Genomic DNA, 57,775 nt, shown 5'->3' with positions numbered 1-57,775 from the left:
CTCCCCTTCTGCCTTTGCACTATGCACACCGTCTTGGTTAGCTCATTAGGCAAAACTACTCGGATTTCAAAGAAATTTTGCAGAGAACACGGTGGGACCCTAACCTGCTCTAAGGTAGAATTTGGGGTTCCAATTTAATGATTTGATGGGGTTGTGCTCAAACAGGGAGGGATTAGGGTACGGTCAAAATGGGGTGTCTACATATACATACTGAAATAAAAGCATAGTCTTTATGACTTTAGAAGATTTAAGTAAGTCATCTTCATCAAACTCCAAATCAAGACAAGCTCCTCCTTTTTCGCCAATCCCTGTGAATTACCAAATATGAATTTCATAAAAATGAATCCAATCATTTGTGTAAAACACTAAAGTATCTAGTTCTACCTGAAGAAGAACTTAGTACAATTCCAAAATGACTGAAAAAGTATCAGTATCACTCTCACCATAAGCATCATTGTCAAGTTTCAATAAAGAACAAGACCTAAACAGCTTCATTTGCAAATAACCATTCCTAATTGTCAAGTTTCAATAAAGAACAAAACCAAATAGTTTCTTTTGCAAAGAACCATTTCGTGTTTCTTTTTTTTGGAATGTTACAGTCATCTTATCCATATTTGAGTTAAGCTGTATCATCAAGTTTGGAATGTACAACCTTTCCCAAAAAGGGACACGTCATCAAATGTGGAATGACATACAACAACTGTAAACATCATCGAAACATATCAAGTGCCTATCTTAGCCAAAACAAAGGGAGATTCGAAAAATTCAAAATAACATGGATGTAGGTTAAGACATGTCTACACGGTCTTTAACCCCATCTCCCCCACAATTTTGAATATTCGATCTTTTGGTCAGTCCCTGTTGTGAGAGCTTCGGCCTATTATCCTTCGATTTCGAATCAATCAAAGTGATAATCCCGTGTTCTTGAGATAATTCAGCATATGGCCTGTTGCAGCCTAAGATGTCTACTCTTACCATTAAAGAGTGAGTTTTTCACAACCATTGTTGTAGCTTGATTATCACATAACACACATAAGGAACTAATCCTTAACCCACTAAAGAACTAATCTTTAATCGGGTCAGTGGAATGCCATAACCATAATCAGATTCTTTATCCCTTAGCTTTCATCTATAGCTGAAGTTAGGACATAAAGTTCCAATTCGACTTCCACACAACAACAATAAATTTGCTGTCATCTGATTCTGAGCCCCATGATACATCAGAATAAACTTCCACAATAAGTGGATGGCCACCATAGTTCAGAGCATACTCTTGAGGACACGAAAGGTATCTCATCAGCCTCATAAGGGCATTTCTATGCTCATGGCCAGGAGTGCTAGTAAAACGACTCAGCATGCCAATTATAAAGGCTATGTCTGGCCTGGTGCAACACAAAACAGACATGAGACTACCTATCAGTTTAGAATAATCTAACTGGCTTACACTGTCTTTTCCTTAAAGATTAGCTTCTTGGTATAATCAAAATGGTGTCTCAATCGGTTTGCACTCACTGCATCCTCAAAAGGAAAGTAGTTTTTCATATAATGGGCTAGGCCAAGGGTGATTCCATGTCTTTCAAAACTTACTTTCATACCAAGAATGGTGTTAACAACACCCAGATCTTTTCATGTCGAATTCTTTACCCAATGTTAGATTCACATTACTCATCACAGAGAGAGATTGGAAACAAGAATCAACATCTACATACAAGCAAATAATCATGACCCTATTTGACACAAAACGATAGTAAAGGCATTTATCCTAGTAATTTGTCAGAAACCTAAAGCTCTTTACTACTTTGTCAAAAAAAAATTTATGCCACAATTTAGGTGCTTGTTTAAGACCATAACAAACTTTATATAATCACATACAAATATCTACTTACAGCCCATAGTCTTAGCCTCTTTTGGCAAATCGACTAGCTGTCAAGTTAGATTTTCTAACAGAGAGCTCATTTCATCATGAATGGCTTCTGCTCACAACATAGAGTCCCTAGATCTCATCACCTCCTGATAGGATGATGGATTATTCTCCAATTGGTAGGTCATAAAGTCCTCACCAAATTCTTGGGTACTCTATCACATGGAGGAGCATATAGAGATTTAGGATGTGATTTGCAGTCAAAGCTGCCTCTCCCCAAATGTAACTAGGCATGCTAGCTGACATTAACATTGAGTTTAACACTTAAGTTAACGTCATATTCTTACACTCAGCTATGCCATTTGATTGAGGCGAGAGAGGAGCAGTAGTTTCAAGGATTACGCCCTGAGAGGCACAGAATTCCTTGAACCCTGTCAATGTGTATCTTCTCCTTCTCTATCACTCCTAACACTCACACTCGTCAAATGTAATTGATATATATATATATATATATATATATAATGGTTTCTTATGAGTATTAGTAAATTAGACCATTTTCTGATAGTGCACATGTCCCAATCGGTTGTGTAACAACTTAGGAGCAATTAACGATGAACTATCCTAACTAACAGTCTCATTATCTAAACTCAAATCAAACATACCATCTATCAAATACGCCCAATCAAAATAGTATGAGTTAACAATTAAAGTTACTCTACCACACATAAATGAAGTACATATGCCAGCATAGTCTAAAAGACTAATAAAAATTAAATTCTTTTGAAGAGCAAGAACTACTTTAACAATTTTTAAAGTTAGTATTTGTCCTGAAGAAAGAACCGAGTTCGCAGTACCAGTGTGAGTAATCTCTGCCTCTGCTCCACTAGCCACTGTAACGGTCTCTTTCGTGGCAACAAGTGGCTCCTGTATCTAACCACCAATCTAAAGAAGGACTGGCCTTACCGTTGCCCAACATAGCAACAAAACTCTTAGGCTCAGTCTTACCCACCATCATATGAGCTTCCTTTTGTGGTGTGTCAGATTTAGACTGGTTTGGTAGCCTACAATCTGCCGCAAAGTGATCACATTTTCCACAGTTGTGGCGCTTGCCCTTCTTTTCTGGAAGATAGGCTTTTTGGCCTCCAACTTAGGATTGTCACTTTTAGGTGACTTGGATTTTCAAGGAAATTTCTTGGGACTTGTTACCGCGTTAGCAGTAGACTGTTGCTGTCTAACCATCTCCAAGTTATTCCTAGCTCGAGTCTCATTTTCGATTCGAATGAATCGTTTGAGATCATCCAGTCCCATTTGCACCTTTTTCCTATACATTTCATTTTAAAAGAATGCCATTGAGATTCATCAACTTCTTCATTCGTGTCAGCAAAGGTACTCAAAAAGGTGTAAAAACAATTCATATGTTTTAGACCGAATTGAGTCTTTCACTTCCATGAATTAAACTCAGATCCACCAAAGGATTGAAGTTTGACCATCTCAAAGGGAATAGTAGTCTTTTCCATTTTAGGCTAACTACAAAAGTAAATATGGAAAGAGTGCACCTGATTTGTGTATCGCGAAAGCCGAAGCCAAATGGGTGAACCAAATCGCGTACCAAATCCAACAGCCAAGGTGAAACCCTTCAGCAACAGATAACCACCAAGGTAATAACCCAAACCCAACTGACAAATATTGGGATTTACAGGGGGTGAACCAGAGAATAAAGAAACAGCCAAGGCCAAACCCGAGGCATTTAGGCTCATGCAAGAACTGGTGGCGAACCAAACAGATTCAAAAGAACCCAAACTGTCAACAAAACTGGTTGTAGAGAACTGGTCTAAAACCAGTTTCACAAACTGAACCAGTTGTAAAGTCTGAGAAAACTAGTTCAAAAAAACCGGCCACAAATGCCGCGAAGGTAACCAGTTAGAAGCCGGCGGCTTGCATCAGTTGACAGCAATTTCTGAAAAACAGATTTCTCGTCCTACTGTCTCATACCAATTATGTCTGAGAAGATCCACAAGAACCAGCTTACAAGACCACTTGGAACTAGCTGTAATTACTCTTGCGAGATGAGTGAATCAATCAACGGTTACAGGTTTCTCGCATAAATCAGTTTCCAAATCGCAAAAACAATTACACAAACTGATTTCTCGCTCTTGTGCGCCAAATATCGCATAAAATCCTCTTAGGCACAAAATATCCCAAAAGGTGATATCGCACACAGCTGATATAGCGCATAGGTATCCTGTCCAAACAGGTGACAAATATCTCTGGTTCGAACCAAATAGCTCCAATAGATCAATCCACCAAGGGGATTTGGCTCCAACAATTGGATTCCAAAATTTCGCCGTCCATCACCAAAAAAAATTTCGACCACAACGAACTTCCACAAGTTCAGCCCTTTGGAGCAGAGAGGTTACGGGCAACAAGATAGAGCCCATGATGAGTCAAAAAACCCCCCAAATCTCAGCCCTTGTTTCCACAACCAGTGGAACCGGCTTGCCAAAACACCAATCTCTTGTAGAGAAAGAGAGATAATTGCGCTCCACAAGAGTTTAGGGTTGCAAATAAGTTGGAGCCGGCAGCTGGCCAAGGAATCTGAAGCTCTCGCCGATTAAGAATCCGAGAGAAACCCCCAACGATCCAACAGATTTCTTTCAAGATGTCTGTTCCAAGATGAAAGAAACCCTCGTTTCTATTCTGAGGTGAAGAAAAAAAAAAGAAACCCACAGGCAAAAATCCGAAAAACCAATTGATTTCTGTGGGATTGAAACCCACGCCCAAACAAGTTTTGAGGAAGGCAAAACCACGGCCAAATTGGATCTGTGGAAGAATACACCCACGCTCAAATCGACCCCCAAAAGACCCTTGAAATTGTGGTGTCTTTATTTCCACCATGATCTGCCCAACTATGGCTGAAGTTCTACCAGGCTTCAAGAGGAAAAAAAAAAAGAGCAACAGATGTCCTCTTTTTGTGTTGAAAGAGACCAAGAATTCCAACGGTGGTTTTGCAGAGATCCACCACCGAACAATAGCAAGGGTTTCCCAATTCAAAACAATCGATTACCTTTTTGCCTTCTCTGTTGGGTGAAAAGCACGTTGCAAAACCCACGTTTGGTTATCTTTCTTGAACCCACAAACGTGAATCTAATTCGTTGGTCCCCTCTAATAAACGAAAAATTGAATTCGGCTATGGCCTGTGTCCAATTGCACCGACCATGTGAGAGAGACTAACCCCCTTTAAAATTCAATTCCCAAAACAGTGTGAATACGTGATGGGGTATACGAGAGAGAAAGAGGCTATCGACCTCTTCTTGGTCTTGATTCCAACGAGTGAAATAACCCATGATCCAAACTTGGAGGGAAGAAAACCCACGGCCAATCTTGAAACCCACGTCCAAAGCCGAAAGAGGGGAGAAATTCACGCCAAAAACCAATGGAAGAAACCCATGTCAATTCGATTTTGTTTCTGTGTGAAACGTGAATCCAATCCGAGAGATAGAGGCTTCTTAATCAAACGAATAAAAAATTAGGATTCATAATGCTTCAAGATTGTTAGAGTAATTAGGTCAAGCAAGAGGTTGCTTGAAGCATTACACCCAAGGTATCTAATTTGAAATACCAAGTTTGTTGCCTCCAGCCCCTATATATATTAGATACACTAGGGTTTTAATAGGTTAGTGGGTTCTAGCCCAAATAGGCCCACTATACCGGTCCATTATCTTATTGGGCTTATATTAGAACATACATGGGTTATATTATATACCCAACATAATTCACCCTCAAAAGCTAGCCGTTAAGGGGAGGGTGTCCAAATCCTTATTATAACCGCATCCACGTCCATTCACCTATCCGATGTGGATCTTTGCTTTCATGGAAGCACCGTGAACAATTTCTGTTAAGGGGAGGGTGCCCAAATCCTTATAACCGCATCCGCATCCATTCACCTATCCGATGTGGATCTTTGCTTTCATGGAAGCACCGTGAACAATCTCGCCCATCCACGCGGGTGCAACGTAGGCACACCGGGGTTACCGAGATCTTTCCCGAGTGTTTTTTTCCGTCCTCGGAGGCACACCGGGTTACCGAGATCTTCCCCAAGGGATATTTCCATCATCGTAAGCTAAACCGGGGTTACCACGCCCCGGCTCTAATACCACTCCTTGGGACCCAGGTAGAACTCACCCTTAAAAGCTAGCCGTTAAGGGGAGGGTGCCCAAGTCCTAATAAAGCCCATCCACATCTTTTACTTTACCGATGTGGGATCTTTTACTTTCATGTGGAAACCCAACATCCATGTTGAATCGTACGTGGAGACAAGATCTTCAGATTACAATGAATCCTTGCATTCAGACAAGAAGAAGAGAAAAAAATTAGAGAGAAAAGTAACTTGCTTGCAACTCCCTTCTTCTCAAGATAAAAGCCAACATTAAATCTTTGCACGAGCATAAAATTACCTTCAAGAAAAATCCTGGATCCAATTCCAAGAATTCAAATTCAAAACCTAGTTAAAATGAGGACGAAAAAGCTTTATAAGTATCCTTGTACAATTGAATTGTACCTAACAAAACTAACACTAATGGCACATGCAAGTCATGGGACTTGTCACATGTTACTTATTCCATAAACTACTAGTAGACCACCAAGACTTCTCAATGGATTTCATCCTAGCCGTTGAATCATTTGGTTATCCCACCTTGAGCATTAGAGTAGAGGATGCATAATTCCTCTCCGGTAGGCGCATCAAGACCATTGCATATGCCTCCATTTGTTTGACCACATCATTTACCGAAAAAAAATATTACATAGACGACAGAAGAATTCTATGTATCTTTCGAAACGAAGAAAGAAGGGCGATGATAAATTCAGACCCACTGTAGGATAATTCGCACCCCTTGAGCATGCAAACACGTTAAAGTCTGCCATAATTCACACTCAAGTGATGCGAATTATCCTAAAGGGGTGCGGATTTATCCTCACCTATAAAGAAAGGTTCTTCCACCACTCTGACTCCACAAGACGTACCACATGTGGAAAACCTGCATTCAAACCGTCCATCCTTCTAACACACTATGACCAAAATACCCCTATGAGTCCAACCATAGTCTTCCTTTCCAATCTTCATTCATTCCCAATGAAAATCAGACCTAGTTTCGTAATTTACCTTATCTTCCCAGCTTCATAAAAGACTCGCCAAAAATCAGAGAGAGAGAACAAATCACAGCAAAAGACTTCATACCTTAACCCATGGCGCACGTTAGCACGACGATCGATACCAGAAGCGGTTTCTGCAAGTCGAATTCCGTTTTCTACAGCAAGAGAAAACCCATTCCTTTACCTTCAGACGAGTATCTTGATATAACCACCTTCATCTCTTCTCGGCCCCACGCTGGAAAGATCGCACTCATCGACGCCTCCACAGGCCGCCACTTCACCTTCCCCGATCTATGGAGAGCCGTCGATTCTGTCTCCACATCTCTCTCCAATCTCGGCATCAGAAAAGGCCACGTCATCCTCCTCCTCTCCCCAAACTCCATCTATTTCCCCATCATTTTCCTCTCTGTCATGTCTTTAGGCGCCATAATTACCACCACTAACCCTCTCAATACCCCTCAGGAAATCGCCAAACAAATCGCCGATTCAAAGCCGGTCCTCGCCTTCACGACTCAGTCTCTCATCCCCAAACTCGCTACAGCAAGCCCCAATCTCCCTATCATTCTTATACAAAACCCAGATCAGAAAACCGAAAATAACCCACCCCACCGAGTCAAAGTCGTATCTTCCGTACAAGAAATGATGAAACAAAAACCGAGTCAAGACCGAGTCAGAGACCGAGTCAGACAGGATGATACAGCGACTCTGCTCTACTCGTCTGGGACCACCGGGTTGAGCAAGGGGGTGGTCTCATCTCACCGGAATCTGATTGCTATGGTTCAAACGATTCTCAGCCGATTCCGACTCGAAGATGGGAAACAAACATTCATCTGCACCGTTCCTATGTTTCACATCTACGGCTTAGCAGCGTTCGCATCTGGGCTGTTGGGTTCTGGATCAACGATCGTGGTTCTCTCCAAATTCGAGATGGACGAGATGTTCTCATCCATTGCTACGTATCGGGCCACGTACCTACCTCTCGTGCCGCCGATACTTGTTGCGATGATTAATAATGCCGATGCGTTACAGGCGAAGTATGATTTGAAGTCTTTGGAATGGGTTTTATCTGGTGGGGCCCCTTTGAGTAAGGAAGTGATTGAAGGGTTTTTGGTTAAGTATCCTAAGGTGACGATTCTTCAGGGGTATGGACTCACTGAGTCGACTGGGATTGGAGCGTCCACTGACTCGCTGGAGGAAAGTAAGAGGTATGGTACGGCTGGGATGCTGTCGCCGAATATGGAGGCGAAGATTGTTGACCCGGAGACCGGAGAGACTTTGCCGGTGAACCGTACCGGCGAGCTTTGGCTACGTGGGCCCTGTGTCATGAAAGGTAAAGTTAGGATGAGACATAATGATTGACCATGAGATATTATGAGATTTTATATGGTGTAAGCGCTTATCGTCCTACTATTTTTCAAAAGTGCTGTAGGGAAGATCCAAACCGTCCATATGATGGGCCATAACGTAAATAGGTTGTGCCCAAAAAATCATTTCCATAGGATGATCCTAGCCCTCCAATCTATAGAATTTTCGAATATGCAGTTTATCAGTAGATAGGACGGCTAGGATCATATCCTTTGGAAATGATTTCTTGGGCACAACCTATTTACCTTATGGCCCATCATATGGACGGTTTGGATCATCCTATAGTGTGGTCCGAACAGTACTGTTTGAAAAATAAGGTACTATAAGGACTGGCACAGTATAAAATTCTGTATAGTCCAGTATTTTTAAATAAGTACCGTACGGGGTCACACAATAGGATGATCTAAACCATCCATTTGATGGGGCAAAAACGCAAATATGTTGTGGCCCAAAAGTTATTTCTACAGGATGACCCCTTCCATAGCCTATTTACGTTGTGGCCTATCAAATGGACGGTGTGGATCATCATATGGTACTTTAAAATAATGGACTATACTGGTATAAAAATCTAATGACCATACTGGCCTTCAACCTTTTGGGTTGGAAGTGAATCTTCTGAGGGCTTTTCAGTAATTTTTATTTTTGTAGGTTATTTTAGCAATCCTGAAGCTACAACGTCAACGTTGGATTCGGAGGGGTGGCTGAGAACGGGAGATATTTGTTACATAGACGAAGATGGGTTTATTTTTGTGGTGGATAGACTGAAGGAGCTCATCAAATACAAAGGGTATCAGGTAGAGTTTTTTTCATATTTAGAGTAGAAAAAAGGGGTGTCTGTATCAAAACAGTGGGATGCTAATAGCAGTTTTTGGGTCATTTTTTTATTTTATTTTCGCAGGTTGCTCCGGCTGAGCTAGAGGCGTTATTGCTTTCTCATCCCGAAATCTCAGATGCTGCCGTGATCCCGTGAGTTCTCATTCTTTTAATTTTTATGGTAATTAGTAATGACACACCTCTTAGGTTGTAAAGGTGTGAGGATTTTTGAAATTATTTGTGTGGGCCCACAGATACCCGGACAAGGAGGTAGGACAATATCCTATGGCATATGTGGTGCGGAAAGAAAGCAGCAACTTGTCTGACAGTCAAATCATGGATTATGTAGCCACCCAGGTGCGTTATTAAATAGATTATTATCCTAGTGGAGCCTCCAAATCTTTGTTAGATTAGAAGATTAATTACAATTTGGAACTAATCCATATTAGATTAAGGGAAGTGATATCAGCACAACCATGTTTTAAGAGTACCCTTGTTCTCATCTTTTATCAATTCTAATGTTTGTTTTGTAATGAATTGTGACTGAATAGGTGGCCCCATACAAGAGAATTCGACGTGTAGCGTTTGTGGGTTCCATCCCAAAGAACCCATCTGGCAAGATACTGAGGAAGGATCTCATTAAGTTGGCTACTTCCAAGCTTTGATGTTCTATATTTGTGTAGAGTGAGGTATCATATTAGGGATTTCATTTCCTAGTAGATTTCACTTGGGCTTCTTTTATAGAACGTTTTGAAATAAAAGGATAGGCGTAGTGGAGCCGGAGGTATTTTCTGAGGTGACTTGCCCTTTATCTCCCTATGTATGGTGGGATCTCATGTATTTGTTGTTGGGATCTCCAATTTTGTAAATGTAAGGTGAATAATCGTATTCCCATCAAGTGTCTCACTCATATAGGCATGTAATGTCACACATTATCTGTCTCATTGTAAACCTTCTTATAGGCACTGGATTGGTTTAGCTCAAGCCTAAAAAAGTGAAGAATATTTAAGAAATCTATATTAATCTTGAGATCTTGAAGTGTAAATTTTTGTAGGGGTTTTCTAAACCTTCTGAGTCTAAGCCTTATTGGACATCTGCATGTTTTGCAGTGATGGGTTACAAAAGGACTCACTGTATTTCTTTCATGAATAAATGAAGTGAAGAAAATAGAAACAAGAATGGTTTTTCTTTCTATTATAGCAAATTGGTACTTCTTGGTATCAGAATTCTGATATTACTCTGTTTTCCAGAGAGTTCTGATAAGAAGAAGAAAGAAAAGAAGTAATGACAGAAAAAAAAAATCTTTATTACCCTCTTCAATTACAGAACATGTCTTTATACTAAACTGATTACAACTGTTAACTAACTCTGGTTACAACAGACACTAACTAACTAACATCCACAATCTTTTCTTCTTGAATAAGCTTCCATCTACTTAGGAACATAGTCAGTCATCCATGTTGGCTGGGCTTTGTTTCTCAGCTGTCTTACTCTTCCTGATGTAATGTGTACCTGATAAGTTTGTTCTGTATTTTGCTCCAACAATGTATCACAAATGCGAACAAGACAAAGGTTTATCCTATTCAACCCATTTGTTTATACTCTAAGATACATTTCTTTCTCATTAAATGTAATCTTGTAATGTTTTTAAGCCCCTGAAACTAATCACCTAGCCATGTTTTGGATTCCATTTCAAAGGTGTCTTCACTTTGCACCGACCACAACTCGACTCATTCACTGTGACACTGACTCAGCGAGTCGACTTGGTTATTGCAGCATATCATGATTTTCCTTGATAATTGCTCTAAAATTTCAAGAATGTAGACAAGTTTTAAGCTTATATACTTTCCAAACCTCCTTGAAATAATTGATGAATTAATCTCCAGAAGGTCATAACTTATGTAAACTCTGTAATATATAAGATGTGATCTAAGATGAACATCCTACTAAAAATGGGAAATAAGTAATGGCATGACTAGTATTTCCGTCATTAGTGTCTGGAAGAAGATTAATCATGTTCAAAAAAGAAGAAGAGAAGAAATGGGAAAGGTTTTTGTTGTTTGGAAAAGATAGAAAAATATGGTCAGCTAAAAAGGATTTCTTATCCTCGTGATTTTATCTAAGACAAGATATTAGAATAGAAATAGTTGAATTAAGGGACTCTTTGGATGACACAAGATTTGGCCCTTATTTATTTGCATCTAATATTATTTCAATGGGAAATGATGTTTCCACTACCCCCTCTGCATCATTTCCATTCCTTTTTGTATATTTTTTCACAAAAAAAATATCTACATTTCAAGCCCCTTTTAATTATCTCTCCCTAGAGAAAAGATGAGGTAATTTTCAAGAAAAGACAGACAAAAGGGCGATGGAAATGTTAGCGAGTGATGATAGCACTCCTCCCACTGAGGACAAACCACTAGAGTCTTATTACAAACCACTAGAGTCAGAGGACAAAGTACGAAGAATAAATAATCAGAAGTTGAGGAAGAGCCAGAGAATCAGGAAATTGAATTTGAAGATGATAGACCTCCATGAAAAGTTAGGGGCACCAAGTTCTTGTTGTCTTTCTTGGATTAGTTTTTTTTTTTTGAGAAACTGCCTTTCTTGGATTATTTAGTCCTTTTGTTTTTCCTATCTAGTGTCTCAAGGATAGGGATGATGATTTCCACTCTTAAATGTATCATCTTTCTTTTCATTTAATAAACCGGTAGGGTCCTTGCCGAAAGCCAGCTTACCTACGAAAAAATAAAAAAAGAGAAGAAAAGAAATAGTGGCAAATAAGGTGGAAATTTCGTCTTTCTACACAAATCGCACAATTATTCGTCAAACTCGTCTGCATTTGAAGGCGTTTTTTCAAAGGAGTTTTGAAAAATCACAGCATTTAATCTTTCTTTACAACCTCAATTGTTTATTAGTCAAACTCGGGAGGGTGTGGCTCTTTGGCGTAAAGTCATGGGTATGCTCCCCAGTGACAAGCGTTCGAATCCCCCCTTGTTCAACTGATGCGCGTGGTCTACCGAGTGCCTGCGTGCATCCCTAGGGACTAGTCCCGCCCCACGAAGTGGGGTGGGGATACCCTATGGCATAAAAAAAAAAAAAATTTGTTTATTAGTCTGACCTGTATAATGTTTGCTGAGTTTACTCAGTTTAAACCAAAGGATTTTACTAAAAAATGGCGCATTTGAATCAGGGACAACTTCATCAAATTGAATAAGTGGCAAATTTGCACAATTTCCAACTAAACAAAAGTTGTCTTCCCTTAAAAATGCATTTCTATTTACAGAAGGTCCTTTTGCAACCGCTAAAACTCCAAGCAAAAGGGGCCAAAAAACTCTCAAAACACCTTACAAAACCATGGTTCCATGCCCCTGATTGTAGGCATGAAAAGAGGGAAAAAATGAAGAAAAGGAAGAAATGGAACCCCCTTTACATGTGGTGATGGAAACAAGTGCTTTGTGCACTTCATCAGGTGGATTCCTCTTTAGCAAAGAGACAATGTAGTCCATGAGCTTTTCCTCACATGGCACTTTGAGAGGCCCATGAACCATAGAACCAAACTCCTCCTCTGCCATCTCCAACAGTACCCGGAAAATTGGATGGTTCAAATAATACAAAGGGACAACAAACCTTTTGCCTTCTTTGGTGTAAACAACAAAATGCCCTTTGTTTCTCTTCTTCCCCTTGGTAGCTAGTTTTTGCCATTTCCTTAACATCTCACTTAGCCTTTTGGGGTTCATGAAATCTTCTAAGATCTTTCGACTCTCTCCTCTCTATGATTGTTCAAGCTTTTGAAAAGATATGAAATGGGTGGTTTCTATTGGGGGCTTTTTATAGGAGTGGAGGAAGGAAGATGATAAGGGTAGAAGTGTGGGTTGATTGGTGGTGTGTGGAGGGAATTGAGTGTCATATGACGTTGGGTTCTTTATAAAAGTGACATTTAAAAGAAAAGACAAAATGCCTGACATGTATTATTTAGATGGGTTGGTGAAGGGGTTCTATCTTTATAGCTTTATTTATTATGAAGAGAATCCATGAAAATGTGTGGTTTTGAGACTGTTATGGAGGTAGGGGTTAATACCTGAAAGAAATGGGTCATCTTTTTGTGCAACTGCCCAAGAGATTTTTTCCACAAAATATCAACAGATTCTTTCTTGTAGATATGGTTGGGTTAGATGGGTTAGAACATTGATGAAACCCTTTGGCCTAACGGGTAAGTGGAACCAGGGTTGGGTTAGATGAGATCTCTTTCACAGATCTTCTACCCGCAAACTTTAGGGGGCTGGTGTTGGAACCCCTAAAATTAGGCACTTCCACCCATGTAATTTTGTGATGTATATTGAAAAGTATGTTTCCAACAGGACTCTGACATGGGTGGAAGTGCCTTAAATTTAGGAGTGGCAATACCAGAGCCTACCGTATAAACGTTATGTAGTTTGTTCTTGTCTATTCATCCTGGGATTTTGAGAATCATTGGGGTGAGCAAGTTTGGAAAGTGGCAATATCCTTCTGGCATTCATCAATGAAAAGTTGCTGAGAAGGTTATGTGTTGTTGCAAGGTACTTGAAGTTTCACCTACAGTTATATAGGTAATCTTAGGGTGACGATAAATTCGCACCCTGTAGGATAATTCACACCCCTCTTAATGTGATTCGCTGTCAAAAAGCGTTAAAGTATGCCACAATTCACATTATAAAGGGTGCGAATTATCCTACAGGGGGTGCAGATTTATCATCTCCCTAATCTTATGGTAATCGGGTAATCTGATCCGACTTTTATAGTTGTCAAGACACCTAGAAGATTCACATCAAGAAATGTTTTATATTTACAGAAGTTCTCTATAATAGAAGAGCATCAAACGTGGGTACTGAAGATTACTTTCACCAAAGAAACAGAGCTCATTGTTTGTTTCAAGGCCTTGTGTTATGCCTTGTGATTGCGGACTTTAGTCTTATGATATTAAGTTGGTGAAATTGTCAACAAGTCACTGAGAATTTATTGTGATAATTCCATTACGGTATTTTCTTTCCAAGAATAACAAATTGAGTAAGGTGTCATTGTATTTTGACATGATTGTTGCCAGGAAATATTGTTCAGAATCTTACAATGTCTGTGGAATGCATATGCACCGCACTTGTGTTGGTAGACTCAACGACCAAAGGATTGTCACTCAAGCTTATTAAAGAGCATATTGCATGCATAAGATCGGTGGACAAAGCTTACTAGTAGGCTTTGTGGGAGTCTGCATGAAGGTTCACACAATTGTGTTGTGATCACATTATGTTTTAATTGATTCAAAAATTTTATTTTATCTGCTATTCCAATATTAGATTTGTGCACATAAATGGATGTTATAAAAGAAGAAAAATGTCTGTAAAAGACATAATGTGGACCATAAGGTTAACTATATTCATGTTGGTGATGATACTGGTTCTGTGGACATGGGGAGATTATTGGATAGAATTAATCCAATGATTACATAATTTGTTGCTTTTGTCTTCACTGAACGGAATAGTTAAAAAAACTATTACACATAAAGTATGCAAGCCCACACCGGCCAAGTGGGAGATTGTTAGAATGTTAGCATTCATAGGTGGCCTTGGCGTGAGCCATTCTATGGAAACAATGGTCATGTGCCATTCTCAACACAGCAACATTCTTTCATTGGCATAAAGGTAGAAGGCAACATATGACTAACTTGGCCATTGCTAAGCATAGAGGCTAATTTTGAAAAGCAAGAAGCTTGATGGAAGCTCCTGCATATCAAATATAAATAGGCCATGGATCCCTCTTCCCATACTCTCATGAATGAAAATCACACATGCTCTCTCTCTCTCTCTCTCTCTCTCTCTCTCTCTCTCTCTCTATGTGTGTGTGTGTGTTTTTTGGAGAGCACGGAGAGCAAGTCCTCTTTTTCACATGAAAGAGTGGAGGTTTTCCATCCGCCATAAAGAGTACAAGGGGAGAGGAGTCTTCTGCGCGCTTCTCACTTAAGTTAAAGCATTCGAGAAGGATACCTCACGCCCTCACCTGAAAAGTTTTAGGGGGAACTGACTTCTACGATTAACGCTACCTCTCTTGCACTCTATTAAGCTAATTTTTTCTATGATTTTGATGGCCAAAGATCCAAAGTGGTCTGACCATAAGGTTTTTAGTTTTACAAACAAAAACTGTGAAGATGACATGGTACTTTTTCTCAGTGTAGCTATCATTCTTCATAGTCAGAATTCAGACCAGGAAAGATTGTGTCACCGAGCTGGTTATGCCTTTATTCTCAAACCAATCATCGACTCTGTTTCATTGTCTATACATGTGTGAAATAACCCAGTGAGGTCGAGCAACTCAAAACCAATTCTACTGATTGAATGCAGAAAAGATGTTATGGCTGTTTTATATTGTAGAGAGTTAAAAAAATTAATAGGCAAACAGAGGATCAATCATGTTAGTGGCAGTTTTGTCTATGTTGGGGGTGGAACCAATGCACAAACACGTAAGAGGTGGACCAAAGAAGAGTTGAAAATTGTTGGAAAGTTGCCTTATTTCCCACCCACCGTAGGTGGCTTGCGTGGGAAGGCAAGAGGCAAAGATAGAAACCCTCTTATTTGGGTTTCTTAGAAACAACTAAAAAGAGGAAGTGGCTTTCTTCTTTGGTGAGTGGAAAAATCAAGAGAGGGAAAGAGAAAAAGAAAAAGAGAAGAAAAAGAGAAGTGAAGAGAGAGAGAGAGAGAGAGACAAAGGGAGAAAAAGAAGAATAGAGAGTTTTCTTCTTGGGGTATTCTCTTGGGTACGATCTTAGGTTTGAGAAGCAAGGAAAGGGTTGCGGGTTTGTGGGTTTGTGATTAATCCATTGTAATCCTTATATATTGTTTTTTCTCATAGTGGAAGATCGTGTTTCTCGCCCATCGAGTAGGCTTTGCCGAACCACGTAAAATCTTGGTGTTCATCTTGTGACTTGATTTGCTTGTTTATTTTACTTTTCCGTTATACTTGTGCACGATCGGATCGGATTGCCCGGCGGATTTTCTCAACAAGTGGTATCAGAGCTCAGGTGGAGCGATCGTCGAGGCTGGGTGGAGTGATCGTGGGTGTTGTGATTGGATCGCGGTTAGAGTGATTTTTTGGGGTGGAAAGATTGTCAAAGAAGATTCTTGTTCGAGGTGGAGCGTTACACCGAGAAGTGCGAAGTAATCTGAGATGGCGGTAAAATCGAGTTCTACTTAGTTCAACATCGACAGATTTGACGAAAATGGCAGTTTCACCCTATGGCAGTTGAGGGTGAAGGACATCCTAGTTCAACAGGGCTTGGCTAAGGCGTTGAAGGGAAATGATGGAAAGCCGGAGAAGATGACGGGTGCCGAGTGGGAAGACATAGAGTCGAAGGCGGTCAGCACAATTCGACTATGTCTGACAGATAGCGTTATGTTTAACGTTATGGAAGAAGAAGATGCGCCTAAATTATGGGAGAAGTTGGAAAAGCTTTACATGTCAAAAAGCTTGGCCAACCGGTTGTATCTGAAGCGGCAATTGTACGGGTTGAAGATGCAGGAAGGCGAGGATCTTCTGGAACACATCACAGTGTTCAACGGGCTTGTGGATCAGCTCCACAAGGTTGACGAAAAGTTGAAGGAAGAAGACAATGCCCTTTTGCTTCTTACTTCTCTTCCTGATTCGTATGACAACCTGGTGATGAATTTATTGTATGGTAAGGATACGATAAAGTTGGAGGAAGTCACGGCGTCGCTCTTAGTGAATGAGATGCGGAAGAAACATGTTCTTGGTGCAAGTAAAGAGCATGGGTTGGTTGTTTATGGTGGGAATCAAAGAGGAAGGTCGTATGACAGGGGATCAGGAAAAGGCAGGTCAAGATCCAGAGTCGGCGGAAAGGGTGTACAATGTTACCATTGCAAGGAATATGGCCCACATTAAGCGAGATTGTCCAAAGCGAGCTGACCGGGTGGACAATGGTGCTACGAATGCTGTGGTGGCGGGAGAACAGAGCGAAGTATTTGGAGACGTTATCACAGTCTCCTCGGGTAATCACACTTCTCATGATGAGTAGATTCTAGATTTAGGTTGCTCTGTTCATGTATGCTCCAGGAAGGAATATTTTGATACGTTCCAAGAGACAAGGGCATGTGTAGTGTCCTTGGGTGATGGGTCTACTTGTGACGTCACAGGAGTTGGGATGGTGAAGATCAAGATGTTTGATGGAGTGGTTCGTACTTTGGGTGGTGTGACGTATGTCCCAAAGATGCGAATGAATCTAGTGTCTCTTGGCCTGTTGGACTCCAGAGGTTGCAGGATTTCAGCTGCAGGTGGAGCCATGAAAATCACACGCGGTTGTATGGTTCTGATGAAAGGAGAGAAGTGTGGTGGATTATATCGTCTGATTGGGGACACGGTGACTAGTGTTCCTAAGATCTCGATGGCTAGATGAAAACAGGGTAATGGCGTGCACACGCATATGGTCTCTTTCACAGTTGGTGCAGAGACAGGTTTCCAGGTTGCAGATGATGGTGAGAGGATGACAGTACCTGCGTTGGGGAGGATGGATCGAGATCCTTCTCCAAGGTTGACTAGGTGAGTCAACGGGTTGGCAGCTACACATGTGCATTGGCCATGTTGATCGAATCGGGAGGAGTCAGAACCAAGGTGATTCGAGGGTGTGCAGCTGGTACTTTAGAAGGCCAATGGTGGTTTGCGGTAATAGTGAACCGGTGGAGACATCAACGGAAAATCTTCAGGTGGCTGGGAGATAAGCCAAGGTGGAGATTGTTGGAAAGTTGCCTTATTTCCCACCCACCGTAGGTGGCTTGGGTGGGAAGGCAATAGGCAAAGATAGAAACCCTCTTATTTGGGTTTCTTGGAAACAACTAAAAAGAGGAAGTGACTTTCTTCTTTGGTGAGTGGAAAAATCAAGAGAGGGAAAGAGAGAAAAAGAAAAAGAGAACTGAAGAGAGAAGGACAAAGGGAGAAGAAGAAGAATAGAGGGTTTTCTATCCGGGTTTTCTTCTTGGGGTATTCTCTTGGGTTTCTCTTGGGGTTTTCTCTCGGGTTTTCTCTTGGGTACGATCTTAGGTTTGAGAAGCAAGGAAAGGGTTGCGGGTTTGTGATTAATCCATTGTAATCCTTGTATATTGTTTTTTCTCATAGTGAAAGATCGTGTTTCTCGCCCGTGGAGTAGGCTTTGTTGAACCACATAAAATCTTGGTGTTCATCTTGTGGCTTGATTTGCTTGTTTATTTTACTTTTCCATTATATTTGTGCACGATCGGATCGGATTGCCCTGCGGATTTTCTCAACAAAAATATATTATGTGTTGCCTACATGTGGGGCTCACTCAACTTATTCCAAAGTGTCCCTACTGCTCTCAAAATGGAGATAAAAACAGATTTTGGAGGACACAGAACCACAAAATTCAGCTAAAATCTTCTCCAGATCTTCCAGAATCACAAATGAGCTGCTGAACATTTTGTACCAATATGCTTTCTTGCTTAGAAAAAGTTTACCCATGTGGTAGCATGAGAGAGATTTAATACAAATTGGGCCCTCCCTTGATGATTAAATGGTCTGCTGATCAAAACTGAAACATGCCCATGTCCCAAAAGAGCCAAAAGTTTCCTCTTTATCTTCTCATCACATGTCTGCATCCTCTCCAACCCAACATAAGGAGAGTTACACCCACATGTAGTGTCTATTCTCTACCCTTGCCCCCATATAAGTTAGCCCCATTATAGCTTTCTACTCAACCACATCTTGAGGGTGATCAAAGAACAAAATCAGTCTTTTCTTTGTTGGTTAAGTGTTCCTAGAAGCCCATAAGGTAAGCCATGATCAACACTAAGATACTTGTGGAGTTGGCAAGAAGGTGGCAGAAGATAGCTACCCTAGGGAGGAGAAGACTCACATTGCCAAGAACCAGTGGCTCCATGAATTTGAGCACAAGTAGCAGAACAGTAGTCGAGAAGGGCCATTTTGTTGTGTACACCATAGATGGGAGACGTTTTGTGCTTCCCTTAGCACATCTTAACATCTCCATCTTCAAAGAGCTGTTGAAAATGTCAGAAGAAGAGTTTGGATTACCAGGCAATAGGCCTATCACATTGCCATGTGATGAGTTCTTCATGGGCTATGTTGTATCACTGATAGAGAGACGGGTGTGTAAAGTTATAGAGAAGGCTTTGCTCGTCTCCATAGCCACTAGTCGGTGTTCAGCGTCTTCCTTACTCTTGCATGGACAGACCAACCAAAAATTACTCGTTCATGGCTTCTGAATGGCAGGCGATACCATCGTCTCTTTTAGATTTACATTTGTACAAGATTCATACATTTTTATGCAATACAAAATCTTACACTTCCAAAATTTATAATTGATTAAAATCAGTTTTGTGTTCATCTCTGTTTGACTTCCATGGGAGGATAGTGCTATGAGAATGATCGATCTAGGGTTCGATGAAACAAGATAGATTGAGTTGCGGAGTTTGTTTTGAGTTTGTTCAGAAGTCACTTCTGTTAGATGAGATTATCGATCTCATCGTTGAATCGTTTAGGTGTTAGATTAGGCAACTAGGGTAGATGAAGTGGCTGGGCTAGATTGGGACACTAAGCTAAATGGAATTTTTTCTTTTCCTACTTACCATAATTCTTTTCTATTTTAAAGTTATTTTAGTCATGTTTCTAATTTTTATCTGTTGCTTTAGATAGACGATTAGGATTAACTAGTTAGCTAAGTTAGCATTTAAGTTTTCTATTTTTAGGTTTTAGCCATCTATATAATGTAATGACATTATGAAGGTAAAAGATAAATTTGAATAAAGTAAATTTTTGGAACATCCTTTGTGAAGAGCGCCTCCGCTTTTTCATGTGGTTGATGGAGCTCGGCTCCTTCACATGTCATGTTGGAGTTTTTCTTCAAAATCGTGGTATGGGTTTTTCAAACCCCCACGAGTTGTTCTAGTTGCTCTTTGAGTAATCTCCATCTTGTGTTGCTGCTGGACAGTCCCTGCATCATTGCCCTCAAAAGCCTAAATGCAAAAGAGCCTCCAAAGAGCAAGGTTCTAAAATAACCCTTAAGTAACCACTTTTAACATGTATAACGGGGATTACTGTTAAGTCTCTCTATGCACTACAACTCTTTCTAATCTTAGGCCCTTAGCTTGGAATTAACTTTAATTAGCCTTAATTCATAATTAGAAACCCCTAATACGAATTACACTAGGTTGGCAATGTAGGCCACCTAATGTATAATGTTTCCAACAATCAACTGTTGTACTATCATCGATTTGTATGATATTTATTTATCTCTATGGATCGATCTAGACCCAAGAATTATGGTTATACAATCCTAATCCCAGTTAGTATTTAATCTTTTCGAACGACAAGCCATCCACCAGATTACTGCTTCCAACACCTGATAGATGCCACTAGTATGGTGGTGATTCGCACAGACTGCCAAGTCACCATACGGATGCAAAATGTATGGTGAGATAAGGCGATAAGCCACAGGTTGGAACAGAGATGGAAACTGAATGTATCAAATAAAAAGAACAATCTCATTATCACAGTTCCCATGTGTAATGTCCAACATTGATGAAAGTAAATCATTCTTGAATAAAAACATAACTGTTCAAATGAAGTATAATATTTTGCACTGAATCAAAATTGTATGGATCATATACAGATGTAAAATTTTGAATAGACCATGGTTTGGTCCTACAATCAATATGGCTTTATTAGAAGCCATGGACAAGTAATTGTTGGTGGATCATTACTTGATTTTGTAAGCAAGATGTTGAGCAGCGGCTGGTGGCCATGGAGATTAGCAGAGCCTTCTCTACATCTTTAGACAAACGTCTCTGGACTAACGACACAATGTAGTCCATAAAGATCCTATCGCAGGGCAATGTAATTGGTCCATTGCCTGGTAATCCAAACTCGTCTTCTGACATTTTGAAGAGCTCTGTGAAGATGGGGTTGTTGAGATAAGCCAATGGAACCACAAAACGTCTTCCATCTGTGGTGTACACGACGAAATGGCCCTTCTCGGCTACTGCTCTGCTACACCAGTCCGAATATGTGGCGCCAGTAGTTCTCTGAAATGTGATTCTTCTCCTCCCTATGGCAGCTACCTTTCTCCACTTCCTTGCCATCTCCACAATTCTCTTAGTGTTGATCATGGTTTAGTCTATGAGCTAGAGGGAATGGTTTGAGCAACAACGTTAAGAGTAAGTTCTTGATTAACAAAGATGTGAGTGTTTAGAGATCAAAGATGGGAATCGGTTATATATATAGGAAGTTTACAAACTAGACACTGCATGTGTGGTGTGGCTTTCTTTATGTTGGGTTGTGGTGGGAGCAAAACCATGTGAAGAAGAGATAAAAGGGAGGTGGGCATGTTTTGATTTTGTTCATCCGTTGCCTCATCATCAAAAGAGGGCATAGTTTGCATTAAATCTCTTTGTTTTTGCTTGCCAGTTCAACAACATGTTGGGACCCTCCAAGGGGAACCAACATATATAGGAAGTGAATGATGGAAATCATGCCTTTGTTTCTTTCAAGCAAAAATATATGCACCAATCTGAAAAATGTTATTATGATTGTAAATCCGGATCAAACCATGAAAGCAGTAAAGAAAAAAGCAAAAACACAGACCACAACAATGCATATGGTTTGGCAGTGTGTATTCTCTATTTCCGCCATCACTTAATTTTTATGTTGCACCTAATCAAGCTTTTTCTTATTTCAAAACTACAAAAGCAGTGAAGAAAATAAAGCAAAAACATAGAAAACAAGAAAACTTGAATGGTTTGGCAGTGTGCATTTTCAATCTACCAACATGTAGGCTTCAGCCAATTTATGTTTACACCTTCTTAAGCTGGCTCCTATACCGTTGCACTATTGGGTGGCTAGGAGGCACCGATGTGGGAAGATTTTTTTTTTTTTTTTCTGAAAAAGGCAAGGAGCACATAGTCTGTAGACTTAAAAAGGTTATGGTTTATAACAGGCTTCTTTCCAATGATATCTAAAGTTCCGTGAGATAACTGCTGATGATATGTTACTTGTCAATAGTAGTTTATGCAAGTTGAATGTGACCAAATAACTCTTGTCTAGAAATTTTGTTATGAAAGATATATGTGAAGCGTCCAATGTGCTTGGAGTTCACAAAGAAGATGAGTTAAAGTGGGAGTAGAGAAAAGAATTTCTAATACTTTGGTAGTTAAAAGTTTCGTGTATGCTCGACATTGCTCGTCCATACTCATTCTAATATAGCCTGTGTAGTTGGCATGCATGGAAGGTACCAAAGTGATCTAGTTAAGTCTCATGTATGATCAAGTCCATACTCATCCTACTAAAGCCTATGTAGTCATGCTTAGAAGGTACGAAAGCAATCCTAGCAGATCATTGGAAAGCTTCCAAAAAGATTATGCATTGTCTTCAAGGGGCTCAAAGTTATATATGCCCATATATATGAGGTTAGATAGGCATGATTAGTTATTCTGATTCTGACTTTGTTGCTGGTCGGGATACTCCAAGATTTACATACGTTTTTATATTTATCAAAGGTGGCACCATTGGCTTACCCAATCGAGCATAGCAACACGTGGGAACCATATACTTTCACCTCAAAATATGTCCTAGTAAAACAGTTTTTTCTGAACTACACGATTTTCACATGAATGAATGACCGATATTTTGTGCTTTGTGGGTGCCAAACCTAGGACTCCCCTCCTCTGGTAGAATTTATTAGCAGAATCCCTCCAGGACCATTATCTTTCAGAAATAACATAACAATTGGCAATGGAAGGCTTATCACCATGAGGTGCACCCAGGTCTATTTTATGGTGCATGGTCTGTACAAACATGGAATTAGTGGATCAAAGAAGACATATTTGAATAGCAAGCATGCTTGGAGTCTATAGAGAAGTTGCCTTTGTTTGCCTAAGAAACACAGGCTTCAGTTAATTCACCCAAACTGTCTGACATTGTTAGTGAAAACAGACCAAGAAGCAGGGTACTAGTTGATAAAAAAAGAAAGACGATATTGCATTGAAAGATTTTGAATACATATTTTAGTAGACATTTAAAGGTCATGAATTTCCTTCCTAATAATCCATCAAAATGCAGTGCAAGTAAGAATAGAAACAAACAGATTTAATAATTTATTTGTTAGAAGCAGTACTGATTTGACCCAATATGTTGTTAAATAGGTTAGCACAAATAATATTGGGTTAAATAGGTTAGCCAAAAAATAGGGACAGGCATTGCAAACTGGCCCTCCCTTGATGAGGCGACAGCTGAACAAAATCAAAACATGCCCACCTCCCTCTTACTCTTCTTCACATGGCTTTGCATCCTCTACAACCCACCATAATGAAAACCCACACCTCACATGTAGTGTCTAGTTTCTACAATTCCTTGCATATATATAACCAATTCCGATAGTTGATCTCTTAACACTAACAAATCTTTGGTAATCAAGAACTCTCTCTTTCCTTTGTTACTCAAACCATTCCCTCTAGCTCAGATTAAACCATGATCAACAGTAAGAGAATTGCGGAGATGGGAAGGAAGTGGGGGAAGGTAGCTGCCATAGGGCGGAGAAGAATCACATTTCAGAGAGAACTAATGGCCCAGTAGTGGAGAAGGGCCATTTCGTTGTGTACACCACAGATGGAGGACGCTTTGTGGTTCCCCTAGGATATCTCAACAGCCCCATCTTCACAGAGTTGTTCAAAATGTCAGAAGACGAGTTTGGATTACCAGGCAATGGGCCAATTACATTGCCCTGCGATGCAATCGTAATGGACTACATCGTGTCATTGGTCCAGAGACGTTTGACTAAAGATGTAGAGAAGGCTCTGCTCATATCCATGGCCACTGGCCGCTGCTCAACATCTTGCTTACAACATCAAGGACTGATCAACCAACAATTACTTGTCCATGGCTTCTAAAGAAGACATATTAATTGTAGGACCAAAACATGGTCCATTCAAATTTTACATCTGTATATGATCCATACAATTTTGATTCAATTGAAAATATTACACTTCGTTAGAAAATTTACTCTTCATTCAAGAATGATTTAACAATCTATCTGTACCCCAACAAATGACCAGTTGTAGTCACCTTGCGTATGGCACATGTTCTGTTGACAACCAATTCAAGTAGTATGTGGTCTATAGCTAGCCCCACACCCGGAAGGGTGTGGCTCTTTGGCGTAAAGTCATGGGTTTGCTCCCCAGTGACGAGCGTTCGAATCCCCCCTTGCTTACCCGATGCGCATGGTTTCCGGGTGATTGCACGCATCCGTAGGGAAATAGTCCTACCCCTGAAGGGGGTGGGGACACCCTTCGTTACCAAAAACAAAGAAAAAAGAAATATATATATATATATATATATATATATATATATATATATATATATATATATATATATATAGGCAGATTTGTGGACAAATAATGTCTGTCCATTTTGACCTCCACAAATGGATGGGTTAGGATGATCCTATGGAGCTGATTTTTGGTACACACCCTATCTATGATAAGGCCTTGCAAATGTTATCAGCGCTACTGTATTTTGATGAGGGCATTCCCACTTTATTAAAGTACGGTATGGCCCGCACCATAGGATGATCCAAACCGTCCATTAGATGGGCCACAGCCTAAATAGGTTGTGCCCCAAAAATCATTTCCATATGTTGACCCTAACACTAAAATCTATAGCGGGTTAGGATCAACCCTCTAACATTCAGATCGGAGGGTTAGGATCAACCTATAGAAATGGTTTTTGGGGCACAACCTATTTAGGCTGTGGTCCATCTAATGGATGGTTTAGATCATCCTATGGTGCCGGCCAGACCGTACTTCTAATAAAGCAAGAGTGCCCTCATCAAAATACAGTAGTGCTGATAATATTTCCCTAAATTTATATTCCAATGTCATTGCAATTTTTGGCTGTTGAAATTACTTTTTTTAAACTTGGAATTTATCAAGGAACCCAGGCTGGCACCTTAAATTTTATTGATGAATGAAAAAAGTACAAGATGGGGACATACCACCTTACCTGAAGCTCAACGAAAAAAGAAAAAATATTTGCCTAGTCAGGAACACCTAGAAAGTCACATCTCATGGCACCCCTAGCCAATCTAGGGTGATCTTTCCATTGGTAAAACACGCTGTTACCTTTATTGTCACAAGCAAACGTTGCAAGAGCAAATGTCAGATATCTCATCTCTGTAGTTTCTATGTATTGATGAGACATAATTGGCTTAATATTGGTGAATGATCGATATTGGTGAAATAACTTAAACCTCCTTAATTGTTTGATTAAACATTGAAAAATATCATTAGGATTCTAAAGATCATTAAATTTTAAGAAGGGTACAACTATCTTGAAAATTACATACCAGTTTGTTGAGATTCGATTCTATAGAAGCCGGTAGGGCTATGGGATACAGCAAGAAACATTTTTGTTGGAATTGAACCAACTAGATGGAGTGAGAATATTAGATTCAAGAGAAGAAACTTGTTCTCCTATGCTAAATACACAAGGAATGAAGGCCAAGTTATTGTACTAGTCTCAAGACTACTACAATAAAATGGTTTGTAAAAGAAGTAGATGCAAGGCCTAAATTATAGGCTATACAAAACGTAATGCAAGTGATTATAGAAACATCAGTAAAAGTAGATCCACTTCTTTGAGGCTCATCTTTTCTTTCAATCCGGTAAAACAGTTTTAATGATTTATTTGTTGGAAGCAGTACTGATTTGACCCAATATGTTGTTAAATAGGTTACCAAAAATATAGGGACAGGTATTGCAAACTGGCCTTCCCTTGATGATGAGGTAATGGCTAAACAAAATCGAAACATCCTCACCTCCCAAAACATCCCACTTCATTTTCACATGGCTTTGCATCCTCTACAACCCAACATAAAGAAAGCTACAACTCACATGTAGTGTCTACTCTCTACCCTTCCCTGCCTATATGTATTCGACTCCCATCATTTCTCTCTACTCAACACAACCACATCTTTAGATACCCAAGAACAGAAATTTTTTCTTTGTTTCTCTAACTGTTCCATCTACCTCATCAATTAAACTGTTAGGCCTAAAATCGGTAACAGGTTATGGTAGGGCTGGGTCGTCCGAGCTAACAAGCCACGACTGAGGGGCTGGTTGAGTCCTGCGCTGCACAAGAGTACAGACAAGAAAGAAAAGGGTCAGAGGACCAACCCGGAGTGATACTCCGGACGGGCGCTTCGACACTCAAGTCAGTATGAGCAGGAGTGCAGAGCAATGTCAGAGCAAAAGCTTAGAGTTTTGGTTCTCAGATTTTTCAGGACCCTCACCTTAGCACAAGTGAAGGCTATTTATAGTGATTCTGAGCCACCTGTCTAGGACAGGTGGTAGTTCTGAGCCACCTGTCCAAGACAGGTGGTGGCCTCTGTATGGACCAGGTCTCATACCTAAGGAGGGCAGGTGGAGGTCCCTGATTAGTCCAGGTGCCACACCTAGTGGAGACAGGTGTTGGCCTTCCAACGGCCCTTGTGAGGGCCACGTGCGAGCAGCTAATTGGATGCTGAGTTCGGACCCCTCAATGCTGAGTTCGGACCCCTCGATGCTGAGTTCGGACCCCTCAGTGCTGAGTCCGGATTCCCTCAGTGCTGAGTCCGGACCCCCATGATAAACACAAAGAGAATTATGGAGATGGCAAGAAAGTGGAGGAAGGTAGCTGCCATAGGGAGGAAAAGAATTTCATTAGCAAGAACTAGTGGTGACGCGGTTAAGAGCAGTTGTGGCCGAGCAGTAGTAGAGAAGGGCCATTTCGTGGTGTATACCACAGATGGACGACGCTTTGTAGTTCCCTTGGCATATCTCAACAGCCCCATCTTCACAGAGCTGTTCAAAATGTCAGAAGACGAGTTTGGATTACCGTGCAATGGGCCAATTACATTGCCCTGCGATGCAATCTTTATGGACTACATTGTGTCGTTGGTTCAGAGACGTTTGTCTAAAGATATAGAGAAGGCTCTGCTCATCTCCATGGCCACCAGCCGCTGCTTAACATCTTCCTTACAAAATCAAGGACTGATCCACCAACAATTACTTGTCCCTGTCTTCTAAAGAAGCAATATTAATTGTAGGACCAAAACATGGTTACCTCTGTATAAGACCCATACAATTTTTATTCAATGCAAAACATTATACTTAATTTGAAAATTTTACGCTCGAGTCAAGAATGATTTACTTTCATCAATGTTAGGCTTTACATATGGCAACTGTAATAATCTGGTGGGCCAACCATGGATGGCCCTTTGCTCTGACACGCGACAAATTGGACAGTCATCCTCGTTGAAAATACTATATATTTGCTGGGCTTAGGATTGTTTAACCATAGCTCTTGGATCTAGATTGATACATAGAGATGAATAAATACTATACAAACTGATGACAGAACATACAGTTCATTATTGGAAACGTTTTCGATTGGTGACGCACATTGCCAATATAGTGCAATTAGGATTAGATTTTTCTAATTAGGGTCTAATGGAAATTAAAGTTAATCCCAACTAAGGATCTAAGATTAGAAAGAGTCGCATATCACGGGTAGACCTAACCTTAATCTCCTGTTATACATATTAAGAGTGGTTGCTTAATGGGAGCAACAAACATTAAGAGAGAAGAGTGCTTTTGGGTCTGTTTGGATGCATCATTCATGTATCCGGTAGAGTTTTGGGGCAAGTAGGCAATAGGGACGAGACAAAATCACGAGCCATTAAAGAATCCCAAGCAACATCATAGGAAATCCACATTAACTCTTTGATATTCTAGCTTAGATATTAAGGACTATAGAAAACACAAATGATTTGCATTTTCCACACATAATAACTACCCTAGAAAGGAATGGGTCCTTTGGAAAGATAGGAATGCAAGAGTCTTCAAGAATCATGTAAAAAGGTCATCCTATCTATACTTTAAGGTGGTACCTCTGACTATATCTCGGGCTAGAGTCATCCCTTGCTTGAAATTTGTATCGGCCTTTGACCTATTGAATGAATAGAAGGAGATTTGCCTTACTGTAGAGCAAGGTCAGAATACGGTGCAAATTTAGGAGCCACCTTCCCCCCTCTCCTGGCTTTTGGAAGCTTAATTTCCTAATTTTGATGGATAGAGTTTCGGGAATACGGGTCCTGCCGGCATTGGGGGTGTCCTAAGAAGTCAACAGGGAGGAGATCCACATTGACTCTTTGATATTCTAGCTTAGACATTAAGGACTATAGAAAACACAAATGACTTACATTTTCCGCACATAATAACTACGCCTAGAAAGGAATGGGTCCTTTGGAAAGAACGGAATGCAACAGTCTTCCAAGTAAAAAGGTCTTCCTATCTATACTTTAAGGTGGTAGCTCTGACTATATCTTGGGTTAGAGTCATCCCTTGCTTGAAATTTGTATCGGCCTTTGACCCATGGAATGAACAGAAAGAGATTTGCCTTACTGTAGAGCAAGGTCAGAATACGGTGCAGATTTAGGAGCCACCTTCCCCCCTCTCCTGGATTTTGGAAGCTTAATTTCTTAATTTTGATGATATAGTTTGGGGAATATGGGTCCTGCCGGCATTGAGGGTGTCCCAAGAAATTAGGCAAGAGATGTTTTGTGGGCGTTTGCTAGTCCTATTGGCATTGCACATGCAAGTGAGGCGGAGGTGCGTGCAGTACACCATCATACTATTATACAAAGAATGCCTGCATAAGGTCGTGGTAGAAGGGGACACTTAATGTTATCCGTTGGCTCAATGGCTCTCTTCTTCGTCCTTGGAGATTTGACCGCTATTTCAATGAAATTCTTGATTGGATGGGTTCATCTTCTACTGCTTTTCATCATGTTAGAAGATTTGCAAATGGTGTGGCCTATAGTCTTGTAAGGAGGGGGTGGCTATGGAATCTTCAGCTAGAATTGTTTGATTCCATGCCTTGTTGCGTCTTTATTCTATTGCTTGTTCTTTTGCGCTTTGTTCTTTCAGTATCGACCATCTTGATCTTTTTTTCATTTATATATAGATGCTATCATTAAAAAAATATTAATAACTACCCTAGAAATCTACAAAGACTTTCCAAAAAATCATACACATTGATTTAGATTAACAATTTCCAACATGATCGGGACTGCAATCACAATAGCAGTTTTCAGATTGGTGCATATTTACTGCTTGAAAGAAGTAATAAAAAGGCATGATTTCCATCATTCCCTTCCTATATTTGTTGTTTCCCCTTGGTGAGAATACATTGGGCCTAGAATGTAGTTGAACTGGGCAGCAAAAACAAAGAGATTTAATGCAAACTATGCCCTCTATTGATGATGAGGCAGACAGCTGAACAAAATCAAAACATGCCCACCTTCCTCTTCTCTTTTTCACATGGTTTTGCATCCTCCACAACCCAACATAAAGAAAGCCACACCTCACATGCAGTGTCTAGTTTCTACACTTCTTTGTGTATATATAACCGTTTCCCATCCTTCATCTCTAAACACCCACATCTTTAGTAATCAAGAACTTGATCATTTTTATTCCTCAAACGATTCCCTCTAGCTCATAGATTAAACTATGATCAACACTAGGAGAATTGTGGAGATGGCAAGAAAGTGGAGGAAGGTAGCTGCATTAGGGAGGAGAAGAATCACATTTCAGACACCTAATGGTGCGATATATTCAGGTGGGTGTAGCGGAACTGTAGTGGAGAAGGGCCATTTCGTTGTGTACACCACAGATGGAAGGCGTTTTGTGGTTCCATTAGCATACCTCAACAACCCCATCTTCACAGAGCTGTTCAACATGTCCGAGGACGAGTTTGGATTACCAGGCAATGAGCCAATTACATTGCCGTGCGAAGCAATCTTTATGGACTATGTTGTGGCATTGGTCTGAAGACGTTTGTCTAAAGATGTAGAGAGGGCTCTGATCGCCACCATGGCCACCGGCTGCTGCTCAACATATTGCTTACAACATCGTGGACTGATTAACCACCAATTACTTGTCCATGGCTTTTGAAGGGCCAATGTCCTCTCTCAATTTTCATCTGTATATAACGTATGCATTTTTTATTCAATACAAAATCTTCTACTTCATTTACAAGTTCATGGTTGTGCAAGTCCAGTGGCAAATCCATATTTTTACTTAATCTTTCCCCTTCCATTAAAGATCTGTAATGACTCAGTAGCTTCTGATATTTTTTATTATGGTAAAAATGAGAGGTTGTACTCGGAACTACCCTGATTAATTTAGCTTCCCCCAATCTCCACTGTACACATGGTATGTACCATGTGTCAAGTGAAATACTCTGGACAATATCTCCCCGATACGACAATTCTCATTGCTCAAACAAAGAACTTTTTCATGTCAAATGTAACTATTGATCATTGTTTTATCCATCTATTTGCAGACCATTGGTCTGATTGCTACAACTGCCATGCTTCCTACCGTTGCACAATATTGGGTGGCTAGGAGGCACCGATGTGGGAAGATTTTTTTTTTTTTTTCCTGAAAAAGGCAAGGAGCACATAGTCTGTAGACTTAAAAAGGTTCTGGTTTATAACAGGCTTCTGTCCAATGATATCTAAAGTTTCGCGAGATAACTGGTATATATAGCTTAAGGTCAGTCGGGGCAAATTCATCATCCTAGTGTTATACACTGATGATATGTTACTTGTCAATAGTAGGTTATGCACGTTGAATGTGACCAAATAACTCTTATCTAGAAATTTTGTTATGAAGGATATATGTGAAGCGTCCTATGTGCTAGGAGTTCACAAAGAGGAATGAGTTAAAGTGGGAGTAGAGAAAAGAATTTCTTTTGCTTTGGTAGTTAAAAGTCTCGTGTATGCTCGTCCATACTCATTCTAATATAGCCTTTGTAGTTGGCATGCATGGAAGGTACCAAAGTGATCTAGTTAAGTCTCATGTATGATCAAGTCCATACTCATCCTACTAAAGCCTATGTAGTCATGCTTAGAAGGTACTAAAGCAATCCTAGCAGATCATTGGAAAGCTTCCAAAAAGATTCTGCATTGTCTTCAAGGGGCTAAAAGTTATATGCCCATATATATGAGGTTCGATAGGCATGATTAGTTATTCTGATTCTGACTTTGTTGGTGGTCGGGATACTCAAAGATTTACATACGCTTTTATATTTATCAAAGGTGGCACCATTGGCTTACCCAATCGCTCATAGCAACACATGGGAACCATATACTTTCACCCCAAAATATATCCTAGCAAAACAGTTTTTTCTGAACTACACGATTTTCACATGAATGGATGACCGATATTTTGTGCTTTGTGGGTGCCGAACCTAGGACTCCCCTCCTCCGCTAGAATTTATTAGCAGAATCCCTCCAGGACCATTCTCTTTAAGATTTAACATAACAATTGGCAATGGAGGGCTTATCACCATGAGGTGCACCCAGGTCTATTGTATGGTGCATGGTCTGTACAAACATGGAATTAGTGGATCAAAGAAGAGATATTTGAGTAGCAAGCATGATTGGAGTCTATAGAGAAGTTGCCTTTGTTTGCTTAAGAAACACAGGCTTCAATCAATTTACCCAAACTGTCTGACATTGTTAGTGAAAACAGACCGAGAAGCAGGGTACTAGTTGATAAAAAAAGAAAGACGATGATATTGCATTGAAAGATTTTGAATACATATTTTAGTAGACATTTAAAGGTCATGAATTTCCTTCCTAATAATCCAACAAAATGCAGTGCAAGTAAGAATAGAAACAAACAGATTTAATGATTTATTTGTTAGAAGCAGTACTGATTTGACCCAATATGTTGTTAAATAGGCTAGCACAAATAATACTGGGTTAAATAGGTTAGCCAAAATATAGGGACAGGCATTGCAAACTGGCCCTCCCTTGATGAGGCGACAGCTGAACAAAATAAAAACATGCCCACCTCCCTCTTACTCTTCTTCACATGGCTTTGCATCCTCTACAACCCACCATAATGAAAACCCACACCTCACATGTAGTGTCTAGTTTCTACAATTCCTTGCATATATATAACCAATTCCCATAGTTGATCTCTTAACACTAACAAATCTTTGGTAATCAAGAACTCTCTCTTTTCTTTGTTTCTCAAACCATTCCCTCTAGCTCAGATTAAACCATGATCAACAATAAGAGAATTGCGGAGATGGGAAGGAAGTGGGGGAAGGTAGCTGCCATAGGGCGGAGAAGAATCACATTTCAGAGAACTAATGGCCCAGCAGTGGAGAAGGGCAATTTCGTTGTGTACACCACAGATGGAGGACGCTTTGTGGTTCCCCTAGGCTATCTAAACAGCCTCATCTTCACAGACTTGTTCAAAATGTCAGAAGACGAGTTTGGATTACCAGGCAATGGGCCAATTACATTGCCCTGCGATGCAATCGTTATGGACTACATTGTGTCATTGGTCCAGAGACGTTTAACTAAAGATGTAGAGAAGGCTCTGCTCATCTCCATGGCCACTGGCCGCTGCTCAACATCTTGCTTACAACATCAAGGACTGATCAACCAGCAATTACTTGTCCATGGCTTCTAAAGAAGCCATATTAATTGTAGGACCAAAACATGGTCTATTCCAATTTTACGTCTGTATATGATCCATACAATTTTGATTCAATTGAAAATATTACACTTCGTTAGTGTGATGACATGAAATAGTGAAGAAAAGAATAAGAGAAAAAATCAATCTGTATGTTCATATACAACGGTTACATATACATGTAGATCTTACAAGAGCCAACTAAAGAAACTATGAACCTAAACAGCTATATTCTATACATGGAATGTTCTAAACAGGAAATAATATATAATGAAGGGAATAAGACAATCAAGCTAATCAAGATATACATAGAATGTAATATCTGTGCTTGTCGTTCACTCATGAGGCAATCAAGATATACATAGAATGTATATCTGTGCTTGCCGTTCACACCCCCCCTCAAACTCAAGATGCTTTTGAATGCATTTGAAGTTTGGAAACTAGAAAATGCAAATGAGGGGAGGAATGAGACTTGGTAAATAAATCTGCAATTTGATGTTCTGATGGTATAAACGGCAAGGAAATCGTCTTCCATAACACATGATCACGAATAAAATGACAATCAACTTCAATGTGTTTGGTGCGTTCATGGAAGACATCATTGTGAGCGATCTGAAGAGCACTTTTGTAGAATGGGCAAGAGCACGATATTCAGCTTCAGTACTGGAGCGAGCAACTACTGTTTGCTTCTTACTTTTCCATGAGATAAGTGAATCTCCAAGAAAGACACAAAATCCAATTGTGGAACGTCGATCGGTAAGCATAATCAACATCAGAGTATGCACGAAGAGTAAGTGATGACTTGGAAGAGTAAAGGAGCCCTTGAAACATCGTGCCCTTAAGGTATCGTAAAATCCTGAGAACGACAGCAAAATGAACAGAGCGAGGTTTTGCCATAAACTGACTGACAATGTGGACGGCATAACTAATATCAGGCCGAGTAATGGTGAGATAATTGAGACTCCCGACCAGCTGGCGATACAAAGTAGGATTAGGAAGAAGGTTGACATCAGAAGGTCGAAGCTTCACATTTAATTCAAGAGGAGTATCTACTACCTTAGCATCAGTAAGACCGGCTCGACTGATAATATCAGATGCATACTTGACTTGCAAAAGAAAATATCCAGTGGCCGTGAAATCAACTTCTATCCCAAGAAAGTAGCGAAGAGTACCTAGATCTTTCATCTCAAAACATTTGTGCAGATGATTCTTAGCGTCATTAATGCCACGTAGATCATCACCAGTAATAACCATATCATCAACATATAAAAGTAGAATGACGAGTCCACGAGCTGATCTTTGAATGAACATAGCAGAGTCATAGGCACTTTGAGAAAAACCATAGTGAAGAATGGCAGTACGAAATTTCTCAAACCAGGAGCGAGGGGCTTGTTTGAGACCATATAAGGCACGATTAAGTTTGCAAGCTTGTCGAGGCTTATGTGAAAGACCAGGAGGAGGCTGCATGTACACTTCTTCATGAAGATCACCATTTAGGAAGGCATTTTTAACATCCATTTGATGCAATGACCAGTGCTGAGTAGAGGCAACTGCAATAAGTGTTCGGACAGTCGTCATACGAGCAACAGGGGCAAATGTCTCCTCGTAGTCAATTCCATACTCTTGGGTGAAACCTTTAACAATGAGGCGAGCTTTGTACCTTTCAATAGATCCATCTAATTTTGTTTTGATCTTATAAACCCATTTACACCCTACAACAGACTTTCCAGGAGGAAGATCTACAAGGTCCCAAGTATGAGTATTTTGTAAGGCTGTAAGCTCTTCTGCCATAGCTTGCTGCCATTTTGGGTCAGAGGCAGCCTCTCGGTAAGATTGAGGCTCGTAAAGAGACAAAATAGTAGATAGAAAACAATGATAATCCTTAAGTTTGGCTGGAGGATGGCGTTCACGTTGCGGGTAGTGATGTGTACGAACATGTGATGGATCACTTGTAGAGGCAGTCTCGTTGGTGTCAGGCATAAACTGATCAATAGAAGAATCAGGAGTTGTAAGATTTTGGAGAGTAGGGGAATTGTTAGGAGACTCATAAGAGATATCAGAAGGAACATCAGGAAAGGGGTCAATAGGTTGAAGAGATTCAGAAGATGGATTGGAGGAGAGGGAATAAAATGGTATTTTTTCCCAAAATACAACATGCCCAGAAATTCTTAATTTGTTTGCTTCAGGATCGTAGCAATGATAGCCTTTTTGTTGAACGTCATAGCCTAAAAACACACAAATGGTACTTCTTTTACTCAACTTATGTCGCTCTCGTGTAGGAAGAAGTACAAAACATGTGGATCCGAATACTCAAAGTTCAGAGTAGTCGGGAAGATATTGATAAAGACGTTCAAAAGGTGATATACCAGCAGTGATGGATGAGGGAATCCGATTAATGAGAAAGACCGAAGTTTGAACAGCTTCACCCCAGAACTTACAAGGGACGGAAGATGAGAGAAGTAGTGTTCTGGCTGTCTCAATAATATATATGACGATGTTTCCGTTCCGCCACACCATTTTGTTCAGGTGTATCAGTGCAAGACAACTGGAGAAGAGTACCTTTATTTTTTAGAAAAGCATGAAATGCAGCTGGCATGTATTCTCCCCCAGAGTCGGAACGAAATTTTTTAATGGATTTGGAAAACTGAGTTTTTACCATAGTAGCAAATTCAATATAAACACGTAAAAATTCAGAATGCAACAGATAAAGCCAAGTATAACGTGAATAGTCATCAATAAAAATAACATAATATTTACTACCCCCCCATAGAAGAGACATTAGTAGGCCCCGAAACATCAGAGTGTACTAAGTCAAATGGAGATAAGGAAATAGACTTCTAGAAAATGGCAAGGCTGGTTGTTTAGCCAGTTTACAATTGACGCAACATAATTCTTTTTCTACTTGTACTGGTCCTAACAATCTTTTATTGATCATGTAACGAAGACGTAGTGAAGAAACATGACCCAGTCGAGAGTGCCATGTCATGAAAGAAGAAGATCCTGAAGTGAGGCAGCTACCAACGAGGGATGAAGAGTTGGAGGAATATGAAGTGCATCTACGCAAAATAATCGACCAATTTTACTGCCTGTCCCAACTTGTTTCCCCGTCAAGTGATCCTGTACAATACAACCAGAAGATGAAAAGATAACATCAAAACCATGATCACATAGTTGGCCTAGAGAGATTAAATTCATTGAGAGTTGAGGAACAAGAAGAACATCAGGTAGAGAAAGCATGGAAGAGGAATTAATCATCCCAATATGACTAGCAGTAATGGTAGATCCATTTGCAGTATAAATGATAGGAGACGTAATTGGCCGAGGATTTTGGAATGAGCGCATATCATAGGACATGTGATGAGAAGCACCAGAGTCAAAAAATCAATTACTTGAATAAATACCTGAAGGTACCGAGAAAGCAGAGGCAGTAGGAGTGAGATTACCAATCTGTGAGATAGCTTGTTGAATCATCTCCTGTACAATATCTGGTGTAAGTTGTCAATGAGTTGTAGAAAGATCAGATGGAGTCTTCTTAGATGAAGCCGCTGAGGTTAGACGAGTATCAGAAGCATTCACAAAGTGAGTAATCCCCTTCCTTTTGTTGCGCATATTGTTAGAGGTTGGTGAAGGACAATTTGTTACCATATGTCCATATTCTTTGCAGTAGATGCATTGAATTTTGGACATATCTTGATATCCTTGAGTTGATTTGCCCTTTGAGTAATTACCTCTTGGAGGAAGTGTAACAGCTAAGACTTAAGCTGGGTTTGGAAGAAGACCTTTACGGGTCTCTTCAGCAAGTAATTCTGATAAAGCACTTTCAACAGTTGGGAGGGGCGAACGATGAAGAATTGTGGCACAAATTGTCTCAAAGTCATCTTGAAGAGCCATTAAAAATTGTACTAACCGCATTTCTTCTCGATAGTTGTACCACAATTCTGAATCGGCTGTCCCTTTAGGCTCCATAAGGGCCAATTCATCCCAAATTATAGTCATTTGGGAATGAAATTCTGAAATAGATTGGCCATTCTCATGTCGTAGTGAACGAAGATCTTGTTCTAACTTATACTTCCGAGCAAAATCAGATTGCACATACCGGCAAGACAAAAAATCCCATACACCTTTGGCGGTGTCAAATCTGCCAAACTGCATAATAATGGATGGGATAACGGTATTGGTGATCCACGTAAGAATTTTATTATTATTTATTTCCCAATCATCAAATTTTGGATTATCTTTTGCCGGGAGTTTAAAATCGCCGGTGACATATTTCGAAAGACCTTTTCCTTTCAGAAAACTTCGCATAAGAAAAGACCAGTGACTTAATTTGTTCCATCCAATTTAACACTAATAGGTTGAGAGATCTCGGAATTTATCAAGGAACCCAGGCTGGCACCTTAAATTTTATTGATGAATGAAAAAGTACAAGATGGGGACATACCACCTTACCTGAAGCTCAACGAAAAAAGAAAAATATTTGCCTAGTCAGGAACACCTAGAAAGTCACATCTCATGGCACCCCTAGCCAATCTAGAGTGATCTTTCCATTGGTAAAACACGCTGTTACCTTTATTGTCACAAGCAAACATTGCAAGAGCAAGTGTCAGATATCTCTGCTTAACATTGGTGAATGATCGATATTGGTGAAATGACTTAAACCACCTTAATTGTTTGATTAAAACATTGAAAAATATCATAAGGATTCTAAGATCTCTAAATTTTAAGAAGGCTACAACTATCCTGAAAATTACATACCAGTTTGTTGAGATTCGATTCTATAGAAGCCGGTAGGGCTATGGTATACAGCAAGAAACATTTTTGTTGGAATTGAACCAACTAGATGGAGGGAGAATATTAGATTCAAGAGAAGAAACTTGTTCTCCTATGCTAAATACACAAAGAATGAAGGCCAAGTTATTGTACTAGTCCCAAGACTAGTACAATAAAATGGTTTGTAAAAGAAGTAGATGCAAGGCCTAAATCATAGGCTATAATTCAAATTCGAGATAACCCTCCTTAAGCTAGACCACTACCATATTGAGTTTCTTCTTCATTTTGATGAATGTATCAAACTTGATGCCTTTGTAAAAATGTCCGCAATTTGATCTTGAGTTTGGTAAAAGGAAATGTTGATAACTTCATCCTTGACCAAGTCTCGATTGAAATGATGCTTGATCTTTACGTGCCTGCTTTTTCCATACGAAAAACTGGATTTTTTGTGAGTACATTCACCGAATCTTTTTGCCAAAATAACTTTTTACCATTCGCTTGTGGATGTTGAATTCTTCTAACATCTATCTTTGCCACTTCTCATCATCTTCTTATTCACGTACGCCTCTCAAGTCTCTCCCTCTCTTACTCTAGCCACTCCTCTCTCAAAACTTGGTAACTAATATTCCATGAAAAAAAATTCATGCTCGCTAAACATGGCCATAAACTTCATGAATTCCCTTCCTAATAACCATACAAAACGTAATGCAAGTGATTATAGAAACATCATTAAAAGTAGATCCACTTCTTTGAAGCTCATCTTTTCTTTCAATCCGGACAAACAGATTTAATGATTTATTTGTTGGAAGCAGTACTAATTTGACCCAGTATGTTGTTAAATAGGTTAGCAAAAATATAGGGACAGGTATTGCAAACTGGCCTTCCCTTGATGATGAGGTAATGGCTGAACAAAATCAAAACATCCTCACCTCCCAAAACATCCCACTTCATTTTCACATGGCTTTGCATCCTCTACAACCCAACATAAAGAAAGCTACAACTCACATGTAGTGTCTACTCCCTACGCATCCCTCCTTATATGTATTCGACTCCCATCATTGCTCTCTACTCAACACAACCACATCTTTAGATACCCAAGAACAGAAATTTTTTCTTTGTTTCTCTAACTGTTCCATCAAACCATGATAAACACAAAGAGAATTATGGAGATAGCAAGAAAGTGGAGGAAGGTAGCTGCCATAGGGAGGAAAAGAATTTCATTACCAAGAACTAGTGGTGACGCGGTTAAGAGCAGTTGTGGCCGACCAGTAGTAGAGAAGGGCCATTTCAAACCATGATAAACACAAAGAGAATTATGGAGATAGCAAGAAAGTGAAGGAAGGTAGCTGCCATAGGGAGGAAAAGAATTTCATTACCAAGAACTAGTGGTGACGCGGTTAAGAGCAGTTGTGGCCGAGCAGTAGTAGAGAAGGGCCATTTCGTGGTGTATACCACAGATGGACGACGCTTTGTAGTTCCCTTGGCATATCTCAACAGCTCCATCTTCACAGAGCTGTTCAAAATGTCAGAAGACGATTTTGGATTACCGTGCAATGGGCTAATTACATTGCCCTGCGATGCAATCTCTATGGACTACATTGTGTCGTTGGTCCAGAGACGTTTGTCTAAAGATGTAGAGAAGGCTCTGCTCATCTCCATGGCCACCAGCTGCTGCTCAACATCTTGCTTACAAAATCAAGGACTGATCCACGAACAATTACTTGTCCATGTCTTCTAAAGAAGCAATATTAATTGTAGGACCAAAACATGGTTACCTCTGTATATGACCCATGCAATTTTTATTCAATGCAAAACATTATACTTAATTTGAAAATTTTACACTGGATTCAAGAATGATTTACTTTCATCAATGTTAGGCTTTACATATGGCAACTGTAATAATCTGGTGGGGCCAACCATGGATGGCCCTTTGCTCTGACACGCGACAAATTGGACAGTCATCCTCGTTCAAAATACTATATATTTGCTGGGATTAGGGTTGTTTAACCATAGCTCTTGGATCTAGATTGAAGCATAGAGATAAATAAATACTATACAAACCGATGACAGAACATACAGTTCATTATTGGAAACATTTTCGATTGGTGACCCACATTGCCAATATAGTGCAATTAGGATTAGATTTTTCTAATTAGGGTTTAATGAAAATTAAAGTTAATCCCAACTAAGGATCTAAGATTAGAAAGAGTCGCATTTCACGGGTAGACCTAACCTTAATCTCCTGTTATACATATTAAGAGTGGTTGCTTAATGGGAGCAACAAACATTACGAGAGAAGAGTACTTTAGGGTCTGTTTGGATGCATCATTCATGTATCCGGTAGAGTTTTGGGGCAAGTAGTCAACAGGGACGAGACAAAATCACGAGCTATTAAAGAATCCCAAGCAACATCATAGGAAATCCACATTGACTCTTTGATATTCTAGCTTAGACATTAAGGACTATAGAAAACACAAATGACTTACATTTTCCACACATAATAACTACCCAAGAAAGGAATGGGTCCTTTGGAAAGAAAGGAATGCAAAAGTCTTCAAGAATCATGTAAAAAGGTCATCCTATCTATACTTTAAGGTGGTAGCTCTGACTATATCTCGGGTTAGAGTCATCCCTTGCTTGAAATTTGTATCGGCCTTTGACCTATTGAATGAATAGAAGGAGATTTGCCTTACTGTAGAGCAAGGTCAGAATACGGTGCAAATTTAGGAGCCACCTTCCCCCCTCTCCTGGCTTTTGGAAGCTTAATTTCTTTATTTTGATGGATAGAGTTTGGGGAATACGGGTCCTGCCGGCATTGGGGGTGTCCTAAGAAGTCAACAGGGAGGAGATCCACATTGACTCTTTGATATTCTAGCTTAGACATTAAGGACTATAGAAAACACAAATGACTTACATTTTCCACACATAATAACTACCCTAGAAAGGAATGGGTCCTTTGGAAAGAAAGGAATGAAACAGTCTTCCATGTAAAAAGGACATCCTATCTGTACTTTAAGGTGGTAGCTCTGACTATATCTTGGGTTAGAGTCATCCCTTGCTTGAAATTTGTTTCGGCCATTGACCCATGGAATGAATAGAAGAAGATTTGCCTTACTGTAGAGCAAGGTTAGAATACGGTGCAGATTTAGGAGCCACCTCCCCCCTTTCCTGGCTTTTGGAAGCTTAGTTTCTTAGTTTTGATGATATAGTTTGGGGAATATGGGTCCTGCCGGCATTGGGGGTGTCCTAAGAAATGAGGCAAGAGATGTGTTGTGGGCGTTTGCTGGTCCTATTGGCATTGCACATGCAAGTGAGGCGAACGTGCGTGCAGTGCACCATAGCATTATACTATTATACAAAGAATGCCTGCATAAAGTCGTGGTAGAAGGGGACTCTTAATGTTATCCGGTGGCTCAATGGCTCTCTTCTTCGTCCTTGGAGATTTGACCGCTATTTCAATGAAATTCTTGATTGGATGGGTTCATCTTCTACTGATTTTCATCATGTTAGAAGATTTGCAAATGGTGTGGCCGATAGTCTTGTAAGGAGGGGGTGGCTATGGAATCTTTAGAATTGTTTGATTCCATGCCTCCTTGAGTTTTTATTCTATTGTTCGTTCTTTTGCACTTTGTTCTTTCGGTATAGACCATCTTGATCTTTTTTTCATTTATATATAGATGCTATCATTAAAAAAATAATAATAACTACCCTAGAAATCTACAAAGACTTTCCAAAAAATCATGCACATTGATTTAGCTTAACAATTTCCAACATGATCTGGACTGCAATCACAATAGCAGTTTTCAGATTGGTGCTTATTTACAGCTTGAAAGAAGTAATAAAAAGGCATGATTTCCATCATTCACTTCCTATATTTGTTGTTTCCCCTTGGCGAGAGTACATTGGGCCTAGAATGTAGTTGAACTGGCCAGCAAAAACAAAGAGATTTAATGCAAACTATGCCCTCTATTGATGATGAGGCAGACAGCTGAACAAAATCAAAACATGCCCACCTTCCTCTTCCCTTTTTCACATGTTTTTGCATCCTCCACAACCCAACATAAAGAAAGCCACACCTCACATGCAGTGTCTAGTTTCTACACTTCTTTGTGTGTATATAACCGTTTCCCATCCTTCATCTCTAAACACCCACATCTTTAGTAGTCAAGAACTTACTCATTTTTATTCCTCAAACCATTCCCTCTAGCTCATAGATTAAACCATGATCAACAGTAGGAGAATTGTGGAGATTGCAAGAAAGTGGAGGAAGGTAGCTGCATTAGGGAGGAGAAGAATCACATTTCAGAGAACTAATGGTGCCATATATTCAGGTGGGTGTAGCGGAACTGTAGTGGAGAAGGGCCATTTCGTTGTGTACACCACAGATGGAAGGCGTTTTGTGGTTCCATTAGCTTACCTCAACAACCCCATCTTCACAGAGCTGTTCAAAATGTCCGAGGACGAGTTTGGATTACCAGGCAATGGGCCGATTACATTGCCATGCGAAGCAATCTTTATGGACTATGTTGTGGCATTGGTCCGGAGACGTTTGTCTAAAGATGTAGAGAGGGCTCTGATCGCCTCCATGGCCACCGGCCGCTGCTCAACATCTTGCTTACAACATCAAGGACTGATTAACCAACAATTACTTGTCCATGGCTTTTAAAGGGCCAATGTCCTCTCTCAGTTTTCATCTGTATATAACCTATACATTTTTTATTCAATACAAAATCTTCTACTTCATTTACAAGTTCATGGTTGTGCAAGTCCAGTGGCAAATCCATATCTGTAATTAATCTTTCCCCTTCCATTACAGATCTGTATTGTCTCAGTAGCTTGTTACTTTTTATTATGGTAAAAAGGAGAGGTTGTACTCGGAACTACCCTGATTAATTTAGCTTCCCCCAATCTCCACTGTACACATGGTATGTACCATGTGTCAAGTGATATACTCTGGACAATATCTCCCCGATTGGACAATTCTCATTGCTCAAACAAGGAACTTTTTTGATGTAAAATGTAACTATTGATCATTGTTTTATCCATCTATTTGCAGACCATTGGTCTGATTGCTACAACTGCCATGCTTGCGACAATTTACAGCATTACTCATCACACTGGATCCTCAAAAATGACCAGCTTTAGTACTGTTAGAATATGTGGGATCCAACGGTTCGATTGGGTTAAGATCTCACCGTTGGATCATCTTTGAGGTAGATTGGGTAAGTTGGGTAAATGAAGCAACAAGATAAATTAGCCAAGTGGATTAGAAGAGGCAAACAATAGAGAAAAAGTAAGATGAGGGAGTGAAAAGGTTGGAATCGGTGGTGGCCAGGCGGACGGCCAAATGCCGTCCGCATGAAGGAAAACAAAATAGAATGTGTTGTGCTCAATGCGTGGTTGGATCGACCCGCTCTGATACCATGTCAAATTTAGAGATTTCACTAAACTTAGATTTCTTGGATGCTTTACAATAATCTCAAGGTGTGCTTATATAGAGCACTTACATGATAAACATGGAATGGAATTAAGATAATTATAGAAGGAAATAATCCTAATCAAATCTACCTACTCAAATCTACTTTCCTAATCTCTCTTGCTTGCCTATTCTAATCTACTTGGCTAATTTATCTAGTGGCTTTGGCCATCTTTCCCAATCTACCTCCAAGATGATCCAACAGTGAGATCTTAACCCAATCCAACCGTTGGATCCCACATATTCTAACAAGTACGGCTCACTCCATACGGTGATCCAAAATGTCCATTTGTTGGGCCACAACGTAAATAGGCTGTGCCCCAAAAATCATTTCCATAGGATGACCCTAACCCTCCAAACTATAGAGGTACTGCCCCAATAATCATTTACAGAATCTTCGAGGGTTAGGATCATCCATTGGAAATGATTTTTTGGGCACAGCCTATTTTTGTTGTGGCCCAACACATGGACGGTTTGGATCATCGTAGTAATTTTTAAAAATCACGTGTTTGTATGGCCTCCCATCATATACTTTCTTATATTCCAATGTCAATGCAATGTTACGCTCGTGAAATAACTTTGTTTTAATCGGGAATTTATCTAAGACTACAAGCTAGCACCAAAATTTTATTTATGAATGAAAATATAAGGGGGACCGACCACCTTACCTCAAGCCCAACCAAAAAAAAAGAAAAAATATTAACTTAGGAAGACCCAGGAAGTCACACCTCACGGCACCGTTAGCCAATCTAGGGAGATCTTTCTATATATTGGTAGAACGTGTTGTCCGAAGTCCGCTACCTGGTTAGCCTCTCTGGGTCGATGAGACATCCTTGGTTTAATATTGTGGAAATGACTTAAACATCCTCAATTGTTTGAATAAAACACTCGAAAATGCCATTAGGATTCTAAAGTTCTAGACGACAAGAAACATATCACATGATGGGTAGCTTTGTCTATGTTGGGGGCTAAATCTATCCACAAATATGAGATTTGTGGACCAAAGAAGAGAGATTAAGGTGTTAGCAAGTATAGAGTTTATCGAGAAGTAACTCCATAATTTCTAAGTGCTAACCTTTTAGCCTGCTTGTAAAACCAAAGCCACCAACCAATCATTTGCCTAAGGATGCTATTGGGTTAGAGATGGAAATTGTAGAGTCCGAAATATATATTGGCAAAGGAGGGCCCATAATATTACTATTAGTTAACCTATGTTGGGGACATACCATGCTCAAGCACGTGAACGGTGGACTGAACAAGAGTTAGAAAATAGAAATACGTGTTGTTGGCTCCAGTTAATCAAAGCAATGTCACTGCTGCTCTATCTCAAAATAGAAATCAAAAACTGAATTTGGAGGACATTTTCTACCAATAAGCTTTGTCGCTCGGAGAAAATGTAACCATGTGGTAGTGTTCCACCAGGAGAGAGAGAGAGAGATGTATTACTAACTGGACCCTCCCTTGATTCTTTCACAGAAAGAGAGACAATAAGGCTTAGATGAGAGATAGAAGTATGAGTTATATATCTTGATGCTATATTTTTCTATCTTTTGAGACATCCAAGGGGTAATTGAAACACAATTGAACACAATTGAAACATGCTCACCTCCCAAAAGGGTCAAACTTCCCTTTTAACTGATCATCACATGTTTTTTGCGTAAGGAAAGCTCAACTCACATGTAGTGTCCATTGTCTTAATCCCTGTTTAAAATAGGAATTTTGCTTTTCATGTACTCCAACGCAATCCATGCTCTTCTCACCCACCACCTCCTCAAATCTATTTTCCTCTAGCGCCTCTTTGCCCCTTTCTAGCACTAGGTAAACAAATATTCTGTGAATATTTTTATGTTGCGAAACATCTCCTAAATGCTCAATACACGACGGGCAGATGTCATTGCAGACAACATGGGTGGCTAGGAATCTTGTCGTTATGCTTGAGAGGGTAATATTTTGCTTTTTGAATGTGAGGAATGTAATGTTGGTATGTAAGGCATGGCCTAGGTATTATAGGACCACAACTAGGTAGAACAAAGGGTAGAGGAGCGACGAGATGAATCAAGCGGGGGCGATATGCTAAACACACTTCACAATCAATCAGCTGAAGTAGGTCGGTCCACATTGGGAAGAAAATTGTAAACATGTGATCAATTCATCCTGTGTGGCCAATCATGAAATTTTCATAACCATGAAAGTATTATGTGGGTTCCTAATTCATGTTGATTAATAGTAGGGCTTCCAGTTTGCAATATTGCAATGTTCTTTTTGTTTTTCTCTTTGAAGTTAATCAGATACTAAACAAGGATTATTCTAGAAAGACGAGAAATAGCAAATATTTCTGTCTGAAGTTGCATTGATTGGTGGAATCCAACATCTAGTTAAATCAGATAGCGAAAAGAAAGGGACATATACTACAAACTAGGCCCTCCCTCAATGTGAGGCTACGGTTGAACAAAATCAAAGAATGCCCACCTCCCAAAACATCTATCCCATCTGATCTTCACATGGTTTTGTATCCCGGTCCCTACAACCCAACATAAGAAAACCTACACTCACATGTACTGTCTAATGTTTACCCTTCTTGGCTTGTATATAACTGATCCCTTCCATTGCTTTCTACTCAACACAACCACATTCTAGGTCATCCAAGAACTAAATCTAGTCCATTTTGCTAAACTGTTCTCTCTAGCTCATAATAGATTAGATCATGATGAATACTAAGAGAATTGTGGAGATGGCAAGGAAGTGGAGGAAGGTAGCTGCCATAGGGAGGCGAAGAATCTCATTACCGAGAACTAATGGCACCATGGATTCGACCAAGTGTAGCAGACCTGTAGTCGAGAAGGGTCAATTTGCTGCGTACACAGTTGATGGAAGACGTTTTGCGCTTCCCTTGGCATATCTCAAAAGCCCCATCTTCACAGAGCTGTTAAAGATGTCCGAACAAGAGTTTGGATTACCAGGCAAGGGGCCGATCACGTTGCCATGCGATGTGATATTTATGGACTACATTGTGTCATTGTTGCAGAGTAATTTGTCTAAAGATGTAGAGAAGGCTCTGCTCATCTCGATGGCCACTGGCCGGTGCTCAACATCTTCCCTACTCCTGCATAGACAGGACAAGCAACAATTGCTTGTTCAAGGCTTTTAAAGGGCCAATTGGCTTGTTCAAATCTTACATTTGTATATGAACCATTCATTTTTTTTTATTCAATATAAAAAGTTATACTTAATTAAGAAATTCATGGATTTGTAAATCCATTGTTATTTTTATCTTTGTTGGTCTTTTAGTAGGAAAATGGTAATAGTGATCGTATTTTTTTCTACCCGGTATTTATCTAGGAACCGAGACGCACCTTAAATTTTATTGATGAATAAAAGAAGTACTGGAGGAGGACATAATAGTAGGGATGCCCAAATAGTCATTTCTTAAGGCACACCTATCCCTTCTAGGAAGGTCCTTCCATTGCCAATACGTATGATTCTCTCTTTTTTTTTTAAATGCAAAATTAGTCAAAGAATTAGCAACTTGATTAGCTTCTAGGAATTGATGCGACACTTTCTGCTTCAACTCTAAAACCAAAGATCGAAGCTCCTGCCAATAATATTTAATGGACCATGGGGATCCTTTGTGTCAATGTCTATATTGATCAAGATTTTAAAGCAGGCCCCGGCTCACCCATTGTGGACCCCAATTAATGTCCAGTTGTACCCAGTTAGTGCATGCGAAATGTTCAGTAGACAATGAAGTAGACAACCAATTCAAGTAGTATGTGCTCTATACTAAACCTAGGGTCTTTGGGAAACTAATCAAAATACCCTCAACTTATATTCATGCCAATGCAATGTTTGGTTGTGGAAATGATTTAAACCTTCTTAATTGTTTGATTGAGCAAATGAAAATATCATTAGGATTCTAGATATCGTAAGATTTTAAGAAGGCCACGACTATATCCCGACATATTACTTGCCAACCATTTGGGAATGGAAGAGAAAATGGGAGTGTGGTATGGATGCCTCAGTTTCGACGGAACTTCTTTGAGAGAGAATTTGCATCCGTTGCTAGATTGTTAGAATTGTTGACAGAGGTTTAAATCAAGCAAGACGGGGAAGACAAAAGGGTTTGGATATGGGATTCTTCTGGCGAATTCTCTGTCAAATCTTTTTATCATTACCTAGTGGCTAGTTCTCCATCTTCCAAAGTAGCTAGAATGTGGACATTCCAGACGCTTACAAGATCGAGTAAGCATCTTTTCTTGGGCGGCACTGCTGGAAAGGATTCAAACTGTGGACTTCTTAAGGAAAAGAAAGGTTCTAATAGTAGATCATTGCACCTTATTTATTGAAGATGAGGGAATCAGTAGATCATTTGTTCTTGCATTGTAAAACCGCCAGGGTGGTTTGGAAAAAGTTGTTATGTAGGTTTGGGATGGAGTGGGTCTTTCCCTCAAGTCTCATAGACCTCTTCCAAGGTTGGTCGCACGCTCCATGAAAGAAAAAAGCTAAAATCCTACGGAACATGTCGCTACTAGCAACCTTTGGAAAGAAAGAAATTCAAGAATTTTCAAAGGGGTGTTTCTGATTACGATTTATGGGAAGGTTGTTTGTTCTTTTGCACTTTGTTCTTTCGGTATCGATCTTCTTGATCTTTTTATCATTTATATATAGATGCTATCATTAAAAAAAAAATAATAACTACCCTAGAAATCTACCAAGACTTTAAAAAAAATCATGCACATTGATTTAGATTAACAATTTCCAAGATGATCCGGACTGCAATCACAATAGCAGTTTTCAGATTGTTGAATATTTACTGCTTGAAAGAAGTAATAAAACGGCATGATTTCCATCATTCACTTCCTATATTTGTTGTTTCCCCTTGGTGAGAGTACAATGGGCCTAGAATGTAGTTGAACTGGCCAGCAAAAACAAAGAGATTTAATGCAAACTATGCCCTCTATTGATGATGAGGCAGACAGCTGAACAAAATCAAAACATGCCAACCTTCCTCTTCTCATTTTCACATGTTTTTGCATCCTGCACATCCCAACATAAAGAAACCCACACCTCACATGCAGTGTCTAGTTTCTACACTTCTTTGTGTATATATAACCGTTTCCCATCCTTCATCTCTAAACACCCACATCTTTAGTAATCAAGAACTTACTCATTTTTATTCCTCAAACCATTCCCTCTAGCTCATAGATTAAACCATGATCAACACTAGGAGAATTGTGGAGATGGCAAGAAAGTGGAGGAAGGTAGCTGCATTAGGGAGGAGAAGAATCACATTTCAGAGAACTAATGGTGCCATATATTCAGGTGGGTGTAGCGGAACTATAGTGGAGAAGGGCCATTTTGTTGTGTACACCACGGATGGAAGGCGTTTTGTGGTTCCATTAGCTTACCTCAACAACCCCATCTTCACAGAGCTGTTCAAAATGTCCGAGGACGAGTTTGGATTACCAGGCAATGGGCCGATTACATTGCCGTGCGAAGCAATCTTTATGGACTATGTTGTGGCATTGGTCGGGGGACGTTTGTCTAAAGATGTAGAGAGGGCTCTGATCGCCTCCATGGCCACCGGCCGCTGCTCAACATCTTGCTTACAACATCAAGGACTGATTAACCAACAATTACTTGTCCATGGCTTTTAAAGGGCCAATGTCCTCTCTCAATTTTCATCTGTATATAACCTATACATTTTTTATTCAATACAAAATCTTCTACTTCATTTACAAGTTCATGGTTGTGCAAGTCCAGTGGCAAATCCATATTTGTACTTAATCTTTCCCCTTCCATTACAGATCTGTAATGTCTCAGTAGCTTCTGTAATTTTTAATTATGGTAAAAATGAGAGGTTGTACTCGGAACTACCCTGATTAATTTAGCTTCCCCCAATCTCCACTGTACAGATGGTATGCACCATGTGTCAAGTGATATACTCTGGACAATATCTCCCCGATAGGACAATTCTCATTGCTCAAACAAGGAACTTTTTTGATGTAAAATGTAACTATTGATCATTGTTTTATCCATCTATTTGCAGACCATTGGTCTGATTGCTACAACTGCCATGCTTGCGACAATTTACAGCATTACTCATCACACTGGATCCTAAAAAATGACCAGCTTTAGTACTGTTAGAATATGTGGGATCCAACGGTTGGATTAGGTTAAGATCTCACCATTGGATCATGTTGGTGGTAGATTGGGTAAGTTGGGTATATGAAGCAACTAGATAAATTAGCCAAGTGGATTAGAAGAGGCAAGCAAGAGAGAAAAAGTAAGATGAGGGAGTGAAAAGGTTGGAATCGGTGGTGGCCGGGCGGACGGCCAAATGCCGTCCCCAGGAAGGAAAACGAAATAGATTGTGTTGTGCTCATTGCGTGGTTGGATCAAACAAAGCTGATACCATGTCAAATTTAGAGATTTCACTAAACTTAGATTTCTTGGATGCTTTATAATAATCTCAAGGTGTGCTTATATAGAGCACGCACGTGTTAAACATGGAATTGAATTAAGATAATTATAGATGGAAATAATCCTAATCAAATCTACCTACTCAAATCTACTTTCCAAATCTCTCTTGCTTGCCTATTCTAATCCACTTGGCTAATTTATCAAGTTGCTTCATTTAGCCAACTTACCCAATCTACGTCCAAGATGATCCAACGGTGAGATCTTAACCCAATCCAACCGTTGGATCCCACATATTCTAACAAGTACGGTACGGCTCACTCCATACGGTGATCCAAATTGTCAATTTGTTGGGCCACAACATAAATAGTCATTTCCATAGGATGATCCTAACCCTCCAAACTATAGAGGTACTGCCCCAATAATCATTTACAGAATCTTCTATAAATTGGAGGGTCTGGATCATCCTTTGAACATGATTTTTGGGGCACAGCCTATTTTTGTTGTGGCCCAACACATGGGAGGTTTGGATCATCGTATGGAGTGGGCCGTACCGTACTTTTTAAAAATCACGTGTTTGCACGGCCTCCATCATATAATTTCTTATATTCCAATGTCAATGCAATGTTATGCTCGTGAAATAACTTTGTTTTAATCGGGAATTTATCTAAGAATCCAGGCTAGCACCAAAATTTTATTTATGAATGAAAATGTACAAGAGGGGAACCGACCACCTTACCTCAAGCTCAACAAAAAAAAAAGAAAAAATATTTACTTAGGAAGACCCAGGAAGTCACACCTCATGGCACCGTTAGCCAATCTAGAGAGATCTTTCTAAAACGTGTTGTCGGAAGTCCGCTACCTGGTTAGCCTCTCTGGGTTGATGAGACATCCTTGGTTTAATATTGGTGAAATGACTTAAACATCCTTAATTGTTTGAATAAAACACTAGAAAATGCCATTAGGATTCTAAAGTTCTCTAAATTTTAAGAATGCTGCAACTATCCCCCAAAAAGTACTTGCCAACCTGCTGGGATTGGATTCTGTGGATGCTTTAGGGCAATGGTAGACGACAAGAAACATATCACATGATGGGTAGCTTTGTCTATGTTAGGGGCTAAATCTATCCACAAATATGAGATTTGTGGACCAAAGAAGAGAGATTAAGGTGTTAGCAAGTATAGGGTTTATCGAGAAGTAACTCCATAATTTCTAAGTGCTAACCTTTTAGCCTGCTTGTAAAACCAAAGCCACCAACCAATCATTTGCCTAAGGATGCTATTGGGTTAGAGATGGAAATTGTAGAGTCCGAAATATATATTGGCAAAGGAGGGCCCATAATATTACTATTAGTTAACCTATGTTGGGGACATACCATGCTCAAGCACGTGAACGGTGGACTGAACAAGAGTTAGAAAATAGAAATACGTGTTGTTGGCTCCAGTTAATCAAAGCAATGTCACTGCTGCTCTATCTCAAAATAGAAATCAAAAACCGAATTTGGAGGACATTTTCTACCAATAAGCTTTGTCGCTCGGAGAAAATGTAACCATGTGGTAGTGTTCCACCAGGAGAGAGAGAGAGAGAGAGATGTATTACTAACTGGACCCTCCCTTGATTCTTTCACAGAAAGAGAGACAATAAGGCTTAGATGAGAGATAGAAGTATGAGTTATATATCTTGATGCTATATTTTTCTATCTTTTGAGACATCCAAGGGGTAATTGAAACACAATTGAACACAATTGAAACATGCTCACCTCCCAAAAGGGTCAAACTTCCCTTTTAACTGATCATCACTTGTTTTTGCGTAAGGAAAGCTCAACTCACATGTAGTGTCCATTGTCTTAATCCCTGTTTAAAAGAGGAATTTTGCTTTTCATGTACTCCAACGCAATCCATGCTCTTCTCACCCACCACCTCCTCAAATCTATTTTCCTGTAGCGCCTCTTTGCCCCTTTCTAGCACTAGGTAAACAAATATTCTGTGAATATTTTTATGTTGCGAAACATCTCCTAAATGCTCTATACACGACGGGCAGATGTCATTGCAGACAACATGGATGGCTAGGAATCTTGTCGTTATGCTTGAGAGGGTAATATTTTGCTTTTTGAATGTGAGGAATGTAATGTTGGTATGTAAGGCATGGCCTAGGTATTATAGGACCACAACTAGGTAGAACAAAGGGTAGAGGAGCGACGAGATGAATCAAGCGGGGGCGATATGCTAAACACACTTCACAATCAATCAGCTGAAGTAGGTCGGTCCACATTTGGAAGAAAATTGTAAACATGTGATCAATTCATCCTGTGTGGCCAATCATGAAATTTTCATAACCATGAAAGTATTATGTGGGTTCCTAATTCATGTTGATTAATAGTAGGGCTTCCAGTTTGCAATATTCCAATGTTCTTTTTGTTTTTCTCTTTGAAGTTAATCAGATACTAAACAAGGATTATTCTAGAAAGACGAGAAATAGCAAATATTTCTGTCTGAAGTTGCATTGATTGGTGGAATCCAACATCTAGTTAAATCAGATAGCGAAAAGAAAGGGACATATACTACAAACTAGGCCCTCCCTCAATGTGAGGCTACGGTTGAACAAAATCAAAGAATGCCCACCTCCCAAAACATCTATCCCATCTGATCTTCACATGGTTTTGTATCCCGGTCCCTACAACCCAACATAAGAAAACCTACACTCACATGTACTGTCTAATGTTTACCCTTCTTGGCTTGTATATAACTGATCCCTTCCATTGCTTTCTACTCAACACAACCACATTCTAGGTCATCCAAGAACTAAATCTAGTCCATTTTGCTAAACTGTTCTCTCTAGCTCATAATAGATTAGATCATGATGAATACTAAGAGAATTGTGGAGATGGCAAGGAAGTGGAGGAAGGTAGCTGCCATAGGGAGGCGAAGAATCTCATTACCGAGAACTAATGGCACCATGGATTCGACCAAGCGTAGCAGACCTGTAGTCGAGAAGGGTCAATTTGCTGCGTACACAGTTGATGGAAGACGTTTTGCGCTTCCCTTGGCATATCTCAAAAGCCCCATCTTCACAGAGCTGTTAAAGATGTCCGAAGAAGAGTTTGGATTACCAGGCAAGGGGCCGATCACGTTGCCATGCGATGTGATATTTATGGACTACACTGTGTCATTGTTGCAGAGTAGTTTGTCTAAAGATGTAGAGAAGGCTCTGCTCATCTCGATGGCCACTGGCCGGTGCTCAACATCTTCCCTACTCCTGCATAGACAGGACAAGCAACAATTGCTTGTTCATGGCTTTTAAAGGGCCAATTGGCTTGTTCAAATCTTACATTTGTATATGAACCATACATTTTTTTTTATTCAATATAAAAAGTTATACTTAATTAAGAAATTCATGGATTTGTAAATCCATTGTTATTTTTATCTTTGTTGGTCTTTTAGTAGGAAAATGGTAATAGTAATCGTATTTTTTTCTACCCGGTATTTATCTAGGAACCGAGACGCACCTTAAATTTTATTGATGAATAAAAGAAGTACTGGAGGAGGACATAATAGTAGGGATGCCCAAATAGTCATTTCTTAAGGCACACCTATCCCTTCTAGGAAGGTCCTTCCATTGCCAATACGTATGATTCTCTCTTTTTCTTTTAAATGCAAAATTAGTCAAAGAATTAGCAACTTGATTAGCTTCTAGGAATTGATGCGACACTTTCTGCTTCAACTCTAAAACCAAAGATCGAAGCTCCTGCCAATAATATTTAATGGACCATGGGGATCCTTTGTGTCAATGTCTATATTGATCAAGATTTTAAAGCAGGCCCCGGCTCACCCATTGTGGACCCCAATTAATGACCAGTTGTACCCAGTTAGTGCATGCGAAATGTTCAGTAGACAATGAAGTAGACAACCAATTCAAGTAGTATGCGCTCTATACTAAACCTAGGGTCTTTGGGAAACTAATCAAAATACCCTCAACTTATATTCATGCCAATGCAATGTTTGGTTGTGGAAATGATTTAAACCTTCTTAATTGTTTGATTGAGCAAATGAAAATATCATTAGGATTCTAGATATCGTAAGATTTTAAGAAGGCCACGACTATATCCCGACATATTACTTGCCAACCATTTGGGAATGGAAGAGAAAATGGGAGTGTGGTATGGATGCCTCAGTTTCGACGGAACTTCTTTGAGAGGGAATTTGCATCCGTTGCTAGATTGTTAGAATTGTTGACAGAGGTTTAAATCAAGCAAGACGGGGAAGACAAAAGGGTTTGGATATGGGATTCTTCTGGCGAATTCTCTGTCAAATCTTTTTATCATTACCTAGTGGCTAGTTCTCCATCTTCCAAAGTAGCTAGAATGTGGACATTCCAGACGCTTACAAGAGTAAGCATCTTTGCTTGGGCGGCACTGCTGGAAAGGATTCAACCGTGGACTTCTTAAGGAAAAGAAAGGTTCTAATAGTAGATCATTGCACCTTATTTATTGAAGATGAGGGAATCAGTAGATCATTTGTTCTTGCATTGTAAAACCGCCAGGGTGGTTTGGAAAAAGTTGTTATGTAGGTTTGGGATGGAGTGAGTCTTTCCCTCAAGTCTCATAGACCTCTTCCAAGGTTGGTCGCACGCTCCATGAAAGAAAAAAGCTAAAATCCTACGGAACATGTCGCTACTAGCAACCTTTGGAAAGAAAGAAATTCAAGAATTTTCAAAGGGGTGTTTCTGATTACGATTTATGGGAAGGTTGTTTGTTCTTTTGCACTTTGTTCTTTCGGTATCGATCTTCTTGATCTTTTTATCATTTATATATAGATGCTATCATTAAAAAAATAATAATAACTACCCTAGAAATCTACCAAGACTTTCAAAAAAATCATGCACATTGATTTAGATTAACAATTTCCAAGATGATCCGGACTGCAATCACAATAGCAGTTTTCAGATTGTTGAATATTTACTGCTTGAAAGAAGTAATAAAACGGCATGATTTCCATCATTCACTTCCTATATTTGTTGTTTCCCCTTGGTGAGAGTACAATGGGCCTAGAATGTAGTTGAACTGGCCAGCAAAAACAAAGAGATTTAATGCAAACTATGCCCTCTATTGATGATGAGGCAGACAGCTGAACAAAATCAAAACATGCCAACCTTCCTCTTCTCATTTTCACATGTTTTTGCATCCTGCACATCCCAACATAAAGAAACCCACACCTCACATGCAGTGTCTAGTTTCTACACTTCTTTGTGTATATATAACCGTTTCCCATCCTTCATCTCTAAACACCCACATCTTTAGTAATCAAGAACTTACTCATTTTTATTCCTCAAACTATTCCCTCTAGCTCATAGATTAAACCATGATCAACACTAGGAGAATTGTGGAGATGGCAAGAAAGTGGAGGAAGGTAGCTGCATTAGGGAGGAGAAGAATCACATTTCAGAGAACTAATGGTGCCATATATTCAGGTGGGTGTAGCGGAACTATAGTGGAGAAGGGCCATTTTGTTGTGTACACCACGGATGGAAGGCGTTTTGTGGTTCCATTAGCTTACCTCAACAACCCCATCTTCACAGAGCTGTTCAAAATGTCCGAGGACGAGTTTGGATTACCAGGCAATGGGCCGATTACATTGCCGTGCGAAGCAATCTTTATGGACTATGTTGTGGCATTGGTCGGGGGACGTTTGTCTAAAGATGTAGAGAGGGCTCTGATCGCCTCCATGGCCACCGGCCGCTGCTCAACATCTTGCTTACAACATCAAGGACTGATTAACCAACAATTACTTGTCCATGGCTTTTAAAGGGCCAATGTCCTCTCTCAATTTTCATCTGTATATAACCTATACATTTTTTATTCAATACAAAATCTTCTACTTCATTTACAAGTTCATGGTTGTGCAAGTCCAGTGGCAAATCCATATTTGTACTTAATCTTTCCCCTTCCATTACAGATCTGTAATGTCTCAGTAGCTTCTGTAATTTTTAATTATGGTAAAAATGAGAGGTTGTACTCGGAACTACCCTGATTAATTTAGCTTCCCCCAATCTCCACTGTACAGATGGTATGCACCATGTGTCAAGTGATATACTCTGGACAATATCTCCCCGATAGGACAATTCTCATTGCTCAAACAAGGAACTTTTTTGATGTAAAATGTAACTATTGATCATTGTTTTATCCATCTATTTGCAGACCATTGGTCTGATTGCTACAACTGCCATGCTTGCGACAATTTACAGCATTACTCATCACACTGGATCCTAAAAAATGACCAGCTTTAGTACTGTTAGAATATGTGGGATCCAACGGTTGGATTAGGTTAAGATCTCACCATTGGATCATGTTGGTGGTAGATTGGGTAAGTTGGGTATATGAAGCAACTAGATAAATTAGCCAAGTGGATTAGAAGAGGCAAGCAAGAGAGAAAAAGTAAGATGAGGGAGTGAAAAGGTTGGAATCGGTGGTGGCCGGGCGGACGGCCAAATGCCGTCCCCAGGAAGGAAAACGAAATAGATTGTGTTGTGCTCATTGCGTGGTTGGATCAAACAAAGCTGATACCATGTCAAATTTAGAGATTTCACTAAACTTAGATTTCTTGGATGCTTTATAATAATCTCAAGGTGTGCTTATATAGAGCACGCACGTGTTAAACATGGAATTGAATTAAGATAATTATAGATGGAAATAATCCTAATCAAATCTACCTACTCAAATCTACTTTCCAAATCTCTCTTGCTTGCCTATTCTAATCCACTTGGCTAATTTATCAAGTTGCTTCATTTAGCCAACTTACCCAATCTACGTCCAAGATGATCCAACGGTGAGATCTTAACCCAATCCAACCGTTGGATCCCACATATTCTAACAAGTACGGTACGGCTCACTCCATACGGTGATCCAAATTGTCAATTTGTTGGGCCACAACATAAATAGTCATTTCCATAGGATGATCCTAACCCTCCAAACTATAGAGGTACTGCCCCAATAATCATTTACAGAATCTTCTATAAATTGGAGGGTCTGGATCATCCTTTGAACATGATTTTTGGGGCACAGCCTATTTTTGTTGTGGCCCAACACATGGGAGGTTTGGATCATCGTATGGAGTGGGCCGTACCGTACTTTTTAAAAATCACGTGTTTGCACGGCCTCCATCATATAATTTCTTATATTCCAATGTCAATGCAATGTTATGCTCGTGAAATAACTTTGTTTTAATCGGGAATTTATCTAAGAATCCAGGCTAGCACCAAAATTTTATTTATGAATGAAAATGTACAAGAGGGGAACCGACCACCTTACCTCAAGCTCAACAAAAAAAAAAGAAAAAATATTTACTTAGGAAGACCCAGGAAGTCACACCTCATGGCACCGTTAGCCAATCTAGAGAGATCTTTCTAAAACGTGTTGTCGGAAGTCCGCTACCTGGTTAGCCTCTCTGGGTTGATGAGACATCCTTGGTTTAATATTGGTGAAATGACTTAAACATCCTTAATTGTTTGAATAAAACACTAGAAAATGCCATTAGGATTCTAAAGTTCTCTAAATTTTAAGAATGCTGCAACTATCCCCCAAAAAGTACTTGCCAACCTGCTGGGATTGGATTCTGTGGATGCTTTAGGGCAATGGTAGACGACAAGAAACATATCACATGATGGGTAGCTTTGTCTATGTTAGGGGCTAAATCTATCCACAAATATGAGATTTGTGGACCAAAGAAGAGAGATTAAGGTGTTAGCAAGTATAGGGTTTATCGAGAAGTAACTCCATAATTTCTAAGTGCTAACCTTTTAGCCTGCTTGTAAAACCAAAGCCACCAACCAATCATTTGCCTAAGGATGCTATTGGGTTAGAGATGGAAATTGTAGAGTCCGAAATATATTGGCAAAGGAGGGCCCAGAATATTACTATTACTTAACCTATGTTGGGGACATACCATGCGCAAGCACGTGAACGGTGGACCGAACAAGAGTTAGAAAATAGAAATACGTGTTGTTGGCTCCAGTTAATCAAAGCAATGACACTGCTGCTCTATCTCAAAATAGAAATCAAAAACTGAATTTGGAGGATGGTGAACCACAAAATGCAGCTAAATCTCTCAAGATCTTCAAGCATGACAAATGATCTGGTGGTCATTTTCTACCAATAAGCTTTGTGGCTCGGAGAAAATATAACCACTTGGTAGTGTTCCACCAGAGAGAGAGAGAGAGATGTATTACTAACTAGACCCTCCCTTGATTCTTTCACAGAAAGAGAGACATTAAGGCTTAGATGAGAGATGGAAGTATGAGTTATATATCTTAAGATGGTATATTTTTCTATCT

General features: G+C 39.8%; 5 protein-coding genes and 8 pseudogenes across 5 annotated transcripts; 11 read left to right on the top strand and 2 right to left on the bottom strand.

The window, feature by feature from the left end:
• The first annotated feature begins 6,990 nt into the window (after positions 1–6,990).
• LOC143886606 (putative CoA ligase CCL5) lies at positions 6,991–10,134 on the top strand. Its single transcript, XM_077390654.1, has 5 exons — positions 6,991–8,342; positions 9,026–9,171; positions 9,276–9,343; positions 9,445–9,547; positions 9,742–10,134. The coding sequence occupies exons 1-5, from the start codon at positions 7,106–7,108 to the stop codon at positions 9,853–9,855; spliced, it is 1,668 nt and encodes a 555-aa protein (XP_077246769.1). The 5' UTR covers positions 6,991–7,105; the 3' UTR covers positions 9,856–10,134.
• A 2,301-nt stretch (positions 10,135–12,435) lies between these two features.
• On the bottom strand, positions 12,436–13,010 carry LOC143886607 (SAUR-like auxin-responsive protein family). Its single transcript, XM_077390655.1, has one exon. It carries the CDS (start codon positions 12,931–12,933, stop codon positions 12,541–12,543), a length of 393 nt encoding a protein of 130 aa, XP_077246770.1. The 5' UTR covers positions 12,934–13,010; the 3' UTR covers positions 12,436–12,540.
• A 5,919-nt stretch (positions 13,011–18,929) lies between these two features.
• On the top strand, positions 18,930–19,554 carry LOC143886242 (auxin-responsive protein SAUR64 pseudogene; annotated as a pseudogene).
• A 1,229-nt stretch (positions 19,555–20,783) lies between these two features.
• On the bottom strand, positions 20,784–21,454 carry LOC143886239 (auxin-responsive protein SAUR64-like). The gene has a single exon (XM_077390184.1). The coding sequence runs from the start codon at positions 21,367–21,369 to the stop codon at positions 20,926–20,928; it is 444 nt and encodes a 147-aa protein (XP_077246299.1). The 5' UTR covers positions 21,370–21,454; the 3' UTR covers positions 20,784–20,925.
• Positions 21,455–23,464: 2,010 nt separating this feature from the next.
• Positions 23,465–24,280, top strand: LOC143886240 (auxin-responsive protein SAUR64 pseudogene; annotated as a pseudogene).
• Positions 24,281–26,901: 2,621 nt separating this feature from the next.
• LOC143886011 (auxin-responsive protein SAUR64 pseudogene) lies at positions 26,902–27,318 on the top strand (annotated as a pseudogene).
• A 2,511-nt stretch (positions 27,319–29,829) lies between these two features.
• LOC143886010 (auxin-responsive protein SAUR36-like) lies at positions 29,830–30,123 on the top strand. Its single transcript, XM_077390017.1, has one exon. It carries the CDS (start codon positions 29,830–29,832, stop codon positions 30,121–30,123), a length of 294 nt encoding a protein of 97 aa, XP_077246132.1.
• Positions 30,124–32,367: 2,244 nt separating this feature from the next.
• LOC143886008 (auxin-responsive protein SAUR64 pseudogene) lies at positions 32,368–32,784 on the top strand (annotated as a pseudogene).
• Positions 32,785–41,779: 8,995 nt separating this feature from the next.
• On the top strand, positions 41,780–42,223 carry LOC143886007 (auxin-responsive protein SAUR64 pseudogene; annotated as a pseudogene).
• A 3,514-nt stretch (positions 42,224–45,737) lies between these two features.
• LOC143886006 (auxin-responsive protein SAUR64 pseudogene) lies at positions 45,738–46,181 on the top strand (annotated as a pseudogene).
• A 2,062-nt stretch (positions 46,182–48,243) lies between these two features.
• LOC143886005 (auxin-responsive protein SAUR64 pseudogene) lies at positions 48,244–48,687 on the top strand (annotated as a pseudogene).
• A 3,619-nt stretch (positions 48,688–52,306) lies between these two features.
• On the top strand, positions 52,307–52,750 carry LOC143886004 (auxin-responsive protein SAUR68-like). The gene has a single exon (XM_077390016.1). The coding sequence runs from the start codon at positions 52,307–52,309 to the stop codon at positions 52,748–52,750; it is 444 nt and encodes a 147-aa protein (XP_077246131.1).
• Positions 52,751–54,807: 2,057 nt separating this feature from the next.
• Positions 54,808–55,251, top strand: LOC143886002 (auxin-responsive protein SAUR64 pseudogene; annotated as a pseudogene).
• The last annotated feature ends 2,524 nt before the right edge of the window (positions 55,252–57,775 follow it).

The sequence above is a fragment of the Tasmannia lanceolata genome, unplaced genomic scaffold, assembly GCF_043159265.1.
Source record: "Tasmannia lanceolata isolate RefF3 unplaced genomic scaffold, GAP_Taslan_0.1 ptg000011l, whole genome shotgun sequence".
Lineage (NCBI taxonomy): Eukaryota > Viridiplantae > Streptophyta > Magnoliopsida > Canellales > Winteraceae > Tasmannia > Tasmannia lanceolata.
This window is presented reverse-complemented; position numbering and strand designations above follow the sequence as displayed.

Excerpts from the sequence above, each read along its gene's own strand:
- LOC143886606 (XM_077390654.1), top strand. The coding sequence starts at position 7,106 with ATGGCGCACGTTAGCACGACGATCGATACCAGAAGCGGTTTCTGCAAG. Across the intron at positions 9,172-9,275 it reads TCAAATACAAAGGGTATCAG|GTTGCTCCGGCTGAGCTAGA; the intron begins GTAGAGTTTTTT and ends TTATTTTCGCAG. Across the intron at positions 9,548-9,741 it reads TGGATTATGTAGCCACCCAG|GTGGCCCCATACAAGAGAAT; the intron begins GTGCGTTATTAA and ends GTGACTGAATAG.
- LOC143886607 (XM_077390655.1), bottom strand. The coding sequence starts at position 12,933 with ATGAACCCCAAAAGGCTAAGTGAGATGTTAAGGAAATGGCAAAAACTA.
- LOC143886239 (XM_077390184.1), bottom strand. The coding sequence starts at position 21,369 with ATGATCAACACTAAGAGAATTGTGGAGATGGCAAGGAAGTGGAGAAAG.
- LOC143886010 (XM_077390017.1), top strand. The coding sequence starts at position 29,830 with ATGGCAAGAAAGTGGAGGAAGGTAGCTGCATTAGGGAGGAGAAGAATC.
- LOC143886004 (XM_077390016.1), top strand. The coding sequence starts at position 52,307 with ATGATGAATACTAAGAGAATTGTGGAGATGGCAAGGAAGTGGAGGAAG.